The 53902-nt window shown below is 34.9% G+C and overlaps 6 protein-coding genes across 6 annotated transcripts; 2 read left to right on the top strand and 4 right to left on the bottom strand.

Moving 5' to 3' along the window:
* On the top strand, positions 8841 to 10318 carry LOC18790244 (auxin-responsive protein IAA33). The gene is made up of 2 exons (XM_007226683.2): positions 8841 to 9761; positions 10016 to 10318. The coding sequence occupies exons 1-2, from the start codon at positions 9352 to 9354 to the stop codon at positions 10092 to 10094; spliced, it is 489 nt and encodes a 162-aa protein (XP_007226745.1). The 5' UTR covers positions 8841 to 9351; the 3' UTR covers positions 10095 to 10318.
* Positions 19464 to 28029, bottom strand: LOC18791504 ((DL)-glycerol-3-phosphatase 2). The gene is made up of 6 exons (XM_007225804.2): positions 27746 to 28029; positions 27013 to 27237; positions 26741 to 26801; positions 26398 to 26545; positions 25931 to 26010; positions 19464 to 20019 (listed from the first exon to the last, which is right to left on the bottom strand). Exons 1-6 carry the CDS (start codon positions 27822 to 27824, stop codon positions 19887 to 19889), a joined length of 726 nt encoding a protein of 241 aa, XP_007225866.2. The 5' UTR covers positions 27825 to 28029; the 3' UTR covers positions 19464 to 19886.
* On the bottom strand, positions 20027 to 24531 carry LOC18793092. Its single transcript, XM_020555698.1, has 2 exons — positions 23099 to 24531; positions 20027 to 22897 (listed from the first exon to the last, which is right to left on the bottom strand). The coding sequence occupies exons 1-2, from the start codon at positions 23688 to 23690 to the stop codon at positions 22605 to 22607; spliced, it is 885 nt and encodes a 294-aa protein (XP_020411287.1). The 5' UTR covers positions 23691 to 24531; the 3' UTR covers positions 20027 to 22604.
* LOC18792229 lies at positions 32816 to 34654 on the top strand. Its single transcript, XM_020560143.1, has one exon. The coding sequence runs from the start codon at positions 33067 to 33069 to the stop codon at positions 33982 to 33984; it is 918 nt and encodes a 305-aa protein (XP_020415732.1). The 5' UTR covers positions 32816 to 33066; the 3' UTR covers positions 33985 to 34654.
* On the bottom strand, positions 38863 to 43392 carry LOC18793886. The gene is made up of 6 exons (XM_007222348.2): positions 42957 to 43392; positions 41805 to 41919; positions 40759 to 41433; positions 40425 to 40557; positions 39592 to 39663; positions 38863 to 39231 (listed from the first exon to the last, which is right to left on the bottom strand). The coding sequence occupies exons 1-5, from the start codon at positions 43037 to 43039 to the stop codon at positions 39638 to 39640; spliced, it is 1032 nt and encodes a 343-aa protein (XP_007222410.1). The 5' UTR covers positions 43040 to 43392; the 3' UTR covers positions 38863 to 39231; positions 39592 to 39637.
* Positions 45678 to 53390, bottom strand: LOC18788909. The gene is made up of 12 exons (XM_007223002.2): positions 53112 to 53390; positions 52142 to 52234; positions 51501 to 51629; positions 50963 to 51254; positions 50671 to 50786; positions 49887 to 50019; positions 48546 to 48622; positions 47476 to 47673; positions 46941 to 47130; positions 46597 to 46775; positions 46212 to 46312; positions 45678 to 46099 (listed from the first exon to the last, which is right to left on the bottom strand). The coding sequence occupies exons 1-12, from the start codon at positions 53124 to 53126 to the stop codon at positions 45925 to 45927; spliced, it is 1698 nt and encodes a 565-aa protein (XP_007223064.2). The 5' UTR covers positions 53127 to 53390; the 3' UTR covers positions 45678 to 45924.

Consider the following 53902-nt stretch of genomic DNA (forward strand, 5'->3'; position numbering starts at 1 on the left):
GTCGTTGAGGAAGCTTCAACTTCGCCTTCACCTTTTACTAATCTGAATTAGAACTCAGTTCATGCCTCTGTGTGTGAATTGAAGTGATGTTGGAATGAGGGAGTTTGTGGATTCTTCTTGGAGGATCTCTTGCTTGGTAAGAATTGTAGTGAGAGGCATATGGGAAGTGGGTAGACAGAATCAACCTATCAACCTAGAAGCAACTCCTCATCACTTTCACGTGGTACAACAAAATCTCAGGCCAAGCCAAGAGACAAAGACAATACCTCTTTAGCATCCAAATTCAACTTTAATTCACATTAACTGAAAAATCATAAGGGTACCGGGACATTCCAATCCTACAATTCAATGACTTTCCGTTTGGATGAAGGAATTGAAAATTGCATAGAATTCTTAAATGACGAAATTTAGATATCCATCATTTAAATTTCTAGCAATTAATAATTTTATTGTTTGGGTTTAGGTATGTCGAATTTTGTTAATGACAAAAATTAAACTAAAAATGAATTCATGCTCAATAGAAATTGTGAAATGACGCCTCTTTTGGCGGAAAATAAACTTGGGAATCTTGATCCCAAATTTCCATTATTTTTTCTGCCGTCATTTAATAAGTTCCATGCTTAAGTTTACAAACAATGTAATATCAATTTTCCCTATTCAATTTAGCTAATTCCCGAGTTATTTTCCTCCATCCAAATAGAGGGAAATTTGGTTGGGAGATTTTAGTTCCCATGCATTTGGCTTCTCTTGGTTGTTGTTTCTTTGTTTCTCATTTTTATTTTATTTTAGGGTTAAAAAAATAAATAAAAATTTATATCTTTAAAATAACAATAAAAGAAAATCAAATAAAAAACTAACAAAAAAAAAATCAAGTTTAAGGGAGTAGAAATCAGGATAGAGAGAGAGAGAGAGAGAGAGAGAGAGAGAGTTTAATTTTATTTTTTTAGTTTTTAAAATTTTTATTCATATTTTAAACAATTTAATACAAAAATACCATTTCTCCCCTGTATTTAACAGAAAAGTTAACAAAATTGACAGCAGGACCATTTGTCCTAACGAAACTGAAGTTAAAGGACCACGGGAATAATTTTGAAAATTGTGGGACTCAAATACAAATCGGGTCTAAGTTCAAGGACTAATAAAATAATTAACCCTTTATTTTATTTATCTTATTTATTTAGAGCAACAAGTTTGGGTTATGTGAATTTTTCTTCCTTCAATTTTTCCCTTGTTCTTTGTTTAAATAAAGTGTTAATCTTTTTATTAGTCCCTGAATTTAGATTCGATTTGTATTTGAGTACCTTAATTTTCAAATTAGTATCTATGGTCCTTCAACTTCATTTTCGTTAAGACAAATTGTCCTGTCGTCAATTTTGTTAACTTTTCTGTTAAATACATGAGTAAAATGATATTTTTATATATTTTTAATTTTTAATTAATTAAAATATAAATAAAATATTAAAAATAAACAAAAAAAATGGTAATTATATATTTTTTTAAGCTTTGGTGAAATAAATATCAATAAAATATTTAAATTCAATTAAAACCTATCAAATCAAAATCAAACAAACAAAATTTCAATCCCTCTCTCCTTCCAGTCCAGCCCAGAATCTCTGCAACTCCAGCTCTCCCTCAATTCCTATCTCTGCAACTCCAGCTCAGCTCATCTCTGCAATATACCCTTTAAACCCCAAAACCCAGCGAGTCAGACCTCCACCTAAACCTCAACCTCAACCTCGCACCAAATCAGTCCTAGACTCCCACCACCCAAACCCCCTCCACCTAGACATGCATCAAAACGTCGTCTTGTTAGACAACGGCGGCGGCCTAATCAAAGCTGGACTCGGCTGCGAGTGCGACCCCTCAGCCACAATCCCCAACTGCGGCACGCCATCGACAGCGGCTCCCTAATTAACCCAGATCTCTCAAGGAATGCCAGCAGTTGCTGCCGCCCTTTTGGCTGCACCACTCTCAAAGTGCCGCATCACAATAATATTAAGAGTAACCCTCAACAGTTCTTATGGTGTCCGGAAATCAAGTGCCCATATTATATTACAACCAAATTGTAGCACAGAGAGAGAGAGAGAGAGAGAGAGAGAGAGAGGTGGTGGAAGCGGGGATGATGAGATGGGGGTGGGGGAATTGGAATGGGGTCGGGGATGACGAGATTTTTTGGGGTCGGGGACGATGAGATTTTTTGGGGTCGGGGGTCCGGGACGATGATTGATTTTGATCTCATTACTCATATCACTACCACCAGCATTTCCTGCATCCGGCTGCTCCAATTCTTTCGTCAAATCCTCCATCGTCTTTTTTAAAGTTGCTTTACTCATCTGCCCTGCCTTACCAGTTGAAATGCCAACCATTGTAATCTTAGGAAGGTTCGGATTTTGCTATGAGCTCAGCTCTCTGCATTCCTTTGACAACTCTTCAGTTTGTTCCTTTTGCTTCAATAAGAGATGACTAAACCAATCTCCAAAAGGCTCCAAAAGGGAACCGGAGATCTAATTTGTTTCCTTTATTGGTCTGCATATCATCATTTAATTTAACCTCTGAAGTGCTACAGTGTAGAGAATCTTTATTATCATTTACTGCTGAATTTTTTGTTTTGTGTTGGTTTTTTATTTAATTTAATTTAATTGTTATTTTAAAGATATATATTTTTTTTAATTTCTTGGTTTTAATACAAAAATACCAATTTACCCCTGTATTTAACAGAAAAGTTAACAAAATTGATGACATGACTATTTGTCTTAACGAAAATGAAGTTGAAGGACCATGGATACCATTTTGAAAATTGAGATACTCAAATGCAAATCGGGTCTAAGTTCAGGGACTTATAAAACGATTAACCCTTAAATAAAAAAAAAAAATTAAGGCTAACTACATAAAAGTACCCAATCTTTGGGGGTTGTTTCAAATTAGTACCCAACATTTTAAAATTTTCACGTACATACTTGATCTCACCAAAAACATATGAATTACTGCCTCCGTTAAATGATGACATAAGGCTATATTGCGGTTTTTTAAAAATTAATAGTATAGCCGGATATACTAGGGTCCTTTTTTTTTTTTTAATAAAAAAAAAGTAGTATAGCCAAGCGGCTATACTGCGGCTATACTTTTTTTTAAAATAATATTTTTAAATTAGTATAAAGCTACACAGCTATAATTTTTTTTTTAAATGGCCGCCTAGGCATGAGGTGGGTCCTTTATTATTTTATTTTTTAAAAACGTTGGCTATACTGTTTAAATATAATTTAAAGCATTTAGCCGCTCGGTTATATTAGGGTCTTTTTATTTTATTTTTTAATAAGTAGTATAGTCTGGCGGCTATACAGTGGTCCTTTTTTACTTTTTTATTTTTTATTTTTAGACGTCCCTCAATTTTATCTTGAGTTTCAATTGAGTCCCACAACTTTTTTTTGAGGCAATTACATCCATGAACTCCACAAGTAGTTTCAATTGGGTCCTACCGTGATGGTATGTCAATTTGGCCTTCAAAATGAGGGCTAAAAACGTCATTTCTAGTTCATCAACCCCTTCTTCATCTTCTACCTCCTCGACTCCTCACAACCATAGCCATCACCACCATCACAAGGGCTTTTCTCAACCCCTCGACACCATAGCCACCCCTCACCACCACAAGGGCTTTTCGAAGAAACTCTTTGGTGAAGAATCTGTTTGCCAAGGTTTTGAAGCTTTGCGTGCGTCAAAGCATTTGATAAGAAGTGTTAGCCATAACTTGGGGAGGAAGAATCAGAGACCTAAAAGAGAAGAAGAGGATGATGCGAGGGGAATATCTTTGAGGTGTCTTACTCTATATGGTAGGGGTGGGGGTTGCAAAGTAGGTGCTGACACATGGGATGATTTTGGAAATCAGAGTTACAAAAGGAGGTCAAATGCCAGCAATGAAGGCAAGGGATACATATGGATGTGTGGTACTAAGGCCATCTCCAACCCAAGGGGTGAAAACACAAATTTTCAGTTTTGAGTCTAAAATTCTTCTCCAACCTATTTTCGGGGGTCGAAATTTGAGAAATGTCAAATTTAGGATGGAATTCCAGTCCAAGTTTTGCCTGGATTGGTATTTTATGTGGAGCCCAATAGCTAGCTGTGTAGCCCATGTGAAAGCAGAAAAAAAAACGGGCCATGTGCTGCAGACTAATGTCGACCACTCACCTCATTTCCTTGTGACAAGTGTCACAAAGTGTCATGGCACATGAAAGAGTCGTTGAAGCCAAGGCTCCATTTTGAAAGCTCCTGATCCTTTTTATAAAAAAAAAAAAAAAACCAACAGCTATTCCAAAAGGTTGATGTTTCCCATATTATTTTATTTTTAATTCCAACATCTATATATAATCAATGGCCACGATTATTTTTAGGCAATCTTGACGGGAAAAATTCACATCTAACGGTCGAAATTTAAATCCAATGGTCAAATAATTTTTATAATTAATCTAAATTATATCTAACCTCAAAACTCATCCCAAACTTTATAAATACCCATCTTTTTGTTATACTTGCTTTTATTCTTTAAATAAAATTATTTTTGGATTTTTTTAGATCAAAATGTTTAGAAAATTAAATCATGAATGTTGAAACAAAAATAATGTCAAGAAAAATTAATGATTAAAAAAAAAAATTAGGGATTAACTATTCTTAAACAATTTACTAAAGTTGCGAACTCAAATTATGAGTCTGCAAGGTTGGAGGAAAAATCCATTTAAGTCCTAAAAATACATGTATAGTTGTATTTTAAAGGGTGAAAATTTGAGTTTAGCCTCAACATGGTTGGAGATGATCTAAGGAATCTAGAATGGACTGCTTCTCGTATGAGGTGAGGGAAAAAAATCTGAAATAGCTGAATGCACATGTTTCTTCCATATATTGGAACTGTTCTTGGTGTCTGGGGTTGGCTTTGGACGGCTGTGGGAGGAAGTATGGTATTTTTTCAATTTTTTTTTCAATTTTTCAATTTATATTATTCTACTTTATTAATATGTTAGTTCATATGGACGATTCTGACCCTCAAAATGACAGCCATATTGATAGAAGGTAACAGAATGACTTAATTGGAATAGATGAGAGAGTTGGATGACCTATTTGCTTAAAAAAAAGTTCCGGGACTCAATTAAAATTGTTAAACTTTAGGGACCTCTTAATAGATTCATATTTTGCATATATAATCTATCTCTATTTGCATTGTTTTCATGGAAAATTGGTTAGTTTAATGTGCTTAATGAGGATTTTGTAGGAAATTATTCATAGCAAGGGTGTGGAGCTAAAATTATGATTTTAGAAGCTTAAGGGATCAAAATGAGTGGAATTATCAACTTAACGAAATCTCAAGAACTCACTGTATCATTTCATCGAACACCTGGAGTGCATATATGCAAGTGTCAATTTATACTCACAACTGGTCTCAGTGACCAGCGCAAAAAATATAGAGTTAGAGAAATTTACAATTATTTTGGAGCCGAAATCGTGCGAAGACCCATTTCGCGCTTATTGAGAAGTTGTCGTCGAATGAAGTGTTAGCATTTGCTGAAGCATTGGCTAGGCTTTATTAATCATGTTGAGATTCACTATTACCATGGCTAGGCTTTCTTTGCCCCGTCACTTTTTCTCTCAGCCGATAAAAGAAGAGTAGCCTTAGACTTGTAAAAGAATTAAAAGAGTCTCAGCCGCTCCTTTCTCCTTTTCCAATTGGGACTTTCCCATTATTTCTATTATTTCCATTAATTTCCTATTGTCCCTTTGTTTCCCAATTATTCTATACAAATATATTTCCCTTATTTCTGAAGGATTCCCTTGGCCTATAAATATAAAGCTTTAGGGGGGTGTATCCAATTCAAACTTTTCATGATTTTTATAGAGTTTAAAAGTCTAGAGGTATTCAATTTAGACTTTTAAAGAGTATTTAAAAGTCTAGTGGTATTCAATTGTGATTTTTAAAAAGTATTTAAAAGTTTGGTGGTATTCAGTTATGACTTTTAAAAATTATTTAAAAGTTTGGTGGTATTCAAAAAATGAATGACTTTTAAAAAGCTTATTAAATAAATGACTTTTCTATACTTTTAAGGCTAATTATTAAGAGCAAAAGTCTTACCAATTTACTAGTGACTTTTATCAACTCTATGAAAGTATTTAAGAATGTGTCATCTCTATGAAAGTCACTCACTTAAAAAAAGTCTTAATAAGTATGAATTGGATACACACCCAAGAGTCAAACCATCTTGATGCCATATACTTTTTCACTATATTTCAAGACACCGACAAAAATATCAAAGAGAGTGCCAAGAGTTTGCTGTTGCGGTACTTTTGGAGCTTACAAAGGTGTTGCTATGGAGAATCAAGAGATCAAATCCATCGGCCAAATCAGTTTTATGACAATAATTTTCTTGTTTATCTTTTCTTTTTTCATGAACTAATTTTCCTTGCTAGGGCTACGATGTAGCTTAACCATGAATACTTAATTTTTGTAGTTATATTAATTTCTAATTACTATTCCATGTTGAGTATTTGTTACTGTTCTTAATGCTTTAAATATCTAGCTAATATTTAATTGATGATCCAAACGGAGACCGAGAGAAGATGTTTGGTATTTGCTTCTTATAACAAATATTATGTCTTGAATGAGTGCCCAAGAGGGACTAACATGACACATGCAGTTTTCTTTTAGGTACTCATAGAACTTAATGGGTTCTTAATTTTCTAAATTCGTTGCTTGAGAGAGAATGAGTTGTTAATTGAGAATATTTTTGGTTGAGCCCGAGGGGGGATATTGAATGAATTAGGAGAAACCAATTGCTAACATGGGTAGTAATTAGGGTTATTTGGCTACAAGAATTAAGTGGAATTGGTTATGGTGAAATCAGATGCTCTAGTGCCTTATCAACTTGATTTTTCACCGTTAATTAAATTGCTATTTTTCATATTTGTTTAGTTATGGTGAAATCAGATGCTCTAGTGCCTTATCAACTTGATTTTTCACCGTTAATTAAATTGCTATTTTTCATATTTGTTTTAATTTGGTTCAATAAATCAATCACTCTCATTAATCAATTGTTCAAATAAACTTCTGATGGGATGTTGTTTTAAGGGTTTTGTGGTTGGGGTTTAGGTTGGTTTGTTTCGTATAAGTTGTTTGACTCTTCTGTTTAGTCAGTAGCATGGGTGGTACTCTTTCTTACTTTGGAATTTTGTTTATCTGGGAAGGTTTTAATGAGGCTGCCGTTAACATACTAGTTCTTACTATGTAATGTTCCTTTCGGTTTAATGAAATACCATTTTTTCTAAATAAATAAAAACTTCTGAATAAATTATAATTGGTACTTATTACAATTTTCGTGAGAACGACACTTTATTTATCTCTATAATATTTGTGCGGATTGTATGCTTATAATAATTTCACACCACCTCTACAGTTAAAAACCCTTACAAATGAGTTAATAAGGGACATAATGGTCTTTTGATAGAAACATCACTTCCATTTGATGCGTGGCTTCCGACCATCCGAGAGTCAAAAGTAGCGAGCCGTTCGGCGACCGTAGCGCGGTCGTCACCAAAGCCCATGCATTTCAATTTACAAGATCCATTGTTTATTTTTGCATTATTTTATTTTGTAATTTAATTATATATTTACTGTCTTTTTACAGCTTCAGCTTGCTTTTTCTTCACGCAATTTTATCACCATCCCAATACAATTATTATTTTATAAAAAATTAAAAAAATAATATTCATGACAGCACCTACCATGCACATATATAAATGCAAAAAACAGAAATTAAATATTAAAGAAAAGTGCAAAGAATGGAGACATACGCACACACCCCTCCTTTGCTTTCACAAGCAGACATCCCTCACTCTTTCTCACCCTACGTTTGTTTTCGTAGCCACTTGTGCTGGATTTCATAATTCTGTATTTTTTTTGGTTACTTAATAAAAAAAACAGGTTTTGCCCCCTTCCTATAAATCAGATCAAAGAGAGAACTCATGGCAAGTGCCAAGTGAAGTGGATAAACATAAATAGGGGGTGAGTTTCTAGCTCATACTTACGAGTAGTTCAACGCATAATATGTATTGATTATTACTTAATTAATGGTACCTTGTGTAGAAAACCAAAACGGTGTGGTTGAACATGGAAAGAGTTATATGAAGTGTTACCGTGACATCTCATCATGGGTGTGTTACTATTTCACATAAATTATAACACGTAGTGAAAACTAAATATTGAATTTATACTTATATATATATATAATAATAACAATATTAATGAATATACACGTGTACGCAAAGGACATTATATTAGCATGTCACACCCTGCATGCATTAATTAACCACTTGTCGTTTTTATTCAATTTTAGACAATGCTAGATAACCGAAACTTTTATTTATTTTGATTATTGTTGGAATTAAGACTTTTATACTCAATCATGGATAATGATTAATTTTGAACCATAAAGTTTGGTTTCATAAGGACCAACAATAAAGATTATATATATATATATATATATATATATATTACCTAAAGGGAGCCCAATTTTGAACTTATGAATTTTATAGGACCTGCCTTGAAAGATAGATATCCCCTAGCTAATTGCATAGGCAAGTCCACCTAAATTCTAATTTCTGCAACTATTTGATATTCAATAATATGGTTAGTAATAATAGTTAGTTTATAGTACACATATATGTACATCAATTTTATTGATGGAGTACGAGCCTTTAAATGGGGTATTATTTTGGTGTGACACTCACACTGTCATATGGTGTCATTACTTCATTCGCATATTAACACATGTATTTCTTTATAATACTATACCCTAGATCCATAATATATGAACTTTGTCATCTATCTATTTTTTAAAATGTGAATTTACATTACGCGATGGTATGACAGTAACACTCAAAAGTTTCTCCATTAAATAGCTTTGAGAAAACAATGGAAAGCACTCTCCAAGTTGAACCCGGTTACAGACACCTAACAGAACTGATCACCCCCGACATTTGTGCTTCTTTCCTCTCTCTCTCTCTCTCTCTCTCTCTCTCTCTCTCTCCCCTAACTCTTCTATTTAACACCCCACACTCCAAGTTTTACACCATCCTCTTTTCAAAACCCACCAAACATCAAGCCCCTTCTCATCAGTTTCCTCAATGAATTCCTTTCTCTCCCCAACAAAATAAATCCCACCAAAAAGACCAAACCCTTTTCACTTCCAAAGCTAGCTCTCTCTCTCTCTCTCTCTCTCTCTCTCTCTCTCTCTCTCTCTCTCTCTCAAAAGTATCAAAGCATATTAGAGACACAAAACATAAAATCATTACAGTGTGAAGAGATCGACTAAAACCATGAATGCTTTTGAACCGCAGGGACAAGACTCCCTGAAAAGGAGGTGGCAGGAGAGGAGGCAGCAACTTGGTGGTGCAATTACTCCACCTTCTTCTCATTTGATCAGAAACCCTAACGGTGCTAGTCTCCACAGCTTCCCGGGACTTCTTGATGATGATCTCGTTTCCACGATGGTCCCTCCGGTCACCGTCGTTCTTGAAGGCCGTTCTATCTGCCAGCGCATTAGTCTCCAGAAGCATGCAAGTTACCAAAGTCTTGCCAAGGCCCTACGCCAAATGTTCGTGGATGGTAGCGATGTGGGGGCTGTTAATGACAAAGACCTTGATCTTTCAAATGCTGTTCCTGGTCATGTGATTGCTTATGAAGACATGGAAAATGATCTTCTTCTTGCCGGTGACCTTAATTGGAAGTGAGTTCTAAATACTCTCTCTTTCTTTTGCCTTTAATTTGACAAATTCATAAATGATACAAAGTTTTAAGGTTATGATACGAGAGTAATTTTTTCCTATCTGACATATTATGTAGTTACATTGTGAATTTGAATCACACATTTTGACAATAATTTACTTTAATCGATGATTCCGATTATTAACATCCTACTTGTGTTGCTCTTAATTTGATTCTCTCTGATGATCTATTTATGTGTGCGTGTGGATGTCATAGGGATTTTGTACGCGTTGCCAAGAGAATTCGGATACTACCAGCCAAGGGAAATTCGAGGAGGGGAAGAAGGGATGCATAGCTAGCGTATGCTGGAATTTGGCATTTTGCAGACTGTGTTGGCAAGAAAGTCAAGGAAGTTATATATACAAGTCATAAACGGGAAACTTGTGTGTCATGGAAACATGGATTTTAATGTCATATATAGCTAGCTACTTCTTGGAATCATATGTACTTTTCCCAATGAAATGTAAAGCATGCTCACTTATTTCCTTATAATTTTATGAATAAAAAACCTTTTTCTCATATAGATTGTCTCACATCCTTGAATTTTCTTCCTTGTTCCATCCTGCTATGTGTTTTGTGTTCACTTTAATTTCCCCAGCATGAAGAAACACACCGACATAGCTAGTTTGATAGAAAGCTAGCTTCAAGGAGAAAATACTTTCTCCTTTTTGAAGCTAGGTTCGATTTATTCTAGGTACATTACCAGCATGGCACAAAATTGGCTAACTAGTTAGAGATTCATAATACGCAAGCACGTTCCTCAATAGGGCTTATCCAATGTAGGTTCCTACAATTTCTATATCCTAGACATATACCCATCATTCTATAAATCTATGTGTAAAACCCAATTTCAAACTTAAATGATCAGTAGGATATAAGATGTCATAGTATTCTTATGTTTTTACATCGTTGCCATCATACTTCATATTTTATTTATAATTTATTCTAAGCATTTCATTAACTGCCATAATAGTAATTAAAACTCCCTATTAATAACATATCAATCACCCCATTTCTTTTGGTTGCCATTCCCTCTAACATATTGCCCCCTAAAATTACAAAAATAAAATAAAAAATTGTAAATTATATATCCAATAATGTACATATAAAATATAAATATAAATATATACGTATAAAAATAGGGGTATATTATTTACCAAAAATTTATAAAAAAAAACTAGGTCAGTTACTTTGTAATTGAAATTTCGATACATTTTTCATAAATTAAAAATAGGTACACAATAATTTAGTGAAAATAGGTACGTTGTATAATGTAAATTTATGCACATTTTTTTTTTATAGAGAAAAGAATAGGTACATTAATTAGAAGAAAAAAATAAGTTCATTATACTAGGTAAATTGTTTTACTAGGTATACATTATTAGAGAAAAAAATAGGTACATTATTTAGAGGAAAAAACAGGTTCATTTAAAAAATAAATCATAAAACAAAAAATAAATAGATTATCAAATTATTTTTCATAAAACAAGTAATAGGTACATTATTTAGAGAAAAATATAGATACAAAATTTAGCGAAAAAATAGGTTCATTATACTAGGTACATTATTAGAGAAAAAAAATAGGTACATTATTTGGAGAGAAAAAATAGGTTCATTTAAAAAAAAAAATTGTTTTCATAAAACAAGTAATAGGTGCTTTATTTAGAGGGGGAAAAAAGGAGAGAAAAATAGGTACATTATTTAGAGAAAAAATAGATTCATTTAAAAAAAATGTTAAAAAAAATAATAAATAGATTATCAAATTACTTTTCAACATCATTAGAATGTACACTATTATTCATAAAATTATAATAAAATAGATTACTAGTCGTATAATTCATAAAAGAAAAACAACATAAATTTTTTTATTAAATAAACGGATTACTAATACGTTAATGTTGAATTTAATATTTAATTTCAAATAAGTTTTTAAATTAATTCCTACATCCATTACAACCATTTGAAGATCTTTCCATATTCAACATATGTCATTAGTTATATCCCCCATAACACATTAACTTATAAATAGGGGTAGTTTTGGAATTTGAAAATTGCAATAAATCATATTTTAAGTTATATTAGGTAACTTGCTTAGTTGGATCCTAGTCATCGGGTATTATTTGAAAAAATTGGGTATTTTAAATAGAAAAGGGAAAGGTTGTAGGTGATTTAAAATGAATTTTATGGGTCTAAGCTCAATTAATACTTAAGGGCCTGTGCTCGTTTGATAACCATTTCAGTTTTTAGTTTTTAATTTCCATTTTTAAGGAAAGCTTATTTACACCAATGCCTCATGAAACTACAATCAAATCTTACATTGCACCCCCAAACTCAAAGTGGCTCACTTACATTCTTGACTGAGGTTTGGTGACCCACTTTATCTCATACTGTCAACTCCATCGAAAAGTATGTTAACTTTGATGATGTGGTAGGGTTGGTTTTGTAATTTTCTACACATGGATTATTGTCCACCAATTTAGTGGGTGACGTGGCAAGTGGAGCTTATCTCCAATTAAATAATCTAATAATTAAAAATTAAACAAAAACATAAAACTTCTTTATGTTGTAAATTAATTAAAAATTATAATAAAATAAAATAAAACTAGGAAAAAAAAAAGAAGAAAAAAAAAAACACCCATCGACCTAAAATCTCTCAGCCCACCCAGCTTAACACCATCCCCAATTCTGTGATCCCCAACACCCACCCCTACCCGTCGACCTCGAGTTGCCGCCCAGGGCTGCGCACACACTTTCTCTCTCGTACCTGGGAGCTGCCCATTTCGGTGCAACCACCTCGAGCTCGGGCACGCCATTCAGAGCCGGTTGAGGCCAAACCCGTATAGCTTCGAGATCAGGATGGGCTTCGGGCTCTCAGGACCGGGGTAGCGGCAAAGATATCTTACCTGAATCACTGCCATTGGTTTCGCTAGAGAACTTGGGGCGGAATCTGGAGCGGGAGGCCATGGATCTGGACAAGGTCGGGTTTTCGGGTCGGAGTTTGACATTATAGGGAAATGGGTTCAGTCAAGGAAGTAAAACTAGTGGCGCTTCAGTGCAGATATGAAAATGTACTCCAAGTTTAGGTTTTGAAATCAGTTTAGGAATTGATTTTTATTTGTTCTCCCTGAATTTGGGTGGGTTATGGTGACTGGCATGTTATGGTGGAGATGGTGGAGGTTCAAGGGAGAGAAAGGCCAGGGGTGGGTGGGGCTGGTGCAGGTTGAAAATGGTGATTGCAGGGAGAGGTTGAAGATGGTGGCTAATGGTTTTTTTCTTTTTCCTTTTTTTCCTAATGTTATTTATTTTATTACAATTTTTAATTAATTTACAGCATAAAGAATTTTTTATCATTTGTTTGTTATCTATGTGGAGGTGGGCTCCACTTGTCATGTCACCCACTCAATTGGTGAATAATGATCCATGTGTACGAAATTACAAAAACACTCTTGCCACGTCATCGAAATTAACAGACTTTTGGATGGAGTTGACAGCATGGGGCAAAGTGGGTCACCAAACCTCGGTCAAGAGATGTAAGTGGGCCACTTTGAGTTTTGGGGTGCAATGTGAGATTTGACCGTAATTTCAGGGAGTATTGGTGTTACTAAGCCTTTAGAAAACATAAAACTTGTTTAGTAACCAATTTTAGTTTTCAAAAAAAAATTGAAAAATAAAGTTGTTTGGTAAGTCTTTTCAATTTTCAGTTTAATGTGGAATTTGGAAATAAAAAAAATTTGGGGTCAAATTGTGAATTTTATATCATAGAATGAAAGTGCATATTACAAAGTGTTTGTAGTTTTTTTTTATTTTTATGTGATTTGTTTGGAGTTATGGTGATTTTTTTTGGTGAATTTTGGATCTGCAAGTCCCGAGGCTTGGACTAGGTCCACAGTCAAACGCAACAATCGGGCTGACAGGTCCAAGTTGGAAGGTCCCAAATACCGAGTTTCGATAACTAGAGTGCAATGCATGTGTAGTAATGTAAAATTGGTGAATCATAAAGGATTGCAATATAAGGAAACTAAAAACTGAAAAGACTTTCAAGTTGTTTAAAAAAATTAAAGGTGATTTTGAAAACTAGATTTCACTTTTTTTGAAAACTTCAAACAAAATCTGTTATTTAGTTTTTCAGTTTTCAAAAAAAGTGAAACTAAAAATGAAATGGTTATGAAAGAACCCCTAAGGGCCCGTTTGATAATCATTTCAATTTTACTTTTTAGTTTTCATTTTTTGTGCTAGAGTATAGAGGAAAATGAGAGTGAGAATAAGAGTGATGATGAGATTTAGAGAGAGGAAGAGAGGGAGGAGTAACAAAAGTGAAAACAAAATCTTAAAAGTGAAAACAATTTGAAATAGATTTTAGTTTTTAGTTTTTGTTTTCACTTTTGTTAGTCCCTCTCATTCTCTCCTCTCATCTTCCCTCTCAATCACATCTCCACTCTCATTCTCACTTGCATTCTCCCTCTTTTTCCTCTATACTCTAGCATAAAAAATGAAAGTTAGAAACTAAAATTGAAATATGGTTATCAAATGGCCCTAAGTAATTTCTTTTGCAAAAACCCTATCCACAAAGAAAAAATTATTTCTCTGAGCCCCAAAGGAAAAGACCAAGGAGGAATAAGAAGCGCCTATGCTTTCCCTTATCTCCCATCCTCTTCTTTACCTTGTTTTGGGTTAGTGAATAACAAGTCCCTTTATTAAATAGCAAGCCCTTGTGGTTATTTAGTGCGATCCATGCTCAGATCTCAACGGCATTGGAGGCATCCGTTTGGTTCATGGGAAAGGAGGTGTGGGAATGGAAATTCAATTGCTTTCCCATGTTTGGTAAGTCTAAGCATGAGAAATGGTTGCCTGACACATGAGAAAGTAGGGGGGAAAGTGAAGCCTCCTCTTAACTTGGGTTTTGTTTTCCCTTCTCATGGGAAAGTTTGGGAAAATGAGCCAACATTCAATGCACAATTTTCATGACTATTTTGTCCCTATGAACAATTTATAATTACAACGTATCATTAAATGCATTCTTTTTTTATTTGATTTAATATGGGTATAATTGAAAAATTATACAAACTTTGTTTTCCATTCCTACTCAAAACAAACATGGGAAAGGAAACAAAATGAAATCTCCCAGTTACTTTCTCGATATTACCAAATGTGGGAAATGAATCTTTTATTTCCATTCCTTGAGAAATAACATGGGAAATGATTTCCCCTCAAATTCATTCCGTGAACCAAACGGGCTAGGGTTTTCAAAATGTAATAATTAATTTGTTTGTGAGGTTAAATAAAATTGGGTTTTTTTATTTTTTATGATAGATATATAATTGAAGATCAATTTCTTCAGAAACATGTATACCTTCTGGATATGTACGTTCATAAGAAGCTAGCTGTATAAAACTTGCATAGCCTTTATCCTTAATTTGTCTTAAAATCTAAATTAAACTATAATGAAATAAATTACGTTGTTAATTAGTTTTTATTTGTTACTGATTAATGTGAAGACCGGAATAACTTTAAGCTTACATATGATATTTATGCTTAATATAGTCATTGGATAAAAAAAGAAGAAGAAGGTAATATAGTCATAAGACACTTAACAAGCAAGCTCTCAATAGATAGTTCCTCACAGCCACACATGACTAGCTTTTTGTTTGAAGATGTCTCAAATTTGAATTCCCTTAAATCCTCAATTCGATAATAAAAATTAAAATATGTAGTTAATTGGTGGATTATATTGTTTGATATAATTGAAAAATTAAACAAACTTTATTTTACATTTCTATGCAAACAAAACATGTGAAATGAAATAAAGTGGTATTTCCTATTTACTTTCCTAGCATTACCAAACGTGAGAAAAGAATCTTCAATTTCTCATTAAATCTTTTTCACGAACCAAACGGTGTTTTAGGTGTGGGGTTTGATTATGCCTTTGTAATTAGTATCTAGCTAGATTGAACCTCAAAAACTAAATAAAGTAACATCAATTATAGGCAAACAGTAAAGTGGGTAGAAGTAGCCTTTCCACATTGTACTCTATTTAAATTTGTCAGTTGTCTGGTCCTAAATACCATTATACAATATAATTAGCACTTCATTTTATAAATGATCTTAAAGTCTCAATCAAATCCAACAAGTGGCATCATCGACATCAATGGTGTCTTTGGTGGGGAACAAAATTAAACAATTGAAAATGCGAAGGATGAAAAGTTTGTATCAAATAGGGCATTGTGTTGTAATAAGAAAAACAAACCAAAAGGGCTGGTGGTTTCATATTCTGTATTTAAAATCATTCACATGCATTAACACTCAAAGCAGTGGTGGCAATTTCCGATATTGACCTGATATATGATTCGAAATCCACACAAAAATTTAGTGATTTAGTCTGCATGATTTATTTTTGGGTTATTTTTGGGTCAATCAGCCATGACCCATTTAATAAACGGCTGAATTTCAAGTCAACTCGCCAAAATACATATATAACGAGTTTATTAAACAGGTCGTGTCAATCTGTGAAATACACATAACTCATTTATTTAGTTCTCCTTCATTTTCTTTATTTTTTTAATTTCTCTTCCTCAATCATTATTTTTTTTAATATAAAAATTTAAAAAATTACAAAGTGCAATTACTTTATTAAATTATCCAAATTCAAGTTTTTTACTTGTTTTTTTTAATGACCTTGTGAATTTGAGATGTGGGTCTTTGTTGTTTTTTTTATTCCTTGTTTTTATTTGTTTTTACTTATTCCCAATACTCAATTAACCAAGTGATTCTTGTATGTTGTATGGGCCATGCACACATCTGGGAGAATATAAACTAGATGTATGTCATCAAGTCAAGTCAATTTATTGCAAGGCTTTAGAAAAAAAATTATTATTTGATTATGATAAGAAATTTTTTTTTGTTTGGGGGTTAAATTATGATAAGAAATAAAATATAGCAATCCTAATAATTTGTTAAACATGTTATTAACCAGCTAACATGTTTAAAAACTTGTTTAACATGACTCGAATTAGACACGACACGTTTATTAAATGGGTCGGGTTTGAGTTGAGCATTCTTGACATGTTTATGATCCTGACACGACACGATCCATTGCCAACTCTAACTCAGAGCGTGACTTGGCTGACTAAACTAGAGAGATTGACTTGTTTATTTGTTTTGTGTTAATTTTTTTGTAAATTAAAGAGAGGGTTCAAACTTGAGACATCTTTCAAAATTGAGAAGAAAAATATTACCATATTGAAGAAAATCAAATTTTATGATGATTCAATTGTTTGAGAGAATGAGATAGATGAAATTAAGGGTTAACTACTTAAAACCCCTCCAAATTTTAGGAGTCATTTTAAATTGATACTAACGGACGTTAGTCTGACTAATAGATCTACTTTTTTTTTTTTTTTTTAAAATTTATTATTATTTTTTTATAGGGGTCAAAGACTAGCGAATGTAATTGTGAGTAGAGTTTTCGTGAATTTGTGAGTGTGTGGAGTATCCAATTTAAAATGACCTCCAAAGTTTATGTAGTTAACCCTAAAATTAATCACTGGATATCATTTTTGCTAAATCCAAAGGCATAATGTTGTCTATAAAAATAGTGCTCATCTAATCCCAAATAGGGCAAAACTCCATGCTTCGTGTCAGTGCCTACAGTCGATGCTTCCAATCATGTCTAAGAAATTTTGAGTCTCGGCTTTTTGTAGAAGCCTTCGGAGGTCCCTAGGAGTGGGTTTGCGGAGGTACTCCCTTGTGTAGAGATTTTCTATTGCCTCACAGAATCTGACCAAGCACTCTAGGATAGTTGATTTCCCCATCTTAGCAATCTCATCCACCTAGTCTACAGATGCGTCCATACTCAAGCATCCGCAAAGCAGCTATAAGTTTTTACTCTAGAGGAAGACCAAAAACCCTAAGACCATCATACTTCTGAACGAAGTATGTGTCGTAATTGCAAACATCATGCATGATTTTTTGGAACAAATGGGGCTGCATTCTATATCTCTCTCGAAAATAAGAAACCGAATATAATGAATTTAGGATAAAGTAATCTTCCAAGTGATTCTTACCCCGAGAGTGCCTATGTCTGTCTACTTTCGGGGCACGATGATGGTGGTGATCGCCTTGATTGATTGAGCATACCCACCGCTAAAACAACTTCATCCTCCTTTTTCATCCAACTCATAATTTTCTTCAGCACGTCTGGGCCTGATTTTTTCATCTTTTGGTTGTTGCCTCTCCAACACCCTCCTCAAGTTAGACATTGAGAGTAGAATGTGTTTTGTAAAATTTGAGAAATGAAACGATAGAGAAGATATAGTGTGAGAAGTCTGTGAGAAGTCTGAGTTGAGGGTGTAGTTTTATAGAGGGATTTAGAAGATAAAGATGACACGTGGCGCAATTTTAGAGGGTGAAAATCTTATATAAAATCTGATATTAGAATTTTATAATAAATATCGACACGTGGCAAACGAGAATCTTATCCGAAAATCTTATTTGAAATTTGAGATTTGAATGTTGTAACAAAATATGGACATGTGGCAATCGAAAATCTTATCCAAAAATGTTATCTAAATTTTAAGTGAGAATTTTATAATAAATAGTAACACGTGATAACCGAAAATCTTATCCGAAAAGTTTATCAAAATTAATGATTTCAGTATAAAAAATAGAAAATAAATTAAAGTGAACAGTAATTACCCTTGTCCTTGCCTTTTAGGATGAAAACAAAAAATACAAAAGCTATCACTATTTACGTCAATAGTGATAAACCTTACCTTGCCTTTCCCTTTTTGGGGTGGAATTGCTCTAATGCACCTTTGACATTAAGGCCTTGCATGACCAGCGAAATTCAGCATCAAATCCATTTAAGGATTGTACAGCTTACAACCAGTCAGTGACTCAGTGGTAGCAACCACCATGCATGTAGGCATTTAAATGTGTGGCCCAACCTAGGTCATAAAAGCCTTAATTTTAATCTTGTCAATTTAAATGCTCAACCACCAATTTAATCTAAAATCAGTGAAAAACCATATAAAAGAAATCATGAATCATGGTTGTCAATCTTTTCTGGATAAAAAAAAATGATGCTTGTTGGAGGCTGTCATGTACCTTGCACAATGTATTGACATTATCCCTAACTTAATCACCATAATTGAATTCAAGTAAATGTGAGCAAAAATTAAGCCTCAAGTAACAAGCAACTTTCATGCATCCTAAACTTGTGGCAGTGGAGATACAATCAAACAACATGATATGATATTCACAGAAAGAAGGGTATCACATTATTCTATATTTTATTGGAATTTTTCTGAATAAACACTGACCTAATCGTTGAAGTGTTTTCTTACCAGCACCCCCATCCACCGTCATTTCGGCAAGCGAAAAAAATGTCATACTTCTCAAACAAGTATATAAGATTATTGTTGGACCCGACGATTTATGCTCCGACGCAAACTAGCCTATCATTTTCTTAATATACTCCCAAATTAGCCTATCATTTTCAACAATCCTCTTGATCAATCCTGACCATCTATCATGTTCAATCACGCCTCAACTTAATGATCTTCTTGTTGCAACAACTTCAAGAAGAACCCCATACACATAATATGTCTAAAGCTAAACATTCACTTCTATGATATAAGAGAAAAACCCACTTAATCCTCTACCAAAGTTACATTGTTAAGTGACAATTGCTTTCATAACCTCTGAATTCCCTTTCAGCGAATTGGCCTTAATTTACAACTTACCTAAAGTATTACAAAAGGTTTGCAGAATATCAATATTTTATTTCAGCAATTCTACTCCTAACCAAAACGCTGCGAAGCGTTGTACGAAATAATTTCTGACCGAATGCTGTTGATGCAGGTGTACTTATGTATCATCTGTCAAAAGCTCTAACATGTAAAGCTACTGATAAGAAACAGCAAGGATTTTTAAACAGAAAATTCAATAATCACTGTATGAAGTGGCTGACCAGTTTTAGAATAACGTAAGAATGATATTCTGGCAAAAACCATCAAGGTGTGCCTTCAATTCTAATCAATAAAAGTTGCTTGTTTCCCTATTGCAGCATAAATATGCCACAAAGCATAGTTTAGCTCGCTGGATTGTCAAATGGAGGAAGACCCCAATCATTTGGGTTTAAATCCAACAGGGATTTCACAACTTGGTCTGCAATATCATAAAAAGAGCTGTCCAGCCTTGGATCTGGAACCATGACAACCGACCTGCATAGAGTGTGATTAAAATATTAGCAACCCAACTCAAAATGTTCAATTGAATCAAAAAGTCGGTGTTTTGTAGATGTTATAAATATTATATTGGCACGCAGATACCGTAGACAGTTCAATGTTGCAGCACAAAAGCAGAGAACAAATATTCAAAACAAATTAAAGGTCAGACGACCTCTATTGGAGGTCATTAAGTTGGGATGCCACCAAAAATAAGCCATAAAAATCATTAGATTCTAATGAAGAGGTGACTCAATGTATGGCACTAGTAGAGAAGGCAAATTACCTATTTGGTGCAGGGGTCTTTCCGGTTCAATCAGGAACAAGCAACAAATACATATTTTGAATTTTGTTTGCAAGCAGAACTTCTCTACTTTAAAGCATTCATTTCAGTACTACAGATTCATTATGTCCTTCCATTTCTGAATGCATATTACCCATCCATTACTGATTCAAACGGTTAAGAATCAAAAACTCATTTCCGTGCCAAAGGAAAGAAGGCCTCATTCAAAGGTGTTAGGAAATGTTTCTAGCCCTTCCATTAGCGGTTAAGCCTACAAGACTGCAATCCAATTCTGCCTATGGCTCAAGTTCTTTGGTTTCATGGCAACATGATCAGTGGCTGGGGGCACAAGCATGTAGGCTCAACCCCCCTTTGGTTTGAAAGAGGATGTCAGATCTTCAGGCTAAACTCTAGACATGTACTACTATATTTCACATTTAGTTTGTAAACTTCATTGTCCTTCTTTAATGATTGCATTCAATCATTCTAATATTGAGGTCAAAATTAACATAACATATAATGTTTAGTTTTCTCCCAAGTAGGCAAGTCCACTTTGCAATACTTCAAAACAAATCCCCCACTGTCTCGCTAAAAAATTCTTTATATATTCAATGTTCTATTCTATAAAAGATAAACATGTATCACATCCTTTCATTTGTGAAATTATTAATGCCTAGATAATTACGGACAGATAAGAATGTTACCGACTGTTTACCAAGCATTTAGCCAATAGGTGTCCTTTTGATGTCTGGCAACCAAACCAGCAAATGTACACAGGTCTATAGCAATAATATCATTGATTTAACAACTTGTTTTTAATTTTTGTACTGACATTATCAATCAACCTTCAACATCTGAATCAAATTTGGAGATTTTTCCAAAATTTGGCAAATATGATGAGAAAGTGAATTATTATGATAGGTAAACTGCCGTTTTGCCCCCTGACTTTTACCCAAGTATCAAATTGGGGCATAAAACTTTTCTTTTTCAGCCAATTTGAGGTCAACCGTCAGATTTTGTAAGCTCCATCCAATTTGCGTTCAAAAGAGATGTCATGTGGTGGGCATGTGAGTCACTTTTTAATGGCAATTTAGTCAGTTTACTTTATGGTAAAATAATAATTCAAAAATAAAAAAAATTAGGATTTGAAAAGGAAAAAGAAAAAAAGAAAAACGGCCCAGCTCCTCCATCACCCATTTTCCCCACAGCTCATGCTGCAACTCCTTCCTTTGTACTCCTACTCAATAGCCTGGCCAACAACATCTACAAGCCCTCTTCCAGATCCCATCGAATCCAGAAATTTCATAGAGGAATAGCATGAGCTGTGGAAGCCTTTCTTCCCCAAATCTCAGCCTTCCCAGTCCATAAATTACACCATCCGATATCTCCTCTGAGTTCTCTCTCATCCCTCATTGTATCCAAAGATTAAACACATTGCAAGAAACATAAACACTAGCAACAGAAAAAACAGCAGTCCAGGCCATCATCTCATTCTCGTTTTGACCACCACCCCACGATCCTAAACACAGTAAAATTTCCCTCTTCAATTTTGTTTGTAACTACAAAAGTACTGAATTTTGGGAGAATCCCACCTGAAAATTTCGTTATTTAACCCATATTTTTGTGAGTTGTACTTTTTGTTTCCCATTTCAGAAAGAACCAACTTAAGAAAGTTTGCCAAGTACCAGCTAAGAATCTCTCTTCAGTCTTCGGACATATGGGCATTGCACAAATTTATTTTATGTTAATTAGTGAATTTGCTTGGTTTATTGTTTTGTTCTTCCTATTATTTCTTTGTTTCGGGGAGAGGGAGGGGGAGGGGGAGGGGCGAACTGTGAGGTTGGGGTGGTTTTTGATGTAGAACAGCCCGTAGGTTTAGAGTAAACAGCCCGTAAGTTTAGAGTACACGCTTTGAGCAATAGAACAGAGAAGAAATAAGGGATCGAGGAGAAGAATTAGAGATCGAAGAGACGAAGGGAAAGGGAAGGAATCAGAGAGTTTAAAGAAAGGAAATTTATCATTAATCAAGTTTGCCTTAAAAGATTACAAACAACTCTATTTATAGAGGCAAAACCCTTTTTAATCTAGGAAAAGGAAAAGTAAACTTTAAGAAATAGGAAAGCAAATTGACTAATAAGAGATCCTTTTAACAAGAAGGAATCTTTAAGAATTAGGAAAACAAATTAACTAATAAGAGATGGGAAAACTAATCCAAGTAGAATTAGGAAAACTAATAATATGCATTCTGCATCATTCTCCCCCAATGAAAAGGAACTCGACACCGGCGAGTAAACCAAGATTAAGGATGACGACGATGTTTGTAAGGATGGATGATGGAAGGACGGGAGGCAGCCAAATCAAGACCATGAAGAGAATCTTGATAATTGTGTAGAAGAGTGGAATCCAACTGCCGAAATTCAACTTCTGTAATCCAAGTATTCGCAGTAGCAGGCCTTCCAACCCAACGAACCAGAGAGCGGGTAGAATCTCCAGGAGACGAGGCCACAACTTCATGATCTGAGACGTCCTCAATCTGATATGTAGGGTCAGAACTAGGAGAAGGACTACGCGGCATCGGAGGAGGAATGAAACCTGTAATATTATTTACGGTGCGGCTATCAACACACCTTCGCCAGGAACCATCCTTTTTGGGGGTAAGGAGAACTAGAACAACACAAGGGTTTAAACTATGACGAATAAAGCAATTATCCAGCAACACCCGAATTAGTCGATTCAATTCCGCTCGCGCAGACGGATTCATACAATAATAGGGAAGGTCAGGAATTTGTGAACCAGGAATAAGGTCAATGGCAAGCCGAATCTCTCTCGTTGGAGGTAGTTCATCTGGTAAGTCATCAGGTATGATATTAGAGAATTCATTGAGGAGTTGATGTAGAGGTTCAGGTTGATGATAGGAAGGGGCCGCAGATATCTCTTTGATCACGAGAGCAAATACAACTTCTGTCTCCAAACTTTCTTTCTCAAATTCGTCATAAGATAATAGAGCCAACCGATGACCTGACACATTGTCTGTCTGCGATGGAGAGGAGGTGGTAATATTAGTCTTGGTAGGTTTGATCGCAGGATTGGTTGGGCGTAACGTAATACTTTTGCCTTCATGTTGAAAAGTGTATGTGTTTTCACGACCACAATTCTGCACGCGATGGTCATAGAGCCAAGGTCTGCCAAGTAATACATGTGCAACATTCATAGGCAGTAGGTCCAAATAAATGTCTTCATCGCAGGTCCCGAGCTTAAGGGAAACAAGACACCGCTCAGTGTCTGGGAGTTTAGTTTTATCAACCCAAGCTACGTGAAAAGGGTGGGGATGTGGTTCGGGCTTAAGATTAAGACGAGTAACGGCAGACTTGGAGATGACGTTCATGGTACTACCACTATCAATAACCAGTTTACATGTTTGGTTATTGCATGGAACGTAGGTATGGAAAATACTAGTGCGTTTCTAGGAATTAGGCAATGTGGGTGCAGAATAGATACAACACATAACAGAAACCTGATTGAGTATGTCATCATCAAAACAATCGTCAATTTCTGGGTCATACACACCCTCAAGAGGATCCACAATCTCTACATCACAATGGTCGTCTGTGCTAGCGCTGATAGTTAATGTGCGTTGTGGACAACGAGAGGCAATATGTCCTTTAGCATGGCAATGGAAACATTCAATGTGGGAATTATTAGAGACGATCGGCCCTTTGGTAGGTGGCGCAGTAGGATTAGATGGTCCAGAAAATTCAGTCTTTAGACTCGGAGTGGTAGTGCGGGCTTCGTTGGTGGTCGTAGGCTGACCAGGATATCCTGGGTAATGACGTTGTGGTCGTAGATAGGTCTCAGCTTCCAAGGCTTGGCAATAGGCATCTTCTAATACATCCGGACGTGACCTACTCACCTCGCGTTTGATATCAATCCGAAGGCCATGAATAAAACGAGAAACTGTGACTGCCAACTCTTCTTGTAGGGCAGAACGCAATTTGTGCTCCACAAAGCGAGAATAATAGTCTTGGACTGTTGAAGTATCCTGGGAAAGAGTCCATAATTGATCTAACAATTGGTGACGATAAAAAGATGGAAGGTATTGTTCCCGGAGTTTCAATTTCATCTCATCCCATAAAATCACAGGGGTTTGTCCCAGTTGTTGGAGATGATGCTCAGTAGCCTTCCAGTACTGTTTTGCGGCTCCTACGAGTTTGAGTTTGGCGAACCGGATCCGTTGTGCATTGGACATGTCGTACCATTCAAAATAATCTTCCATAGCCGATATCCAATCAACAAAGAGAGTAGGATCCCCACGACCATCGAAGTCAGGGCAGTAGGCTTGGCATGACGGGCGATCTCAAAATCCAAGTTTCGGTGGACGACGTGATGTTCGTGGGGTCGGGGTGGGATAGTGGCATCCACGAGAGGAGAAACTATCGTATGTTGGGTATAATGGGGTTTAGGTGCAGATCCTACGGAAAAATTTGGTTCATAGTGAACCAAAGATGTCCCCGCCGAAGATGATGGAAGGCCCAGGTGGCCTTGAAACTTGGAATCCTTAGAAGGATGGGGAAGGAGACCAGCCTGGAGAGAAGGTGTGCACGAACTAGAGAGAACAGCAGATGTGGAGGATGGTTCAAGAGTCACGGTTGAGATGTGGGTGACGAGCAGCGTCACGGAAGCTTGTAATTTGGCAATATCTGTGGACATGGACAAAAATTCAGTCTTTTGAGCAGCCATCAATTTGGTGAACTGAGTTTCCAAATTGGTGACATCTGTAGAAATTTTCGCCTTGAATTCCTGAAATTGGTCCGCCAAATTGGCAACGGTGATGTTGGGAGCCATGACGACTAGTAGAGGCAACGAAGCAGAGTAACAGTGGCAGAGAACCTGGCTCTGATACCAATTGATGTAGAACAGCCCGTAGGTTTAGAGTAAACAGCCCGTAAGTTTAGAGTACACGCTTTGAGCAATAGAACAGAGAAGAAATAAGGGATCGAGGAGAAGAATTAGAGATCGAAGAGACGAAGGGAAAGGGAAGGAATCAGAGAGTTTAAAGCAAGGAAATTTATCATTAATCAAGTCTGCCTTAAAAGATTACAAACAACTCTATTTATAGAGGCAAAACCCTTTTTAATCTAGGAAAAGGAAAAGTAAACTTTAAGAAATAGGAAAGCAAATTGACTAATAAGAGATCCTTTTAACAAGAAGGAATCTTTAAGAATTAGGAAAACAAATTAACTAATAAGAGATGGGAAAACTAATCCAAGTAGAATTAGGAAAACTAATAATATGCATTCTGCATCAGTTTTTCCCCCTTTTTTTTGTTTGTTTTCTAATTTGAACTTTTTAAAAATTTAAATTTAAATTATTGTTTTATCTCATAAAATGTCAAAATTGTCCGGAAAAAAGTGCCTCACGTGCATTTTTGGGCGGAAATTTGGATGGAATCCTAAAAGTCGATGGTAAACCCCACATTCACCTATTTAAAGAGTTTGTAACACAAATTGGCTGAAAAAATAAGAAGTTTAGACCCCAATTTGACACTTGGTAAAATTGACAGTTTACCCTATATGATATGATAACTGAAATTTTACACAAGAAAAAAATTCAAATTATAGCACTTACATCCCAGCATTTTTAGCTGCAAGAACTCCAGCAGGTGCATCTTCAAACACCAGAATTTTCTTTGGATCAATTGGGGCACCCTGTTTACACAAATCTTGTCATCAGTCACGTTTACATAATCACTCCTGATGTTGACTGAAAATACTAATGAGTAAAGGAGCAATAATAGCACAGCCCATGCTGAATAGATATTCCCATAACTATCATAACCTAATGTCATAACCATCTTGTTGCTGTGACAATCAAATCATGCTGAATATTTTGATATCCTAATTTTGTTTGTGTATAAGTTGTGTAAACAAGTGCACAGTAATACATTGGTTGTGCGTTTATTCATATGGGCTATAAAATTGATTACGGAAAACCCCATTAGTGACTAGTCATTTTGGGACGCCATGCCTATGTGTCGAGCATTTCAGGGGTCAGAAAACTAATATAACAAAGGAACACATCTGAGATGGTTATACCTCAAATCTTTTGGCTGCTGCAAGGAATATATCCGGCGAGGGCTTCCCTTGTTTAACTTCTGGATCATCGCCAAGGACAACATGATGCATCAATGAAAAAAGTTCGCCATGGCGTTGTGTTTTCAATTCAAAGTGCCGCTTATGAGAACTGCAATATATATTCATAAACAAGTGATGCTTGTGCCAGTCTTCGTGATTTTCTCAGTATACTATAAATTATGACGACTCAAAAAGGTTGAAAGGTTTGAAGTTAATGAACATGATATAAACAAACGGCTCTAGATCTGCATTTGGTAAAACTGGTTATAAGTACAAAATGCAAACATAAATAAAGGAACTATACCCTGTTGCTAAGGCAAACGGTATTCCTTTCTCATGAAGATGCCTGATCAAGCGGCTAGCCCCTACAATTTAGCATAGAAAAAGATAAATTAAAACTAGCAGAACCGTGCTGTATACTAATGATATTCGGCATGTGCAAATAGAAAGCTAAACTGGGAACGATTAAGTTTAAATGGGTATTTGATTAGAACATAAGGAGTACAAATAAAAGTCGAATAGAAACAGGCATGTGCATGCAAATATCTGTGCTTCACAGTACTCAAACAATGGTACCTGGCATAAGATCGCTTGTCGGAAACATACTCTGCAGCTGTGCCTCTCTTTCAACTAGAAAGTCCTCAGCAGTAAGGGTGTCACTAATTCCAGTCTCTTCAACAAAGACCCGAGCAGCTTCTATTGCTTTCTTCCCCATCATTTTGGCTTTCAGAGACCAATCAAAAGTTTTATTATACCTAGCCAGTATAATTTCCTGGACTTCAGTATAGAACTTCTCTGTGTCTGAATCAGCAAAAATCATACCAGATCAGCAGTTTCATTCCTAGAATCTGGGCATAAACCATAATCCTCCAACTTAACAACCAAGCTATTTGATAACTCATTAATAAAAAATAACATGAAAAAATGTTGTGTCATTAAGTTTTAGCAACCACAGAATAAAAATTCCTGAGCAAAAATAGTTGCAAATGTTCGAAGCTCCAGCAACATATTTGTTCAACGTCAACCAATATAGTTTCTATTGCCAAGCTCAGCAGAGTATGCAAGAGCAGAAAGAACCCAAACCTGCAACAGCCCGTACTTAAAACAACAAAAAAAGAGATACAATACTCAAATTGGTCCACAGAATTATCAAAAACAAAAACCAAGTGAAAATTTGAAAACCACTAGCAATAACTTGTCATGTGGTAGTGTAACATGCGTGGCAAGAGCCCAACTACAGAGAAACGAGGACGATACACAAACTGATTGTAAAGAGAGACAATGCACGGAAAGTGTTTGACAAAATTACCGAGTAAGAGGCCGTCCATATCGAAGATGACATGAGTGATTGGTCCTCTGCTCGAAACAGCTTGAGATGGATTTGTCATTGCAAAACGGAGTCTTGAAATTTCTGGGCTTGTACTCAAAAATGGATAGTTTTTGGAGGAAGATGAAGAATAATGCACAAAGGAACGTGGTGGAGGAGCAATAGGATTTGGGAAAGCTAGTCGTTGGCAAGTCTTAACATAGAGTTGGAAGTGGATCCAACTTCCAAAGCATCCATATGGGCCGGACCGGGTGGTCGTTTTATACTCTGCCCCGTTTGGTTCACAAAAAAAAATTTGAGAGAAAATTATTTTCTATGTTATTTTCTAAAAGATGGGAAATTGAAGATTCATTTCCTATGTTTGGTAATACTAGAAAAGTAACCGGGAGATATCACTTTATTTCATTTCCCATATTTGTTTTGAGTAGGAATGAAAAACAAAGTTTGTACAAATTTTCAATTATACCCATATTAAATTAAATAAAAAAAGAATGCATTTAATGATATGTTGTAATTATAAATTGTTAATGGGGACAAAATGGTCATGAAAAATGTGTATTTAATGTTAATTCATTTCCCGAAACGTTCTCATGATGAGGGAAAACAAACCTAAGTTGGAAGGATGGCTTTACTTTCCTCTCTACTTTCTCATGGGTCAGACAACGATTTCTCATACCTGGACTTACCAAACATAGGAAAGTAATTGATTTCTCATTCCCAAGTCTCCTTTCCCATGAACCAAACGGGGCCCAAGTTTCAAGCACGTGATATTAATTCGCGTGTTATAATGTGAGTTAAAAATGAGTTCATATTATCAGTTTGCATTTGAAAATACAAGTGTTATACCATGAATGAATGAATATGATCTCACTGAAAAATTACTAGCAAAGTTTTATCAAAATTGTCATTTGCGTTATTTGCGCCAAAAGAGGTTTTGCATGTTATTATGTCTAATAATAACATATCAAACACTATATTGACTCACACATGGCGATGATGTTGAAAACATAGCAAAGAACAAAAGATAGATCTTTTTTTCTCCTTGAAGACAAGCCTTATAGCAGTAATTCTAGATGGGGTGAATTTGGTAAAGCTTCAGTGTCTTAGCTCTAGGAGGGAGCTTTCTATTTATAAGCATCTCACTAGGAGTCTTGCCGATCAAGAAACACTTAGAAATAACTCTAATGTGATAGACTTAATCCAATCTCAATCCTCAAAGAACTAGGAAACTCTAAGCCCTTGTATTTAACTTAAACACTTAGGCCTCGTTTATTACACATGACTGTCTTGGCATGGACTATACTTAGGGACTGTCTTGGCTTAGTCTAAGTTGGATAACACTTATCCTATATTTGGTGTATGCTTGGATTAGGACTAGATTATTTTATTTTCCAACATATATACAAGGAGCTTCAGTTGAGGGATCCCTCAAATAAGCTTATTTGAGGGACACCCTTGTAAGGTCCACTCTGTATTGTATTTCACTAATTCAACCCGTCTATTTTGTAGATATTCATTCAAAGATCATCTCCACAAAAAATCATTTGAATTCGATAATCATTTGATCACTCAATTGAAATATTGAAATTTTAGTACTTTTTTGAAGCACTATGTTAATTGATTTTGTATGACATAATTGGATGTCAAAACGGTTTCCAATTTGTCTAATTTTTTGCAAGGATGATCTATTAATGTAGACTTAAAAATAGATGGTTGGATCGTTGAAAAAAAAATTCTTATGTGCCTCACGTACATATATAAAGAGCTTCTATTGAGAGACACCCTTATAGGACCCACTCCGCATTGTATTTCACTAATCCAAACTGTCTATTTTGTAGATATTCATTCAAAGATCATCTCTACAAAAAAATCATTTGAATATGATATCATTTGACCATTCAATGAAATTATTGAAATTTAAGTACTTTCTTGAAGCACCGAGTTTATTGATTTTTTTGGTATCAATTAGAAGCCTTAATGATTTTCAATTTATCTTATTTTTTGCAAGTATTATCTATGAATAAAGACTTGAAAACTAGACAGTTTGGATTGTTAAATTTTTTTTTGGAGGTTACTCTAAAGGGTGTCCCTTAAATAAAATTATACGAGGGATCCCTCAATGAAATGAGACTGTATACATATATACATTTATTTTGAGGTCCTTTCCTATTGAGAGGGGCGATAATACACAACTCACACACACAACACAAATCGTAGGACTCGAACCCAAGACCTTGCCCATCAAGAAACTCCTAGAGATAACTCTAATACGATAGACTTAATCCAATCTAAATCCTTATAGATCTAAGAACCTCTAAGCCCTTGTACTTAATTTAAACACTTACTAATATGCTGTTATTCGAGATTAGTCTTGAGCTCGTGATAAACAATGAGTCTTAGCAATCCCACATTGATTAGAAGGTTAATTTAGTAGGTTTAAGACAATAAACATCTTACATTGCATAGTCTATATTTATGTTACCCCCTATAAACTTAGAGCATGCTTGAGACAGCTTTTAAAAGGGTTAAAGACACTTTCTAACAGTAAAAAGCGTTTATGATAGTGTCCAACAAACAAACTCATAAGTGTTTTTAGGTCATAAAAGCACTTTTATGGAGATTATCACTTCTTTGATTTTTAATAGAAATTTTGGTATTATTCTAATGGAATCACTTCTTAAAAAAACGCTTATGAGCATAAATGTTTTATACAAAAGTAATCCCAATCGGACTCTTAGTAAATTGGATTGTCTTCAATGTGGGCTTGACCTTTCAGCCTAGTATTTAGGCTTATAATAATCTCTTCATATCTATAAAGCAAACGGCCCTTATGAATAAGTTTTCGAATAAGCTAAACTTGCCCTCAGGGAAGAATTTTTTTCAAAACACAATTAATTCATTTTAAAGGGACACATACATAAAACAATAGCCAATTAAAATGTAAATACTTCAAAAAATATTATGAGAATAAGAAACTATGTCCAACAAAAATTCTCTGTATATAAGAAAAAACAGATGCATTGTGGGTAGGTGCATCTGCTCACACCCTTCTATGCAAGAAACTTAATTTTGAAACACCAAAACTAAGGGTTTATTTTATGTTGACTAGAACCCGATGGATGGGCATAGATCTATATATATGTAAGAAGCTGGAGATCCTAATAAAGATTCATATATATATATATATATATATATATATATGAATAAGTCACTTTCGAAATACCTGCCCCTTATATTACCATGAATTATTTTCTTCGTTTGGGTGTATAGATTATATTATCGTGCCGTAATTCCTCATTGAACGACATTTTCCACATTATCCACAATACCTCTTACGTCCCTTTTGGTTGAGCCATAATTAAAGAATAATCCAAGTTGTGGTTCCAAATGTTAGTATTTAAAATACCAATCCTTGTCCGTCACACAAAAATTCTTTGTTGAGTATCCAGAAACAATGGTAATAAAGCTCAATTCTTTTTTCTCTTTCTTTTTTCCGGTTGCAGACATGGTCTTAGCCAAGTTGGCTAGAGCCGATGTGCTCCTACTCTACACTCGAGTTCGAATTCCCCTCCCCGTGGTTTAGATTTGTTTAAAATATTTTTTTATATTTAAATTATTTAAAAGATGCACATTCTTAAAGTCTATCACCACCTGCCCCAAACCTCATAAAATAATAAAAGGAGCAAGAAAAGGAGCATGCATGTATCCCCCAGACTTAGCAGCAATAAAGAAAGAATAATATGTACGATCATTTTGAATCTCATTTATTTGTAACAAATAAACGTAAATAAGGAGTTGAAAATTTTCAAAATAGTAATATGGATTGCATATATGATCATGTATAACGCTTCCAATATTTGATTTGGAATATTTAAATTTAGGTTATGATGGATTCATTCTATTTTGGAATTTGTCTCATATGCATATAAAATTAGGTAGGTGCAGGTGCATTTTAGCAAGCATCTCCTCAATCTTGTTTTTTTTTTTGGTTCTGATGACATCTCCCTAACCCTAATTCCATATTCGATCTGTAAAGCTAAAAGACGAACGTTTGAGAGTTATTTTGAAACAAATGAAGGTACAATCTTGAATTAGATAGGGGAGGGGATAGTTACATCTCACCCTACAAGTCATGTTCAAGAGTTGTAGGTGGCGAGGGTGTTCGATTGGAGAATGCCCAATGCTTTTAGATATAGGCATATTGATGGCAGTGGCACGAGTGATAACTGAGGCACATTGTGTCCATGTTGCCATTTCGTATCCATGTTGAATACTAAATAAACTCTAATTCAACCTAGCTATTCAATTAATCGTATGATCATCTTACTCAACCCTAACCCGATTATTTACTAATTGTGTCGTGTTCGAGTTAGCTCACAATATCTTGCCTGCAAACTCAAAAAATTAAGATGAAACTATAGTTTTTAACCATACACTCTTTATAAATAAATAAAAAGGAAAAGAAAATCGATGTGGTCTTAATATACCATAAAATCATAACACATAATTCTACAACTCAATGAGAACTCGTAAAATACCATATCAAAAAATGAGAAAAGTTAGTCTTCATTCAATACGAGTTAAATTAGTTTGTTGTGTTAAAATCATGTGACTTTTATTCCATATTAGTTAACGCGACGTATTATTAATTGTCAATTGTTTTAACTAATTCTGTTTGATTATAAGTTTCAGTTAAGTATGATCAATCCTTATATGTTGTACATTTACGTTAAACTGAGTAATGTTAGTAGATTGTGTAACAAAATTGTCATAGCTAGCTAATCTGTGATGCTGGTCATGATGACCTAGAACGTTGTTTGGGGATTTTGTAGCCGCCCAAAAAATGTCATATACAACTTCAACCAATAACCACCACCTATATGACCTAACGAACGGCTGCAAGTGCAAGGTACCCCAAAACTTCCGCTAACTTTTTTAATGGACGGAAAAGTCAAGTATCTCATTTCCCTTTACTAAGTCTCTCACCCTTTGAGGTCTCCCTTCTTTCTTCTGGACTCATCTCTTTTCAGTCACTCTCTCTCACTTTGTTTTTGGGGTTTTAAAAAAATATATATATAATTATTGAGAAATGCCCTTTTCTATCTTATTTCTCTCTTTTTCTCTTCTCTTCTAGAAGACTGTAACACTCCAAATATCATGTCGCTTTAGAAAAACTCCAAACAAAAAAAAGTAAAATCTAGAATTAATATTCCAAGAAATCATCGACATAACACCTCTCTCTCTCTCTCTCTCTCTCTCTCTCTCTCTCTCTCTCTCTCTCTCTCTCTCAATTGTGCCCTTTTATGTATATATTCCCTTTGGTCTCTTCGAAATATATAGAAGCCATTCTTCAACACACAAACCCATTCTTCTCCAAACGCCCCATACCCTTTTCTTCATTTCCTTCATCAATTCATCCAAAAATGGAAGACGACAATTACATTGACCATCTCCATTACGAAGACAAATCTGAAGAAGAAGATGCAGAAGAGGCACTCTCTCTATGCGACCTTCCACTAGACAATACCCATGACCAAGTCCACGAATTCCACGAGATGTCGTCTAAGCACCTACAAGCTCGTCGTTCCTCCTCCGATCAGTTATTCGAGTTCTTCAGCGACATCAGCTCCGACAGCTTCATGTGTTCCGCCGAAGACATCATCGTCTGCGGGAAACTCATACCCTTCAAACAACACATGACCGAAGTCCCCAATGCTCCTCCAAACCCTAACGATTCTCACAAGAATAAGCAACCAACTTTTCGAAGGCGGTCTGAGTCGCTTTCCGAGTTACAAAGCTCGGTGACAAGATCTTGCAGCTCAAAAAACCAGATCATGATGAGGAACAGCCGATCATTGGACTATCGAAAGCTTCACCGGCAATCTTCAATGGTGTCGCCGACGCCTGGGGAGATGGAGAGGAATTCCTCGGTGAGGAGTGTTGGAAAATCCGATAAGGTAAAGAGTGGTAATAATAAGCCGAGGTGGTTTTTTCTTATGTTTGGGATTGTGAAGTTTCCGGCGGAGATGGACCTCAGTGACATCAAGAACCGGCAGATTCGGCGAAACTCGTCCACCACGATGTTTCCCCGAGAAGCCTTTGCCGGGAAGTTTCCGGATAATCGGAGCTCCGGCAAGGGCTCTTGGAGACTGCTCAAGGCATTGAGCTGCAAGGACCATGCAAGTGTTGCTGTAACGACGCCGTTTTGTACACAAGTGTGAGAGGCTACTTTTCGTCACGTGCCATGCATGTGCTGTGCTATCATAACTTTGTTCCCTTAACTCGTGAATAGGATTATGCGATTGAGGTATTATTCTTTTTATCATACAGTGTGACATGTTATATTATGAAATTGTCAATTTGAATTACATCTTTAAACAAAATTTTATTTTCTTAACTATTAAAAATTGGCAATTTAATAATATAATATGTTGGATCGGTTGTATGATAATAGAATCAACATGGGGTTTGGCTTGATCAAGGTTTGAATATGATAATGATTTTGATTTGCATGAGAGGGGCAAAATGGTCACTGAAAGTTCTGGGTTTGCTTGGACGTGGGGATAAATTACTATAATAATGGTTTATGACGTTCCGTAGAAGCAAGGACCAAGTACAGGAGCAAAGCCATGGTTGACGATGGTGCCCTCTCTCACTCTAGCAGTAATTGAGGATGAAGCGGGTTTTGTTTGTTAGGTGGCCGGTGGTGCGTCCACAGAAATTAAATGAATGAAAATCACGAGAGCCCCGATTACGACATTAAAAATTCTCATGTTTTTTGTAATTTTGTTTTATTTATTTTATTCATTTGATGTAAATATTTATGTGAGGCTCATAAATATCAGTTTGGGAAATTATTTTTTATCGATTTTATTGATATTATATTTGTGATTTGTGGAATTTGGTGGAGGGTGATATCATGATAAATATACTTTATCATTCATATAATCCATAGATAAATACAAGAATTTAATTGAGTTAGTGTTTTACTTTGTAATCTCAACCTTATAATCATCATTAATGAATAAATTAAAACGTTTTAATTAGTGAATCTTGTACCGCCACCCCAACAACTGCATGAAGCTAAAAGCAAAGCTTTTTAATATATATATATATATATATATATATTTTTAATTCTAATTATTTGGTTGTTATCTAAATGGTCGGATTCTAGTGCTTAGTGGAATATGTTACCAATGATGTATTGATACGGACTGGTAAATTAATAAAAAGGGAATTTAAATGTCAGCTACATAGAATGTTATCCTTTTGGCTACTTCTTGTGAACACTGTTAGGCCGACACCCAACTTATTTAACGACATGATGGTGTATATATATAGAGAGGGACTTTCTATTGAGGGATCTCTCAAATAAGTTTATTTGAAGAATATTTTTGTAGGGCCCTACTCCACATATATTCCACTAATCCAAACCGTCTATTTTTTAGATAATCATTCAAAGATTATCTCTACAAAAAATCACTTGAATCCGATATCATTTGACCACTCAATTGAGTTTTTAAAATTTTAGTACTTTCTTGAAGCACCGTATTCATTGATTTTGTAGGACACAATTGGATGTCGAAACGGTTTCCGATTTGTCTAATTTTTTGCAAGAATGATCTATGAATATAGACTTAAAAAATAGATGGTATGGATCGTTTAAAAAAAAAATTGTAGGGTACCCTAAATTGTGTCATTCAAATAAAATTATTTGAAAAATTCCTCAATAGAAAGGAACTATATATATTTTATAAAACATTATACCACATGTTTAAATGGGTGAGATTCCTACGCTTAAAAACCCATTCATGAACTTTGCATGTATAACAAAACAAAAATCAGTAGCGTAAATCATTTCCCTGATAACGACATGGTGTGTAACATGTTAAATTTCGTTTAGTAAGATGTTATGTTATAGATTCAAAATTGGGGGAATAATTCGTGTAATTGTGTTCGTTTTGGTGCGATCTTTGGACTACGAATTTTAATGACCATCATCGACCAAGCGGTGCCTATATCTAAGACGTGAAGAACATGTATTGTATATCTTCTTATTTTTTCAAGTCTAGCATCATTGACAAAATTATTACATGTTTGAATGAAAAAAGGTGAAGGTATTGGTCTCCATAGCAAACTTGTTGTAATCCTTTACCCAATGTCAATAATGATGATGTGGATTTTTATATTGTGTCGTCTGACTCATCCCTTTCTGTATTTGCAAGCAATGAATCTAAATGGTTATGTAGAATCATCATCAAGTGCTAATTAATTGTACACGTAGTCTATTAACAATGGACAATACTAAATCTAAACTATTAAAATATAATGTTGTCGCACCATTTTGGCAAAGTATGTTGAATATGGGGAAATCCAAGTTATTATTGTTTTAAGCCTTGTTTCATTGCGTCCACTTATTTTCAATGAATGCTAAATAATTATATTTTAGCATGCGAAGCAAATAAGCATTAGTAGTGCACTGTGCTAAAAATCATTACAACAAATATTATATTGTCACCACTGCCAAACCTATAATTTTTTTTATAGACAAAGTAGTAAATGTTCATTAATTTGTCGATGATTACAGATCCGAACGAACAAACGTGACTTTATTAAACTTAGCTCAAAAAAATTCAGTGAGATAAAACCTAAGACGGAGAAAAAAGAATGCCAAACCTATATAATTACTATGTTAATGGAAATGAACGGAAAATTGAAACCCAATACACCATTTATTCGATTAAGCTGATGCCATTTGTGAAGTGTTCCACCTATAGGTTGGGAATCTTCCATGCAACACATTAATTGATGCATGACTTTATGAATTGATCTAAACCTTGGTTAGTAAGATAATTGAACCTTTATGTGTAGTGACTCGCCTAATTCTTTTAGAGGGTGTCCTAAGTACATTGGCGGACTCACAGAAATTCAAGGAGGTGCATTCCTCACCGAAACTGCATAGGTTATGTACTGCTTTTTTATTTCAATAATATCATATCGTTTTTGTTAAAAATTAAAAATTAAAACGAAAAATCGAAAGATTGAAAGGATTCATAGTGAAGAACCGACAACATATTTCCAATTTAATGGGTGGGACTTGGAACTAAAAGTTTAAATGCAGCCCTGATTTCTTCTTCGCATTTAAAGCCTGAAAATCTTGTCAAGCGCTGTCGAGTTTGAATTTGAAGCCGGCTGATGATTCTAGATCATATGCTGGAGGTTTGACTTATTGCATTGACTAGCTGTAGCTAGCCTTATTACGAAGACGAGTTATCCCATTGTACAAATATCTTTGTAACAAACCTATTACGGTGAGCATCAAATAATTTGTTTCTTTTATGTATTTAGTTTCAATCTATTTTAGTTTTGTTAAGTAGTAGGTGTGAACCGGGTTTAGTCCAGTGAAAAGGGTATTGACTTGCGGATAAGTAGTTTAAGGTCTGAACCTCCATGGCATCTATACAGTTTGTGTGAGAAAAACCCCCTCTTCAATATCACTTATATAAAATAAAAATATATGTATAATCATGAAACGAAAAATGATACTAATGGTTGGATTGCTGAGTAAAATGATTGTATTAGCATTTGACAACGCTACACCAGTCTTAAAACTATTATGTATTATTGCAATTTTATCCACACACAAAAGTATAGATATTCTAAAGAAAAGGCAAGATGGACTCTACTAAAACTGTTTATGATGTGTGTAATTTTGCCACACGTATGAGAATATAATTTTAATTGATAACATTTACAACATCATTAGCCAAAAATAGGTTTACTCTAAGTTACGCAATTTCATCTTTATTATTGTAAAATGAGACAATACATGGAGTAGGTGAAATTTAGAGGAAAGTAACTAAACACTAGAAAAAGCTAATTGGTGTGATGTATGTTGGTCCATAATGTTCACAAACATGTGTCTTATGTTTGAAGTTTTGTTGAATTGGGACCACTCAGATGAGGTCTTGCCACTGATGGGGGGAAATTGGATGAACCAATGAGTTTATGACACCTGTCCTCCAAGTACAATATGCAAAGCAACCCCAAACACTTCATTGTCACCAATTTAAACTGCAACACAAGTTAGCAACAGATCATTTGTCTCCATACATATAGGAAGCTATTGATCACAAGCTTATTAACTTTGATCAGCATTGAAGGCTGGTAAGGGGTTTGTAGCTCAAATAATTAAGAGCATTTATCTATGCACTCGAGGTCCTAGATTCGATTTCTCGCTACTCTCAATATCTCTTGTATAAAAATAAAAATCTTGTGAGCAATGATCCATTTCTCACCAAGAAAAGGCGGCAATCAAGAAAAAAAGACTCCTCATGTACTACTTTGTCTGTTGCTAGCTCATTCCCTCCCAGTCCGGTAAGTGCAATTGTTGAAGCACGTCGTGGGCCCAGAATTGATTTCAAATGGTTCCACCAAAACCTCAGAGACACTTCACTTTACAGGCTTGGAAGATAAGAATCACAACATCATCGTCGAACAAGAAACATGGGAGGAAGGGAGGAATGCTATCACTTTCCACTCGGAACGCCCAAGATTCACAAATTTGACAAATGCTATCAGTTTTAGAAATTGGAATGCCTACAGAGAGAGTTGCTGAGGGTTTTCTTTTTTAGAGGGAGTTTCTTAGATGGTCACATTGTTTTTAAGCTTATTTAACCTCATAACTTGTTTAATATTGATTGATCTTTTATTTTTATTTTTGGAGTCGTGCTTCTATTGTATCTTTTTGTATATTTCCAGGATCTAGATATTTATAGTACAATAATTTGAGCGACATGAGAGACTCCCAAGGACAAACATGGACAAAATGTCCCATAGAGCAAAGTACATTTGTAGCTTGACCATGCCCACCCCTACTCTGAGTTACTAGTCATTCGTCATCCAATCTACCTACCAAACTCGACCATGCCCACCCCAATTTCAGTTACCAGCCATTCGTTTTCTGTTTTTCAGTACAGAAGTTACCACATGAATCCCAGAATATCATGAGGGTTCTTCCCATGCGAAAGTTGAATCACAAAGTACTTTCATAAGTTGATCACATTTTAAAGTCTCTCTCATCAAAATGTGGGTGGAAATGAATCGCGTGAATCACACAACATTGCATTTGTATTATTTTTTGTGCTCATTCCTTGCACTACATGAGGACTTTACAAGTAAGGTGGGCAGAACATCTTCGGCATGGATTTTCGAGTCCATGTCCACCATTGGCATCATACCATAATGTCATAATCGAAGTTTCAAGCTCAGTGAGATTGTGGAATGTCTACACTTACAAATGTTCTTCTTATGTTTTAGAAGCTACCTGAATGCATTTACAATTTAATGGAATCAGGAAATCTAAAAGGACCGCCGCCCCATTCCATAGCCTTGACAACAACCAAGGAGATGTTAGTCGCAAGCATTCCCTTTTCAGACTCTTGTCACCTTAGTAACAGCTTCAATACCTACAGAAAAACAACATTGAGATGTTTTGTAAATGACTTGAGTTATATCATTCCAGTAAAGCAAAAGGCTCGAGCTATTGTTATAACGTTTTTAGTTTGTTAACACCATCTGTGGAATTAGGGATGTGAATTACGAAATGTGGCTACATTCGCTGGTCAGATCATTTTACATTGTTACTAATTGCAAAGGCAAAACGGGGTGGAGGTTAAGCATCCACATGAATAAGGGTGTTGTTTAATTTGGAGCACACCACACACTGTTGCCTTCAAAGGCAGAAAAACTCTTCATAAATGCACTCAAACTCTCTGCTTTACTCAATTTATAAGATAAAATATGAGAGCGAAAGCAATTAAAAATACCTTTAGTTTTCATCCGGATCAGATGCTGTGTATTTACCACTTTATCTCAGCTTGAATAAAATACAAATGGTACTGCAAAAAGAGAACCCTCATAAGCATAGTTTTATAGAACTAAAAGTACTAACACTTTTTTCATTTTAAAAAAAAAAGTACTAACATTTTCAAATAATTACGTCTAAATACTTGTAAACCCGTATCCTCTATTATTCAATAATGTCACTGGAAACAACAGAGATAAGACAGTATACAAGCTGGAAGCAAGTGAAGCAACATGATGTACATGGGCACTAGAAGTCATGAAATTTTATCATGTGTCTGAATAAACTAGACCAGAAACAATAATCTAGTGGCTGTTAAAAGGCTTTCCTACTAAATATTGCCAGCAGATACACAAATACCCAAACAGTTCTGCTGCAATCGAGTCTTAGTTACAAAGGATGAGATCTGTTTGAAACGTAGGGCTGTATTCTTTTTGGGGAAAGAAATTGCACAAATTTGAAACATGAAATTATCACCTAAGTCTGATATGAAAACTCCTATTCTTGTTTCTGTTTATGTTACATACATATTAAGAAATACAATCTCTAAAACTGTTTCCTGACAGAGCCTATAGCTTATATCTTCTACTAACATCTCTAAAACTGTTTCCTGACAGAGCCTATAGCTAATATCTTTTACTAACTCATTTTAATATATCATGTTGCCTGAGATGGTTATAAATTAAAGCAATTGATTAAAACGGTTTGGAAAGTATTGACCATTTTCAGTTTAGTATACGGTATATTGACTTCTTGATGATTGAAATGCTTCAAGTTCAAGCAAATCAAGCTTACCAAGCAGGAAAACAGTGAGCATTAAACCAAGAGTAGCTTGAACAGAACAACGATTATGTAAGCGTAGTGGTGTTTGCCATTGTTTCTGTGGACTTTGTAATTGCTTCTGAGATGCACCAACCCGACCAAACAGCTGCATAAGACAATTTACAAGTTTTGCTTGGAATTAACAAAAGATAATAATCTATCAACTGAAAGAAAGCAGAGGGGAGAGAACAAATAGAGTACAAGAATACACGATTGTTCTCTTCTTTCTCCTTGCATGTGTAAGATGTATCACCTTCTAATCAAATGTTATAATCAATTCTTCCTTTCAAATATGTAACAAACTGACCTGGTTGAACAAATTAACTGCTGCTGTTGCCTGATGCAATTGCGCACACCTTTGCTTCCAGAAGACAAGTTTGGATCCTTTTTCTTTAGGTGTGTCCTCGCACCCCGGAATTAGTTTTTTTCTGTGTTCAACTTCATCAGCTATTATGATCCTCAAATCACCATAATTTGGTGAACTGCATGCCTTCCTTGTATTAGTTGTTCTATCTGCATCATAAATTATATCATCCCTCATTTCTGCGATTTCTTTCCCCTTTACTTCCATGACAAAATTTAGATCCTTAGATATAGTAATAACATCTTTAACCCCCTTTATTTCATCAGAAATGTCTCTGCTGCAGGCAGCATTAGATTTAAGGTCCACGTCTTTTCTTCTAAAGTCATTTTCCTCGGAGCTTTTCACAGAAGGTCCAAGTTCTACATATTCATTTTTGGCACATAGCAAACTTTGTGGTGTCCCAGACAGAAATGCAGCAAAATCATCACATTCTTCTTCATCCAGGTGTACCCATCGAAGGGGTTGCTTTCCTTCCACACTAAATGATTCCCTTAATGCTGTTTCAACATGAGAAATTTGGTTTTCAATGGCAGCAATAAATTGTTTATGTCTAGCTGTTGTATGATCATCACCGCGTTGTCCATAGCTCAACCTGACTGCTTTCTCGAACTCTTCCAACTAAACCAGCATTCACAATTCAACACAACAGAATTACAGTAAGTAAAATTTTAATATTGGCTAAACTGCTTGCAGACAAAACTTTCTCTGAATTCTAATTGGTGATAGTATCAATAATAAGGGAAACCAAATCAGGAAATTGAGTCCGAACGGATAGTGCCACTAAGAAAGCATATATCTCCATCTTAGGAAACTTTGAAACAAAAGACTGAACAATGGTTAAAGATGAGAAGAGTCTTTGACTTTCCAGAAATCATACTGATGGAAACCTTATCTAGATTGGGTAGGCTCACAAATTCCCATTAATATTTTTATACAGTGAATAAACAGGCGGGAAAGAGTAGTCAGCTTATCAGAGACAAGAGACCTACCTGCCATTTGGCAGTACCTAAAGCGGTTTGCAGCTCCCTACAAAGTTCATCCAAATTGTCTGGTGCTAACCTTTCTCTCTTCTGTCGAACCCATGCCCTGTACGTGGATTCCATTCTGACAAACCACAACAACAACAAAATAATAATAATAAGGGCCGGCAAAAGGAAAAATTATTTCGAGTTCCGAATTAGTTGAACATTCTAGACAGAGATAAATACCAACGAATTATACTTTTCAAGTGAGTGGAAAATGTGAATAAGCTCCCTTCAATCTTTGCAAAAACTTAAAGAATAGTAGTACAGTACGACCTAATCCCTATGATCATTGATTGCTGAACATAAGGAGCTGGCAACCTGTCCAGTAACAACTCAAATTTTTTTGAAGTGGAAGAAAGTGGCTTTTCATCTTCCATTCGCCTACTCCTGGGATATAGGGTGGTCTATCATCATCTTAACAGTGCAACTAGAGAAGCCTTACCATTACTGAATATGACTGGCTCACGAAGTCATCCAACACTATATGTTCATGTCCCTTCCATCTTTTGAGCCAAATGATTGGGATAAAAAATTTAATCTTTCCCCATTCCCAGACAGTGCGGAATTTTTTCTTATCATCCAAAACAAAGGATAAAATCATACTAACCCACTAAATTACACCACACATAAGCTATACTGAAAACCCACATAATTCTAAATATATGGTAGAAAACGGCAAAACCTTGTATATTTGTAAACAAATTATCTTTTACACAGCACCATGAGAGCATATTTATCATAAATGTATCCAGAAGTTGAAAATGAGCCCAATATAAGCATCACCCACATCATCAAAACTTTAAGAAGAAGAAAAAGAGGAAGAGAAAAAAAGATATAACCTAAAATACCAGAACCCAAAATCCCCCATTGAATTGAAACTCAAAACCAGCAGCACAACCACATAATTGAAAAATATCCAACAAATTACACATCTTAAAAGCACTATGAAAGATATAACCCAATACAATCCATTTTCACTTCAGAAAATCTCATAAAAACACAATTCAACACACCCATCTCCAAATTCCAACAACAAAGTCCACGTATACGCAGAAACCAATTAAAGCAACTGAAACCCACATGATCAAAACTAACGAAAAGCAAAAGGAAACGTACATATCAGCTGATTCTTGCACCTCCTCAGCTGCAGGAAAGAAGACATCTTTTTTCCAAAGATCAAAACTGCTTGCCACCATCATCTTGACCAACACCGAAAACCCACAATCAATCAAAAGCAACCAAACCCAATTCCAGTCCAACCAAAGCTCTAAAAATAATTTTCCGGTACAAAGCTTCCAAAAAATTTCAAATAAAACGTATTTCTTCCTGGGGTAGGTGGGTTTCTGTTTTCGGTTGTCTCCTCTCGTCTCTTCTCTTCTTTGCTTCTCCGAAGCAAAGAAGGAAGAGAAAGGAAGAAGAGAGAGGGCTAACTCAGACAGAGATAGAGAAGGAGACGTAAAAGCAAATCCTATTCTCTCTCTATTTTCTCACTACATTCTTTCCCTTTGTATCTGTGTGTGTTTCTTCTTTCTTTTTTCCTTTTTTTTAACAATTAAAAATATTAAATAAGTTTTATGAGATAAAGCCGTGATCAGGTGCGGCACCCTATAAAACATATGAAGTGAGGAGCCACTGAGGTTTCGGCACGTTGACAGATTGGAGTTAGGTCAACGACTAGGAAGTGTCTATTCGTTAACATAAGAAGAAGTTGTTTTTATTGGACTCAGAGGAGAAAGGTTGGGAAGAGAGTAAAAGATGGCGTCGGCGGTTGGGACAAATGAGAAAAGAAGGGGTGGTGGGCTGCCCACTTGGCTACAGCCAATGTATGTTTTCTTATTGGGATGGGACCTTTTGCCAGCTTAGACATCAACAACAAAATGGGTAATGAGTCACATTGTGCCACGTCATCCATGTCAATTATGTCATCAACATTTGGAGGAATGTTTTGATTTTTTTTTTATAGCCTTTTACTCCTTTGAAAAACACTACCGTAAGCGATTAAGAGCAGTTAATCATGCATTTGAGACCCTAGCTTTGAATCTCTGAAAGAGATATGTTTAACACAATCCATGAAATTAATATCATTTACATGAGTTGTTTTGTTCATTACTGATCTCTCCGTTGAAGTTCCTACAAGTGATCACCTCCACAGTTGGATTGTAATTAGTGCTGAGTTGAACCATAACCTTTTCGCTATATCCAAAAGCCCAAGTTCGTCTCACTCCTATTATTTTTGTTTTGTTAACATTCTTTTGGTTAAAAATTCCAACAAGAGACGAAATCAAGTGTTGTTTTACCCTATACAAAAAAAAAAAAAAAAAGAGGTTAGAATTATATAATGAGGGCCTTCCTTTTTTCCTTTTTCTTTTTATAATGAGGGCCTCCTTCTTAAAAGTCAAATAGAACAACTACAAAATAAGTATTTATAATATTCGCTTTTGAAATATCTTTCAATCAAGTGAAGAAAAAATCAGTTGATTAATAGCTTATTTGAAAGTAATTTTGGATAAGGCAATAATTAATTCTATAGAGAATCACTTCAAGTGATTTTAAGGAGAAGCACGTGGGAGGTGCTTCTCCCCATAAGTGATTTTGGCATTCCTAGAATCACTATCAAACGGGCCCAAAGATGATGGCTAGAAAAATCATCATGATGTAATGAATTGATCATTGGGAAGGAAACACGTAAACATCATAATCATATCCTTCTTATTCAACTCACAAATCACAACCTCCTTAACCACCACTTTAACTACCATTTCCTTCAAACTTCTCTTTTCTTTTGTTTTGACAAAAAATCTGCCTTAATTATATTTATAATTAATACTAGCCTCTCTGCACGCGCTTCCGCGCATGCGAGAGGTTTTGTTTTATAAAAAATTTAAATTTATTTTAGAATTAAAAAAGATAATGGATATTTGTGTTCTATAAAAATAGGATCCATTATCTGAATTTTCTTTTAATTTTAATTTTTTTAATACGAAAAATTATGAATTTACCATATTATCCTTATTTAATTAATAATTTCAATTCTTAATGTTTGCATTAACCAAGGACATTTTCTGGTATTTTAAATGTTTCACCATTCTCTGTCTTTTGCTTTATATATATAGATTACGTAGTAACAAAACTAACGTTAATGCAAAACGAGTTGCATGTGGAATATAATCTTGAATGGCTTGAGTGGGCCCTTCTGTTGGCACAAGCGAATTAGTCATAATATGAAGGAATATTTGAACACGTCCCATTTATATTTAAAAGAAAAAAAAAAAAGCCTCAAGTTCGATCCCCTTTTCTCAATTAATCGAAATTAAGTCCCTCAAATTTGTGGAGGCTAATAAGAGCCATTTAACTCATTGCATCGTATACATAATTTGGTGGGTGACTATGAGCATATCAGAACTTGGGGGATTCTACAATACAAAAAAAAATTATATCCCTTTAGGCCTCGTTTGATTAACAGAATGAATTTGAGGGAAAATCATTCCCCATGTAGTAAAATAAGGGATTCTTAGAGAGCCTTTACGAAAATTAATTAAATTAAAATTTGTGTATATTACGAAAATATATAATTCTTTGGCTACAATCAATCAAAACCTTATAAAAAAACAAAGTTGTAAATTAATGGAAGGCTCTGAGTCAAACGTTGGCATCCTTATCTCATTCCAAAAAGTATACTTTTGCCCTCCTACAATAATCTAAAATTGACAAGAATACACTGACCACATAAAAAAGGCAATGTCCATGCCTTTGTTTTCTTTCATTTTTGGCCCTTAATGATTCTTCTTCTCAACCCCCACCTCCTCCCCACCAGAAAGAAAAATCACAAAATATAGATTTAGTTGAGGTAGGGATATTATACAAAAAACAGCACAATGACAAGCATAATTGCTTTACCAAAGTAATATTCTATGCTCAAGCAGCTCATGTCATACAATGAGGACAAACAAAATTCTGTCAATTTGTCAGCTCATATTGACAGATCATTAACCTTGTGGCCTAAATTTGATCACTAGTTTGGTTTGGTATATTCTCTACTAAAACAGAATTGTGCCCTATCAAAGTTGTACACTAAAAAGCTTTCTTATTTGTAAACTTCAATCTGCTTTGAGACAGGAGTGTCCTCAGCCAGGCATTTAGACAATTCATCTTTCACCAGTTTCAGGCCACAATAACATGAAGTTAAAACTGAAGAGACAATACTTCTTTGTATATCTTTGAACTTGATTGCCAGCTTTACATCCCAATTAGTGTTTTTTCTGCAACAACCAAAAAAAAGATACACATTCTCATTTCAACAAAGGAAAGTTTCGGCTGCTTCAATCAATCACAGATTCACAGATTATGTGATAAAGTGTTAGGAGACTTTACCTGTCATCAAGGTCTGCATCACCAAGATTATCCATCATGTCATCACAGATGGCGCGAAGATCTTCAAGAATTTCAATTTCATTCTTCAAATTTTCCGGCAGCTGTGAAATAAAGAATTGGAAGTTCATATATGAGAATATTGAATCGACATAAAAACCGAATCAAGAAAGAAATTTCAAACTAAAGCTAAACAATATTGGAAAGAAAATGCAAATCTGACAAATATTTTTTTGTTCTTAACACACAAGAGTAATGTGAAAGTAATAATAGCAATTCATTAGAATAGATCATACACAATAATAAATGCCATTTCCTAATGAAAAAGATTCAAAAGAAGATGAAGATGATGTCAACCACTATAACATAAATGAGCATAGAAAATTACTAGGTCCTTAGTATGCGGCATGGGGCTCCGAGCTCTCCTTAGGCAGTCCAAGAATGGGGAAGGCAGGCCGTAATAGAAAATATTGCAGTTATGTGATAACCAAGTAGCCCGCACCATGTGAGTGGTCCAGTTTGATATGGAGCTGCCTTCAGTAAAATCATCTTGGGCAGCATCAATATCTGCTTGGGAATGTTACTAGTTAATATTTGAGAGCACAAGTCCTCGACAATTTTCCAACAACAATACAATGGCATGTTGAAGATATATCAGGACTATGTCACGTTTGGTACTGCTTGATCAATTGTAAAAAATATCCATGAGTGAGATAGAGCAATAAAACTCACCTAGAGGAATGACATCGTATAGGTTGTCACCTTGAGGTACAAAGCCATAGAAGGTAATTAGATGAGAACTAGAGAAGTTTCCATAACTAAGACAGCATTCTTGCCCTGCATTGCATGGTCTTGATAGACGGAATTTCAAGGTATTTGTTGCAGAATCTACTCTGCCATAGTGCACTACATGGGGGTCTAGCTGTGATAAGGAATAAAGCAAAAACATGACCACGGGATATCACATTGATATGAACAACTAAAGTGTTTTTTTTTCAATGACATGAACCATTACAAACACTTCTTAATTAAACCCAAAACTGACTGTCCAGAAAGTAGATAACACAAGGTCATTCTTGTCCTTGTAACCTCTTAGTTTCTACAATATAAAGAAACTGTTTTGGAATCTGGCAACCAATTCACAAAAGTACACTCAGAAGATGGTTATGATAAGTTGTTGGAAGAAATTCTCAGTATATTTTAAACTTTTAGTTTATCTCAACAATCAGGACATAAAATGTTGGGGCATAAAGAAAGGGTGACATACCGAATGGTTCAAGAAGCCAGCAATGGGAATCAAGCATGTCCTCAGCTTTCCATCAGGGAACTTGATTTTCATGCTATTTGAGTACCACAGTTCACATGCCCACAAGAATAGTTCCCATGTGTAAAGCTCTGGTGGAAAGATATCAGGATGATCTTCGCACAGTCCAGGGAAGAGATCATCATATTGAGCACGCAAATGCTGTGACAAGAAAAGGACTTAGATGCTTAATTTTTAATTACTGGTAAGCTTTTCCTTTAAATAAAGTTTATATATATATATAGGTATGAGAAAGTTCTATGATGAAATCCTATCAGAAACTTTAAAAAAAGGGAAGAAACGGGATGCAAATACGACATTCCATTCTTAGTTTATACGAAAGTGAGAGATCAAATATTTCAATGGCAATTGGAAAGGTATTCGCTGGAGGCTCCATAATTGATTTGGGCATCTCCATGTTCTTCCTGTATTTACTAACTCATTCGGGTTGGGTCAGACCTTGTTCTCATAGTAGATTTGTTATTGGGCAGCATTCTCTATTAAAGATAACTTGAAAAGGCAACATATAGAATAACTCAAGACCAGGTACAAATAACCAAATTCTACTTTTATAAATGGGAAAGACAGCAAACAAGCAACACTATTAGACAAGAATGTGAACTTCAATATTCCCCAAGATGCAAACAATCTTAGAGAAGAAGAGTAGAGTAGGAGTGTGATCACTGCAGAGTGTAGGACCTTTGAGGGAACTCAGATAGATTATGAAGAAGGACTACTAAAACTGTATGCTAAATCAGGTGATTTTTGTTGGACAGAACTGAATGGAGCACCTATAATTCCTCACCCTGAGCTTGCCTTGGCACTTGGTAATGTAATCTCTTCCCTATTTCTCCCTCAAGCCTACTTAGGAATGCCTAAACCCATTCTTATAGGGGCAGGATGACACAAACCAAATTGCCACCTCTGTATGGATGAATCATCTAACAATGTTGATATTCTCTTTATAACTGAAAGAAAGAGAGCATAAATGCCAAACAAATTAATTTAATAAGACTATTGGAAAGGCTAATAACCTCTTTGGCTGCCGTAATCTCATCCAACAGCAAGGTTCCATCCAAAACCATCATCGCATCAATTCCAAAACTCAACCCTGCAACATATTGAGGAAGGAATATTAAGAAAGAAAGGAAGAGATAAATTAAAACAAATAAATCAGTGTAATCATATCAAATTTGACAAATCCATTCCAAATACACATGCTTATTTTATATAATCTAACACGAAATAACTTCATCCACTTCTTGATTTCTGCAAATAACTTCATCCCTCCCACCAAATTTTCCAATGTATACTTATCATGGTTGTTTTAAACCCATAGCAGGGAAAAGTCGGTTACACATTAGTTGCTTTGGACTTGACGTTATTAACGTTCTAGGTACCATTATTTCCTACTTCCTAAGACGTGTTCAAACTTCCAAGAAACCAACACTGTTCCCTATACACCTTTATAGCAAGTCCATCTTAGTTCATAGTTTTTAAGATGCAAATGTGAGAATGAGAATTTTGGAGTTTTATGAAACACTATCCATAAACGTACAATCATTCTTTGTAGCGTCCTTTTTTTCATCATCTACAAAAAATGTTTAGTAATAACCCATGGCAAAAGGAATGATTGTCACCTTAGCGTAGTGTAACTAACTTGCAGACAGCAAAGAGTATATTTTACAATTGGCAGCAACAACAGGAGAAGAAGTACGTCTTCACATTTAAATTAGCAGAAAAAAACTGACATATAACAAAGCACAACCATAAACTTCCCTGGGGTGGGTCTAGAGGAAGTTTGATATCCCTAGATGTTTCTTGTACTTGATAAAATCATTTGCCTAATTCTTCCAGCATATCTAAATAGTTTTACTCCCCATGAAGAAAAACTATAACAAAAGTGAACACAGAGAAAATCATAGTATGTATTGAGATAAAGTAAAACAATACCAATTATTCAACTTGCATTTATTAAAAATTAAAAATTAAAATCTTGCACAAAAATTAGATGCGAGTTACTATCTTGCCTCACACTTAAATTTCTGAAAGTATTAAATAAAAAAGGTCATTAATATAATACTTTCTCATTCGCGTAGGTAATTATTTTTTTGAGTTACATATAATTTTATCTGAATTTTGTTTTTGTATCTTGATTTTATCATTACCTGATATACTAAACCTTGAGCAGCTTAAAAATAAACTTTACACAAATGTATAAATTCTATATTTGACTTACATCAAACTATTACTATCTACCAAAGAAAGATTAAATTCTTAAAAAAGAAAACTAAAATCCAAAATGTAATTTCACATAAAATGAACTTTGCAGTTGCACAAAATTAAAATAGAAATTTCATTGGCAAAGCATGTACCAGTATGAAATTCTTCTGGCAGTGTGTCAAAGTAGATCTTGAATTGTGAATCACCATTATGCCTCTCCTTCATGCTCCACAACAACAACATCGTCTCAGAGGAAATGCCTTCAAACTTCTCTAATGCATGATACTGCAGTAAAGGAAAAAAAAGTAATATATTGGGCCACTTTTCTTGTTCACAGACTATGCATTTAATAATCCACGCAATATTTATTTGAGCCAACAGACTATATGCATATGAAAGATACAGACCTAAAACCTACTTTAGCTGTTGGTCCATGCTTATACCACCTCAGAAAGAACAAGAAAAAAAGCACAGATGCATCACTAACGGAGAGATCCAACATGATTATACATCAAGACATAGTGGAGAGAAGTTTATTTATGATTACATCATGTGGAACACACTGGAATAAAGTCCGGTTTTTGCTTGTGGTTCAATTGGTAACTCCATGTAGCTAGGTAAATTACCATTGACGTTTAGTAGAATGACACCTCAAACTCCACATATAGCAGATAAACAGATGTTCATAACAATTGATAATCATTCATCAATCGTTTCTACATCCAACTTGTGAACATGAAGAAGGAAAAGTTCATGAAATTCTTTCACTTTCATCTTGGAGCAACTCAGCCCCCTGCTAGATATGGAGTCTATGTTGTTTCACTTTGATTTTCTGTTTCTGCACATATATTTTTAGAAACTTCTTGACTAAACACAGAGGTAATACTTATAGGAAAGTTAAAAGTATTGAAAAGGGTTTTCACGTGATAAACATACCATATCAGCTTGCACAAGCTCCTCAACAATTATTAAAGATGTCGGGATCTCCAAAGCAGTATCTCCAACTTTCAGATCCTCTGTAGCTATGGCTCCTCTGCCAGCCCCTTCGACATCTATTATGATGAATGAAGCACAAAAGACATGATATAGTACACACTACACACTAGTTTCCTTCTATTGTACATGGTTAGGTTTCTTCTTTTCTTTTCTCAGGAAACCCCATCAAAAGAGGGAAAGAATAAACAAGTTACAACAGCAGTAATCATAGCAGTGAAGAGATAAGACTTACAAGCTATCTCCAACCTTGTCTTGACACCATTGTTTTCACCCCATTGTAACAATTTTATTTCTTTATCAGAGTTGTAGCCTTCTACAATTGTAGTCTCCAAAATGTTCTTGTTCCCAGACTGACTCATCATATCAACAATAGCATCGCGGAATTCTTGCAGGACATTCTTTTGCATTAGACAAGCACTAGATAGTGAGCTTTCAACAAGCTGAAGGATTGAATTGAGAGCCTCTAGCTCATTTCTGGGGCCATACATATCCATTGGTTCATCTCCAGCAAAATAAAGCTCTGTCTGCACCGATTGAACCCATTATTTCATCATTAGTCTGCTAATTATACAGTGCAATCAAGGTACTATCAGGCAACTCTAAAGCCATTTGTCTCCCCTTTTGTGCCTAAACAGTCCAAGAAGTTCTCAGAATTATGAGTTTTGAAGTATCTAAAGAGGGATTCATTACGTAGGAAAGGCCTCATTTTTCAGAATATTGTGAATTTGGCTTTGTTCTAGTTCTACAATAAATCCTTAACATGAACTTACCTCATCTGAGTTTATGATTCTTTCGATCTGAAGCATTACTTTCAAGGAGGTACTGATCCAATTAGGATCTGAAGACCTTTTAACATGTATTTCTTCCTTGGTACTAAATCCCATATCTTGTAGCAATTTCTGCCAGAAGATGAGAAGAAAAAAAAAATTAAAAGAATGATAGTAGAAACAACTCAACTAATTCAGAAGAATATGCCAATCACCAGAAATTAATTGTTATTTAAGAATAATACAATCTACAGTAAATAGAAAAACTAGCAGCATGTACAAATCTTGTACACGTAGTAAATGGAAGTATTGACAGTTGTTCCCCAGGTAGTTTTCACTTTATTTTAGTTAAACTGCCTAATTAACAAGAATCTAACATGAAATTCATACAGTAATTAGTTTGGCCTTTCTTACTTTAGTTAACAGCACGCGTCCAACAGCTCACATATAAGTCATTGAATCTAAGAGTATCAGAAGCTCATTGACAAAAGGGGGTGATTGCTCAGTTTCTCCACTGTACATACTGCATACCATTCCACTCTCACATTTCCTTTACTACTATCATTTAGACTTCATATGAAATCCTATAAACAACATATTTCATATAAAACAAACAAAAAATCTCATATTTATTGCTTTCTCACCTTCTTTTTATCAAAAAGGGGGTCACTTTCAGATAGTTCAAGCACAATTGAGCAGTCCTTATCCAACTCCATGGCATCATGAGATGATAATGGCTGCGATTTACAAATAAAGCATAAAAAACAATTTTTCCATAGATAATGAAGGGAAAAAAACCCACAACAAAGCGCACACAGGCACACTAATATTAGTTGAGTAACACAGGAGGGGATTCAAATACTACTTAATAATGTTTCTCTGTCCCACATAAATAATTAGGTTCCATTTGTTTACACATTATGCATACAAGCAGTTCAATCATGAGACGGGATTTATAGGAATCTTGTAGAAATGACTAAAAAAAAGAACTGATTAAAGAAATTTAAGAAACCAGAAGAGTCAGAGTTTTTAATCCTAACTAGAGAGCAATGCACAAATTTCACGACTTTTACATATAATGTGGTAAAGCACATGCCAATAAAAAAACAGTAAGGAGAAACCCACCAATAAAAGACAGTCAAGAACACAAAGATCATTTGTTTCTTGAGCATATATAACGTTGTGTATAGCTGTGTGTCTATATCAAAACTTAAACCCTACACAGATATGAGATATGAAGCTTATTGAGGAAAAGTGCTCAAAGAAGAGAAAGGCAACGAAAACATTCTAAGCACAGATATGAGATATGAGGGGCAAATTAGGTTAAAAATCAAAGCTTGTAAATAATGGAGGCAATAAACCGTCTGCTTGGAAATCGTCAGAGATGAAATAAATTCAAGAATCTTGCAGAAAGGGAGTTGAAATTGAATACAAGATCGAAAGTTTTTATGTGTTCTTACAATTTCTAAGCACGTAAAGAGAAGACAAAAGAAGCAACAAAGTTGGAATTCAGAATGCAATCTATGGAAATGAAATTTCAAGAACATAGAAGAGAGCAACAAAGTCGCAGGAAGTTAGATAAAGAAAGAGAAGTTGAATGGTAAGGGGGTTTACTTTATTGACAGCCATTGAAGCGCAGCTCAAAGAAGAACCGTAACGAGAGAGAGAGAGAGAGAGAGAGAGAGAGAGAGAGTGAGTGAGTTTGGGCGGCAAGAGTGAGTTGTTGCAACTTGGAATAGCCAGGGAGGAAACGTTTCTTCTGTTTATTCTGTTTATTTTCTGTTTTAGTGGAAACGCTTCCTTTTTTTCTTTTCCCTTTTTCTATTTGGTATTTTTCTTGGTCGCGCAGCATACGTGTATTATTTGGTAAAAAAAATTTAACAAAATACTTTGAAAAATTCGCCATTATATAAAATTTTCATATTATTTATTTAAATATTTTAATTTTTTTCGTATTTAATAATATGTGAAAAATATATGTACACTGTGTATTTTGGCTGTATTATTAAAAAAATTGAATAAAAAATATGTGTATTAAATATAAAGACTACATACATATGCTTATATTACATGTATTATACGAAGAAAAAAAACTTGTATTTTGTCATGTCTTTAAGATGAGTATGAAAATTAGAAATATTTATATATATATATATATATATGTGCATGTATAATACGAATATCATATCCAAATATATTTTCTTCCGATATCAATTATGTGCGCTAGATCCCAGCCTTGTTGCCACCAACCAAGCCCCATCGCAATTGATCTTCAAAGCTGCTACACTTGTCATGCTTTATCAATTACACATTTTTAAGTCAATTCCCTAATTTAGTCCTTAAGATAATATCTTTAGGGTATGTTTAGTACACCGTTTTAGATTTAGGATAAGATTAAATAGTCA

The sequence above is a fragment of the Prunus persica genome, chromosome G1, assembly GCF_000346465.2.
Source record: "Prunus persica cultivar Lovell chromosome G1, Prunus_persica_NCBIv2, whole genome shotgun sequence".
Lineage (NCBI taxonomy): Eukaryota > Viridiplantae > Streptophyta > Magnoliopsida > Rosales > Rosaceae > Prunus > Prunus persica.

Bases quoted from the DNA above. Each gene is read 5' to 3' on its own strand.
- LOC18793886 (XM_007222348.2), bottom strand. From the start codon at position 43,039: ATGATGGTGGCAAGCAGTTTTGATCTTTGGAAAAAAGATGTCTTCTTT. The intron at 40,558-40,758 runs GTCAGTTTGTTA...TGTCTTATGCAG, and splicing joins CAGTTAATTTGTTCAACCAG to CTGTTTGGTCGGGTTGGTGC. The intron at 39,664-40,424 runs GTAAGCTTGATT...CTCTTTTTGCAG, and splicing joins GCTCACTGTTTTCCTGCTTG to TACCATTTGTATTTTATTCA.
- LOC18791504 (XM_007225804.2), bottom strand. From the start codon at position 27,824: ATGACAAATCCATCTCAAGCTGTTTCGAGCAGAGGACCAATCACTCAT. The intron at 26,802-27,012 runs GTACCATTGTTT...GCTAAATTGTAG, and splicing joins GACAAGCGATCTTATGCCAG to GGGCTAGCCGCTTGATCAGG. The intron at 26,011-26,397 runs GTATAACCATCT...TTGTGTAAACAG, and splicing joins CAGCAGCCAAAAGATTTGAG to GGTGCCCCAATTGATCCAAA.
- LOC18788909 (XM_007223002.2), bottom strand. The intron at 51,630-52,141 runs GTGAGAAAGCAA...ATCTTCTGGCAG, and splicing joins CCCTTTTTGATAAAAAGAAG to AAATTGCTACAAGATATGGG. The intron at 46,776-46,940 runs GTGAGTTTTATT...ATTCCCAAGCAG, and splicing joins ATACGATGTCATTCCTCTAG to ATATTGATGCTGCCCAAGAT.
- LOC18793092 (XM_020555698.1), bottom strand. From the start codon at position 23,690: ATGAACGTCATCTCCAAGTCTGCCGTTACTCGTCTTAATCTTAAGCCC. The intron at 22,898-23,098 runs GTTCACAAATTC...ATAATATTACAG, and splicing joins TGCCATTGACCTTATTCCTG to GTTTCATTCCTCCTCCGATG.
- LOC18790244 (XM_007226683.2), top strand. From the start codon at position 9,352: ATGAATGCTTTTGAACCGCAGGGACAAGACTCCCTGAAAAGGAGGTGG. The intron at 9,762-10,015 runs GTGAGTTCTAAA...TGGATGTCATAG, and splicing joins GCCGGTGACCTTAATTGGAA to GGATTTTGTACGCGTTGCCA.
- LOC18792229 (XM_020560143.1), top strand. From the start codon at position 33,067: ATGTATATATTCCCTTTGGTCTCTTCGAAATATATAGAAGCCATTCTT.